Genomic DNA, 58,939 nt, shown 5'->3' on the forward strand with positions numbered 1-58,939 from the left:
TGAGCTGGAGATTCGAAGAGAACGTTGAGTCGCGAATGCGATGAACAACGAACCACGAACTCACAAGCACGTACCACAAAAACACGAATTTGGATTACGAACAAACTTAATCACGAAGTTCATTTGGATGGGGAAGGTTTCGAGAGACAAATTAATGCTTTCCAAAGAGATTCATCTGGTCCCACACGAAGTTACTAGAGGGCTAGAAAATGTTGTGCCGCTAATGTTCAGTCATATATATTCCAACACTTGCTCCATATTTGGTCTCAGAGTGCTTCATGGTCATTATATTCCTGACTACCAAACTCGTATCTATGCTTAAATAGAGATGTATCAATTATATATGGACAAATTAATATACTTATTTATGTGTTTTAATGTCCATCCGTATGATTGTACGTTTTCCCGTTGTACAGAGTATGCGATGGTACAAGAACCGAACCAGCTTGTGGATGCTAAAAATGGTGGTGGTGGTGGTGGATGCTGGCAAGACTGCTGCAAATGATACGGAGGATGTTGCACCAGGTGCTGCTTGAACGAGGTCCCGGATCAGCTCGAGGATGCCAAGTATGGAGGAGGGTGCAGGCGAGGCTGTTGTGGTTGGCCTGGAGGACGTTGCTATAGGTGCTGCGGGGAAAATGAGGTTGCGATCGAGGCCAATAAGCCGCAAAACTAGTCATTTAGCAAGTGTAGGGCTCAAAGGAAGTCCCTCCCATGCATGCATGTAGATGGAAGCATATATTATATATATTTATATATATAACCCCATATAAATTAATAAGGCAAGAGTGATCGTGAGGGAAGGATGGAGTAAAATAAAATGCATGCATGGGTATAATATGGTCATATGATGTAAAATACACTAAAGGCTTTGCATGCTTTTGATTAGCGTAGGTTTTGGGGCCGGGGGTCCCCTGGAGCTCCTGTTAATTTGTATCTTTCCATGCATGTGCAGCTGTGCTTAATGAAATATAAATATATGTTTTTCGATAGCTAAAATATGTTATGTTTTATATGCTTATTCTCGTGTTTTAAATGAATTACTATTTAGCTATGTTTTCTGTAATCATAAATATTCTTAGCCTATTGGTTAATTTCCTTCGAACGTCAGCGGTTGGCTCTGGCTACATTTTCTTGTATAAATATCAAGACTAGACGATATATTCTGCAAGCAAGCTAATTCCATCTTACTGGAGCTATCACGGTGAGCTACATAATGTCTCGATGATTTATGTGTGTGAGCTATCACGGGCGTCTAGTAATCCATTTGGTCCAATATATGATCTTCTTCTTATACCAGAACTTCTAAAATGCACGATACAACCATTTCTCGATCTTAATAAGATTATATTTGTCATCTCAAAACAAATGTTAAGATGCGGTCAATAATAATGAATTAGGATTGGTCGTTTATTTTCTCTTTCCTCACTTTACATCTCAATCTCAGGTTTTATCATATTATTTTTGTTATTTTTATCAACTTTTATCTTCAACTCTTACATTTTGTTATTATTTTCTTCAACTTTCAAATCAATCCGTCGATCCATAGGAGTATTTGAAAAAACTGTTATAGTTGCCGCGGGGTACGTGCAGGTAGAGAGTCTATTAATTGTTATAGGAATGTTGAGAAAATATCTGGTGAAACTATTACATATATCGCAATATATAGAGAGATAAGACTTAACACTACAATTGTAATATAAATTCATTAATCAAAAAGAGTATAGCGTAATGGTGCACGTTCACTTGATAATTAAAAGATTTCATATTTGATATTCACTGAAACTATCTCTACCCCTTAATTAGATACTGTGATTTTTATTTTATTGTACTAGGTTCACGAGTCTTCCTTGTAATAGGAAAAATATATAAAATCATTAAACAATAATAGTAGTAATTCTCCAATTCAAAGTTCACCTAAAATCATTGACTACGGTAGGGGGAAAAGAGGAGGGGCTCTTCGAATGTGATATGGGCATCAAACAAAAGAGAATCTCATTATCACTGAGAACAATAAAAAGCGCTATTAACAAAATTGAGAAAATGGGTTAAGTTAAAATGTAAATGGACCAAAAGATGTGATAGTGCAGTTAGATACGCATTTGCCTCGTAACTAATTAAGATCTTCATATTATAACCGAAAATGTATTTTAAACTATTTCTAAATTATGGACAATAAGGTCCACCAAAAAGAAAAAAGAACAAATAGATTCTCAATTTGATTTTCATGTAACAGTTTCCTCAATTAATTTATTTTACCTTTTCTTTCTGTCCCTTACTAAACCCAAAATTTCTTGTACTGATGCTATAAGACTAACGGGAAATTCTATGATACATACACTTGAAATGTTTGTATGGTACATATATATATTTACTTAAAAAATGTTCAAGTAATTTACTTGCAACTCAAGTAAATTATATAAAAAGCAAGTAAATTACTTGAGGTCAATTAATTTACTTGAAAAAAATGCAAATAATTTACTTGTATGTGTCCATACATATATTTTCAACCCTATGTGTAGTGGACCAACCAAAAAATGCCACATCCTAATGATCTCCTCTTTGAAAATATTTTTTCTTATTTAATTACCCAAAACCATTTCTTATATAAAACATTTTTTTCCAATTAATATCACATTATATTAAAAAGTTTAATGCATCTTAACTAATTCATATTTCAGTCAAGTCGGGCTATTAAAAGGTAAAAATCTTTCGATCGTGAATTTTTTTCATTCATAATACTCGAATTCGAAATCTTACTCGCGAGAATATATGAACAAAACCACTTGGGATATCTAAGACTTTTTACATAGGAAACCCTCTCGTCATCCCCCCACAAGAACAACCTTCCCTCTTTTCTCCATCTAATATTTATATTTCTTTCTTTTAATATTATATGATATCCTCTTCATCTCCATATATGATTTCTATTTTATTACCCTAAATTCACCTCTCTTGTTACCGAAATTGTACTATAGACTATTCTAAATTATGGACAAAGACATTCTCAATTGGATTTTCATGTAACACATTAATTAATTTATTTTAACTTTTCTTTCTGTCCCTTACTAAACCCAAGTTCCTTTGTACTGATGATATAAAACTGACGGAAAATTCTAAGGTAACTACACTTGAAATGCATATGTGGTATACATAGATATATGTATTTACTTGAAAATTTTTTAAGTAATATATTTATAACTTAAGTAAATTTAAAAAGCAAGTGAATTACTTGTGGTCAGATAATTTTACTGGGAAAAATACAAGTAATTTTTAGGTCCATGGACCTCTCTTTTAATTGAAAAAAAAATCTACTAATAATTTACTTGCATGTACCTATACAGATATTTTTAACCTATGTATTGCAGAGCAACCAAAAACTAGCACATCCTAATGATCTCCTCTTTGAAAATATTTTTTCATATTTAATTTCCCAAAACATTTCTTATATAAAACTTGTTTTCCCGATTATTGTCACTTTATATTTAGAAGTCCAGTGCATCCTAACTAATTTATATTTAAGTTAAGTCAGTTCATTATGAGGTAAAATTCTATCAATTATATATATTTTTTCATTCATAAGAGTCCAACTTAAAATCTTACTCGTGGAAACACCTGAACAAAGCCACTTCGGATATCTAAGACTTTTTAAACGGAAAACCCTCTCGTCATCTTCCGATTCTCGGGAATACCTCTCCCTCTTTTCTCAGTCTAAGATTTATTTTTCAATTTTTTATATTATATTGTATATACATATTATATCCTCTTCTTCTCCATATAATTGTCCTTGATTCTGCTGTTCTTCTCTCTGTTTTCTCCCCTCCTCCTCTTCCTCCTCCTTTCATATATTGCAAAAGTCATCAGAATATATCCTAAAGCAGTAGAGACCCATGACGAGGTGGGAAAAAATGGATCATCATCATCCTCATCTTCTTCTTCATCATGGTCAGCTTCACATTATTATTACATCCATGGAGTAATAATAAAAAATATATATCATTTTCCCGATCGATCAAGCTCCGTCGGTTTACGCCAAACTCTCCGGCGAGGATATTTTCTGGTGGCGTACATGGTAAGGCCAGGCATTTTCTTTTCTTTCTCCTTTATTTTCCTTCTCTTTTTATATTTATTTTTTCTTTTTTAATGTAATTTCTCTTGTTCTTATACGCATGGTTAGATTTGGGGAAGGCCAAAAATCAAATGTAAAATGCTGTCAGAATTCTCAATGACAATAAATTATAAGATAGAAATCAAATATGATTCTCCATTGAAGTAATTTTGCTCAATTTCCTTTTACTTCTCCCTCATAGTATACATACATATATGTATGTATGTATGGGTGTATGTGTATATGCATAGGCACATGTTCTCTACTCAAGAAAATACTTGCCGGAGCTACTGTAAATCCGAATAAGGGGATTGTTCCTTTCTTCTTATGATTATTATTCTTTAAATTTTTTTGGTAATTTAGGTTTTTTGGCATTTCTAATGTATATATGTGAAATTGCTGATATACATATATATATATATATATATAATGTACTATTTTTATTTCTTTTCTGGGATATTTTTGTGTCGTGCGTGCACTATCAGTTTGGTAAAATGGCATGTCAAGTGACGACTGAAAAACATATTAATTTTTTGTTTGGCACATTACATCAGCTGAGTCATTTTCATGGTTTGTGCTTCATTACCAACCACGGGCATAATAATTCTCATCGCGAATAAAAATTTCTCGACGGGATGTGATGAGAAGAGTCGTGCAATCTCGCCGTATCACTCAGTTTTTTTTTTGGTGAATCTGTTTCGATTAATTTAATTGTTTCCATATCTTTTGTATTTGATGGTAGGTGAGACATACAATCGTAAGAGTTCAACAATATCCGAATAATGTCGCACACCGAAACAACATTTGATTAAAATATATAAAGGAATAAAACAAATTGTTGGATAAATCCAACTCTAAAAGTTTTAACACTACACATTCTGTACAGAGTATCAATATATATACATATATATCGCTTTGAGTATGAGTCTTATGCTAACATTCAAGGAAAAAGAAAAACTAATGTTATGTTATTAATGAAATTATAGGCAATTAGGTTGAATAATATTATGCACTTAAATCAACTGCAGATTCCCACAAATCAATATTTCTAATAAATATATATATATATATTCACCCAAAAATATATATATATATATATATATATATATATATTAATAATCTTGGCTGGAACAGGGTTCGAGAATTCAAGTCAAGACAGTTGACTTCTTGAACCGAGGCGTGCACGGCACAGTAATGTAATGGCGGTTCCCTCCAAAGGAAAATTGGTCTTCTTTACATGCTAAGGAAAAAATAAAAGTGACAAAAAGAAATTGCATGTCACCATTTTTTTTATAATAAATTATAACAAACGTGAAGGGAACATGGTGAAGATGTAGCATTGCCCATATATTTATATATATATATATACACACATATAAAAAAAATATTTTGTTTTTCAAATTTTTTACTCAGTTATAGTCCACCGGCATGCCAGCGGTGGGAGTGGTCTAGTAATACACCGGATAAAACATTCAAGACAACCTACATAAAAAAAAAAATAAGTTACAAGAAGAAAGATGTGGCCACTGCATTGCCCAATATATCGGGACACGAAAAAAATAAATATATGGGTTGAGAGTTGAGAGAGGATCGGGTTTTGGTTTCTGGGGAAGGAGGGAGGGGTTGTTGTTGGACTATGTCGGAAGGAAATGTCGTTCTTTCCAGATCGCACGGCTTGCATTCCGCTCGAGGGCTAACTTTCTTTGACTTTCGATCATTCTTCTTCCCCCCCTCTCTCGCTCTCTACCTCCATATATATATATATATATATATATATATATATATTCCTTTTGTTTGGATAAAGGAAAAATAATGTCATTTCAACCAAAATAAAAAAATAATAATAAATAATTGATATTTCTTTATTCAAGTGATTCGGTGTTTATTTTTCTTAAATAAGGTTTCGGGTTCAAATCTCGTAAATGAAGAAAATCAATACTGTGAGAACTTTACCCATTATTCATTGAACTTTCGCAAATCAAAATGCACACTGAAAAAAATAAAGAACAAAAAATATGACATTAGTCACCAAGGTTCTCGGTGTTTTTTTTTTCCTGTGAAAATTATCGGTTAAATAACGAAGAGATATAGTGTATTTAGCAAATTGTGTTTTATGTGAGCATATTTATCTGTAATACAGGATTTTGAAATCCACAGAGAACAAATTATGGTTGAGCAAAATCGACATTCGAGTGCAAATTAATCTATCAACTAATAAACTTAAAATATCTCGTAGATTTACGAGAAAAATAAAAGTTGGTGACAGCTGCTCGAGGATATGGGCTTAGTAGTTTGTGTGCCACAATCGCTTTTTATACCAACAAAAATGCTATTCTTAGACTGTGTGCTAAAAATTCTCCTAATTTCGCTCATATTTATAGAATAATTCTTGGATATTATGTAAATTACAGCCCATATTATTGTAAGTGAGATTTTAATTATGAGAATTTTCGATTAATTTTTACTAGGATATGACAATACTCATACAAATTCTTAATTCATGTGTTTTTGGATTGAAAGAAGACTCTTTCCTACTCACTCTGTTAGTGAGAACATCGATAGGGAGGAACACTTTATAGCCACAGACATAAACCTAAAAATTAATCTCTTTTCACTTTCCAATGGGTAATATGTTGAAACAACATCTATCGATCCGTTAAGAAATTTTATCATATACGTGGACTTAGTGTGATCCAATCAATTGTGCAGGGATATGTCAAACCGGCCTTCGTTGATCAATCCAGTTGTGCACCTTGAGCTGGTCATGGATCGATACAACTCGACTTGAACCAATGCAAGCCAGTTTAAACATTGACACAAAACTTCGCGAGTAAAAATGCCCCGTACCTCGTTGCATCATCCATACATTATCCGAATTAGGTTTGCATAGTTACATCGACAAGACGGTCCTTCTTAGCATGACTTCAAGTTCGATCGGAAAGAGCTACGGACATAATCCGAAGCTGCAATTATATGAGTAGAATATATGAGCAGCAGTGGAGTCTAGGACAACTTGGGCTTTGTATTGGGCTGGGCTGGGATGGGCCTATCCTTGGGCTTCAGCACCTATGGGCTTTGGCTTCCAAAGAGGAAAGATTCAACCACAGGAGCTTTCAGGAGAATTGCGTTTGTAATTAAGCAGCCCCAAAGTTTGCCTTGCCCGCGAGAATTCTTCTCATGACAAATCATTTTTGCTACCATATTATGTTAACAATTAAAATAGAGATGCCTTTTCCATGTTTTTTTCCCCGGTTTAAATTTTTTTTGGCTTATAACCACATCATAAGTTTTGAAATACGAATACGACATGCCAACACGAACTGTCGATTTTATTTAAAGTATTAGCTTCCTTAAACACAAGCAAGTGGAAGTTGGAGTTCCGCTCCTAATTCGCTCGACATACATTATGTGCAGATAAGATTCCTTGAAAGATTACTTTCTTGCCCATTTTCGGGTTATTTATTACAAAATTCCATTCCTAATGGATAACCAGTAACTGGATATACTCAAAACCTTTATTTGAATCTTTCCTCATTTGAATATTATTAGCCCCACATTGTCATTACTTGATCATAAACCAGGCAACATTATATATATATATATATATATATATATATATAATATCCAGAGTAATAGTATGATGACTTTTGGCCTTGACGAAGTTGAAATTCAAATGGAAAAGCTTGAATTAATATATTATACTAATCTTTTAAAAAATCGAAAATTCCATCATGACTAATTATCTTTTGATGCAAGCATAGTTGGAAGAATTGACTTTAATGGAGCTCGAAAACTCCCAACGTGCTTCGTGAGCTTTTCTTTTAAGCCAAAAAAAGTATACTAAAAATCTCTTTCATTATACATAATTATTCAAATGAATGAAAAAATAATTCTTTGTGGGGTCGTGAGTTTCGCGTACTTTATATAAAATAGACACTTAATTATTAAAAAAAAAAGAGAGAAACTTTTCAAGAAAATAAAACAAAAAAGGCCTTACTTCGTATTATGAAATTGTCGTATGCCACTACACATTACATTTACATACACTTGGTCACGTTCGAGGGTACTTCTTGGAAAATGAACAGAGCTTTTGAATGTTGTGGAATTTGTCCTAATATCATGTCCAATTTCAGATTCCCCAAAAAAGATGCAATGAATGTCTTATTATGAATCAATAAATAATGCTTCGTTTAATTTCTCGTATTCATTTATTCTCTATATTTTTATCTCTTTACCGGATGTATAAGCATTTTAATCCAAATAAAATAAAATAAAGGAAACAAATCAATTTCGTATTTGCTAGCATAGAAAATCCAACTCCAAATGCTATTTCAAATGAGTAGTTGATGGACTATTTGAGTTCAAAATTAATTTGAAACTATCGAGGTATTAGGTCAAATCATTGAATTATGTATTCTCGAAGAAGAGAAAACGTATTACATATACAAACACAAAAGATGAAGAATTGCAATCGGGATCAAAAGATCCGAAACTTGGAGACCGATCGCATTATCGTTGTTGGCCCCAATCAAAATTACTTGTATCTTGATTCTTGTGAGTGAAGTTTGAGAAATTGGCATGATTAATGCGGTACGTTATTTTCCCATGGAAAGCTATGGATGTATATATATATCACTTCACTTTAGCGGCGGAGTTCTTGGCAAGCAATATTATCGATCGTCTTGGCTCGTTTGTCTTTGTACACAAGACAATACATGGAAGTTTGGTGGACGTACCAAAATTAGCTTGCGGGCAATATGATTGACCTCGTAACCTCGTCGTCCCCCTTCCCTATGAGTCGAGTGGATCTCAAGTGTCAAGAGAGATACCATATACATATAGCACGTGCTAAGATATAGAACGATAATACATGTTGAAAATTAACCATATCTGAAAGGTAAATACCATGTGTGAGACTACTAACCGTTGAGGGAGTCGATGCTTTCGAAGTCGTATATTTTGGTATAATATGTGTTGGAGTTGGATGATTTTTCTAAGATCATCGTGTAGAATTACCTAATCAATCGATTATTCATTTTATTTTTCATGCGTTCCCTTTTAGTTGATGTTGTTATCACAAGTTGACATTTGTCTCATACATGGACCCCATGAAAAAGATAAGAGCGAGGAGGCTATTACAAAAAACAAAGGAGAAAAACCCAAAAGCCCCAATCTTTTGGTCCAAAAAAAAAAAAAAAGAGCAATGGAGGTTGGGTTTATTAATTGATGGCTATCTTCAGGACCCCAACAAACTAGATCTCACGTGATGGGTATGGATCCGCTCGATCTATTGCACGATATTAATCATTAACGAGAGTTGATGGCAAATGGAGAGAAGATCTTCTCAACTATTTTTTGACATAGACTTCGCAGTTATTTATCTTTTTAAATTCTTTTCTCGTTTTATAAATCTTGACTTTATATTGTACAAATAAATCTTGTCATGAACAAATACATAATTATGTGTTCTCACGTTAGAGCGTTTTTCCCTTAGTGGATCAGTCTGGCCCTAACTGAATTAGTCGAAAGTCATTGGGCTTTTTGATATTAAGGTATACTCTGAAACAAAGTTATGCGTTTTCAGACATTTTAATTAGTTCTATTTGATCGAAAAGTTTTCATTTTTCATTTTTTATTTTTATTTCGGTGTGTATCATAATATCTAAAAGTTTATAGGTATCGACTAATTCAGTTTGAGCTAAATCGACCCACTAAGAATAAACTCTCACAATATGAATTTTCTCTAGGTATATCGAGTTATTCGAGACCTTATTTAAGAGAAAAAAAATGTCGAATCGCTTAAACTAATCAATATTTATTTATAATCCTTTAGTCCGGTCGTCCCTCTCCCCCTTGAGAGTGATGATCCGATGATCCTGAAAGATTACTAGGTCCGATTAAAGGATGGGGTGATTTCTCTATCGAGATAATGAGTATTACTACATTGATTAATCTTGTGGAACAAATTAATTTCATGCAGTAGTAATCATCCCTTCGAAAAATCTCCAATCGTCTCATCGGATTCCCTGTGGCTTCTCATTGGTGGAACCTATCGATGGGGCCCAGCTAGGGGACCGGCCTGACTCCCATGACGGGAAGCTGAGAGACGTGTCGTTACGTGGCGCGTTGTAGCGGCCTGCCGGAGTGGGATCAATCAACGGCTGGCGCTCGGCCGGTGTGTCACGTGGCAATCATCGACGGCCTGCTGCAATGCTCCTCGTCCTACGTCCAGGCCCCCGGAAGGATTCTGCGATGGAGGAAGAATGGGACCGGAGTGGGGTCACGTGCTCGGACCATCAAGGGGGCACCTGCAGGCCAGCTCACCTCAACTTCAGATTATCATTTTGTTGGGCCCACATGCGGGGCCATGTGTAAGTGCGATTTCCCAGAATGCCCTTCACGAGGAAAAGCAACAAAACGCGTCGGAGATGGGAGATCGCGCATACTGCCCCCTTTCAAGTAATTTGTCGTGATATTTTCGATAATCTGTATATTAGTAATATTTACTTGGGCACATAAGTTAGGGCATAATAAATGCAAAATGTATTGGTGCATAAATGTGTGTATAATAAATGCAATAGAATGTCTTAATAGCTATAATTAAAAATTATGGAAAAAAAGAAAATTTAAAAGCAAAGAATAATTATAAAAACGATATAATATAGGCACCTAAATTTAAGTATTTTAAATGAGGACATTACGATATAATAATAAAAAATTTCAAGCTTAGGTTTCTATATTTGAACACACATATATTAACACAAAAAAAATTAAATATAAGAATCAGTCACATAATTATTATCAGTAAATTGATTAAATTAGTCTAAACTCTAACATATTAGAAATTATTTCTTCAAAAATATAAATTAATTATTGAGAATTCTTACGGTTCATAAGAAAGTAATTCATCTTTAGAAATTGTGAATAATTACCATATTTTACATATCATCTAATCGAGGAATGGGATGTCGATACTTTACCGAGATTTTGTTCACAACACGGCAATCAACACACATGCGCCAAGAACTATCTTTCTTTGGTACCAACAACACCGGAACCGCAAAATGACTCATGCTCTCACACACATGCCCTATAGCTAACAGCTCGTCCACTTGTCTTTGTAGCTCCTTTGTTTCATCTGGATTACTTCGGCAAGCTGGCCGATTCAGAATCACAGCTCCAGGCACAAAGTCAATTTTATGCTCGATTCCCCTTACTGGTGGTAAACCCTTGGGTAACTCCTCGGGAAAGACATCTCCAATCTCCTGCAAAAAAGAGGTAACACAACTTGGGGAAGAAGAATTAAGGTCAGAGAAATAAGTTTTTTTGTAAACGAACAAGATCATTGGGCGATTAGTTTTGAAAGCACTCTTGATCTCTCTTTCTTTTGCATAGAAATTCATCTTTTTCTCTTTTTTCTCTACTAACTCTTTCCTCTCATCTAAAGCTGAGCTCTCTTTCTTTTCACTCTCTCGATTAAATGATGCGGACCTCACGAAAGATTGTGAAACCCGACGACCAACTTGAATTATTTCCCAGATCGCCAAACACAGATTTAGATGAAGAGGATTATTGACCCGTTGTGTATGGAGAAACAATAACCAACAATATCAAGACAATGATTATTGACCAAGTTTATGAAGAAACAAGAACCAATAATATCAAATTGTGCCAAAAAAAGAATAATTACCATATGTAAATAAAACCCGTGCAACGTACGTGATTGAAAATCTATATGTAAGTAAAAAAAAAGCAAACCGAACTACGACTATAAAAAAAATTCATAAATTAAGTATTATAGTGAATATGTTATACTAAATAAAAAAATAGAAAAAACAATTACAATTGTAAATGCATAATAAATGCAATGCAATGTACGAGTGCATAAGTGAGTGCGTAATAAATACCATAGAATGTATTACTAACTACAATTAAAAATTATGAAAAAAAATTAAAAACAAAGAATAATAATTATTATTATATAATATAGACACCTAAATATCTTACTGACTACAATTAGAAATTATGGAATACTAAAATTAAAAAATAATACAATTTGAAACATTAAAATACTAATATAATACCATGATTTTATCAAAAGTAAGTAAAAATGAATCATTAAAGTTAATGAAAATTTTACTGGCAAAGCTTATAATATTAAGAAATTCTAACTATGAATGAAAAAATTGTGTTGGACATTTTCAATATTATTAGACCAATATATGCATTTTATATACGAAATTGATCATCATGTTTGAATATTAAAATTTATAATACATCACTTATTATGTTAGAAAGTATAAAAACTTAAATACAATTAAAAAATCTATTTATCTATACATTTATAGTAAACAAACTATACAAAATAATAAATGCTATCAACATATTATTGTAATTAATTTATATTAATAAAAAGAAGTATATCACACAACAAAATTCGCATATTACCTATATACAAGTCCATATTTAGGATTGAACTATAAACTACTAAATATCACTTTTTTATATAAAAAAATTGGCAAAGATTTAAATTAGTATTTTAAATGAGAAAATCATGATATACTAAAAGAAATTATAATAATAAAAAATTACAAAGTTAGGTTTCTATATTTGAAACAAATATGTATAATGATCTCGGATAATATTAACACAAAGCAAATTAAATATAAGAATCAGCCACACAATTATTGTCTCTAAATTGATGAAATTACTCTAAACTCTAACATATTAGAACTTATTTCTTCAAAAACTGAAATTAATTATTGAGAATTCTTGAAGTTCATAAGAAAGTAATTCATCTTTAGATATTACGAATAATTTCCATATGTAAATAATACCCGTGCAATGCACAGGGATTGAAAATCTATATGTAAGTAAAATTAGTAAACCAAACTACGACTATACAAAGCTAAATTTCATAATTAAATATTATATGAATATGTTATATTAAGTAAAAAATAGTATAGCAACTACAATTGTAATAATGTCTGTAATAAATGTTTTCAATATTGTAACTAAAATAAAAATTTCTCAATTTAATTATTTATACTAGAAAATAGATTGCTCTTATAATAAATGTTCGTAATAAATGTTTCTGATATTGTAAGAAAGCTAAATTTCATAATTTAATTTGAAATTTCATTCTAAATAAAATAATAATTAATAATATAATATTTTTAAAATGCAATGAGCAAGTCTCATAAAAAGAAAGAACATATATTTGTATTAATATATATGATAGTAATTTTTAAGATACAACCAATATTATATAGTGAAACTAACTACATTTTTTATTATATAAGGACATATTAAATAGGATTAGAATAATCAATTTGCGTAAAAATAAGAAAATTAAACTAATTGGAAAAAAATAAAAGAAAATAAAGTATTGTAATTAACCATTTGACAAATAACAAAATCAAAGAATTAGTTAAAAATTAGAAATGTAAAATTATTATTGTACTATTTAAGTTATTGTAATTTTTAATAAAAAATATGAATAATTATTGTTTGAAATTTAAATTAATAATAATTATGAAATTTTATAATCTTATAGAGAACTTAGAAATTCGAAATAAAAAGAATACAAAAAATATATTAAAATGAATCAGTGCAATGCATGGGCAAAAGGCCTAGTTACATAAATATTTCTAGCTTTTCTTTACTTTACTGATAACCTAAAAATTGTAAAGTTCTTATAATTTTAAAAGTTGTAATTAAGACGAAGCTATTGTCATTTTGCATGAATGTTGCTTTCTCTTTCTACCTCGGATCAAAGTCTTACTAAAGGCTAAAGCTTGGCCACAATTTATAAGTACAAGTAACATGATTAGTACAATCAACACTATCATCAAAAAAAAAAAAGAAGAAGAATTAATTAAAAAGATCTAGATAACTCTGTAGATGCAATTTATTTTTCTCGAAGTTATATGTGATCATGGTAGACAACGAACATTAGTAGGGGACTTCGGACATACCCGGTGTAAAGCGAGATTCTAAAGCAAAAGAATCCAACCGAAGGTGTAGATTTTTGAACTAATGTTGTCACAAACTAATTAGCCTTCATATCAATTTTGCCTTCTTCCATATGAAACTTAACGGAATATTTCAAAATTTTGATGACTTGGTGGTAGATCAAGTATAATTATTAAAATTTAAAATGCAATTCCATTATTATAAAATTTAAAAATTTAAATTTGAACCGCCTGAAAGATTTAAAAAATTGGCAGTCCCATAAAATTTTCAATTATATACCTAACCTAGAAATATAAGTCCCCATTTCATAGTATATATATATATATATATATTTTTTTTTTGGGCACACCTTCATATCCACACATAACAATAAGCTAGCTAAAGGACCAAATCCATTTCACCGAAAAAATGACTAAATTGAAAATTTACCTTATGAATTATAATAAAAATGCATAAATAAATTTATATATATGTTGAAAATCATTCTATAATTTAAATGAATCGTCTTTTAACTACTTAAAACCGTTGGATCAACACTTAGTGATAAACTCCACTTCGATCCAACAACACCAAACCCAACTAAATGACCATATGATGCATACCGTAGTTATGCAACAACTACAACTTTTACTTCTTATGGTTTTGTAGAAATTACCTTAATTGGAAATGCCATGAGAACAGTACTTGGCAATCACAAAATAGAAGGGGGCAAAGGCAGTAGATATAATAGGACAAAGTAAATGTTATATATATATATATATAATACATAAAAAAATTTATTATTAAAATATTAATTATAATAATAAATAAAAAAAATTGACGGAAAAATTTATTATTAGCGATAGAAAAAGACAAGTACATATATGAAAATCTATTGCTAAAAATTTAGTTATAATAATAATTAGAAAAATGTATGTATGAAAAAATTATTATAAATAAGAAAATAAGATAAAAAATAAAAAAATAAAAAATATATTATTGAATTGGGAAAAAAATAGGGTGGATCACGTCAAAATCCGCTGAGCCTCAGCTGTTCGGCATCAAAACAGTGAAATTCCAACATTACCCTTCCCCGTGAAACAGCCAATATTGTTCCTCTTCTCCTCGTCATAAGTGCAGAGATCTCCGCCTCTTCACTTCTCACCAGCCCCCGCCCCCCCCCCCCCCCCCCCCCCCCCCCTCTCACTCTCTCTCTAAAAACCATCAACGTCTCTCTCTCTCTCTCTCTCTTCCGTCGAGCAATTTATTAACAGTTTACACTTCACAGCGCAATTGATAACGTTCGGAATGATTATTTACAGAAGCCCTTTATCAAGATGGATAGATTGATGGATTTCGTTAGATAGACAAGAAATTTTGAGAGACAGAGAAAGAGAGAAGGAGAGAACCCGTAACCCATCTCAGGGAGGCCACCCAATCTATTGCTTTGCTTTTGTTCCGTTGGTTTTTGCCTTGTCCTATTTCTGGCCTTAATCCCCCCGAAACCTCGGAACCTCCCGGCCCTTGTTCTGATCCTCTGTTGCCTCGGCCCCCTCAATTTTCCCTCTCAGAAATACTGGACCTTCTTCCTCTGCCCAGAATTTCCCGTTCCCTGGTCGACATTTTTTGTGTTTCGATTGACAGACCTCTCTAGAGCTTCATTCATGGTTCCTATCCGGCTCCCAGCAGGGCCTTTCTTCTTCTGCTTCAACTTAAAGAATTGCAGTTCCCCAACCGGTTTTCGGGTTCAAGATTGACTCTTTCAAGGTCTCTCTCTCTCTCTCTCTCTCTCTCTCTCTCTCTCCCCATGTGGGCGTTCCTAAATTGACAAAGTCCTCCGCCTTCCTTGTTAAAGATCCCACCTTTCTCCGTCTAAACCTTGTTCTTGATCCGCCACAGCCAAGAGAATGTACGGGACGCAGAGCAAGAGGGACCTATCCCTCGAGTTGCAGTCTCAGATTCCGATCCTGAGGCCGAGCATCCACTCCCGGCGGGCCAACCTGACCGTCAAGTTCCAGGACCTGTACGGGTTCACGGTGGAAGGGAATGTCGACGACGTGAACGTCCTCAATGAGGTCAGGGAGAAGGTCAGGCAGCAGGGGCGCGTCTGGTGGGCCCTGGAGGCCAGCAAAGGGGCCAATTGGTACTTGCAGCCCGAGATTTCGAACGGGCTCGCTCTCAAATCGTCCCTCAAGATCTCGGCCGTGGCGAATTCCATCACCCTCAGGAAGCTGATCCGGAAGGGTATCCCGCCGGTGCTGCGGCCCAAGGTCTGGTTCTCGCTCTCGGGGGCGGCCAAGAAGAAGTCCACGGTGCCCGAGAGTTACTATAATGACCTCAGTAAGGCTGTGGAGGGCAAGGTCACCGCTGCCACCAGGCAGATTGATCATGTGAGTGAGTATATACGAGAAATCCGGCCCTCCTCAATTCGCATTGCATTGATTGTTTAGAATCTCGATTGTCCTTATATGGTCGAACTTCAGGTTTTGTGGATGTGGATGGATCAAGTAAGATTTGGGATTCAGGAAAGCATTCAATTTTAGGGTATAGATAGAGCTTAGGGTAGCAAAATTTTCGTTATATGCAGGCTTTTCAATGGTTGAAAAGGGTAGAGTTTGGTGTGAAAAATTTTGTTTAGGCAGCTGAAAATTGGTGGCGTATGGTCAGTCTTTGATCACGATCTTATTGATCAGCCATCGATCTAGTATAAACAACTAATAAAATACGAACGTGTCAACATGCTCCACCGGTGTATTCATTGTCTTGTTGATGTTCGAGGAATGATGAATCACATATAACCCAATGTAGAGCGGCTTGGTCAAATGGTTCGGCATTATTGGTTCAACTAGCTCAGTGATCCTAAAAGCATGGCAGTAGAGGTATTGAGCTAGTTCTAGGTGCTTCGTTTGGTAGATTTTTACTTCCCATTTCAATACCACCCAGTTCCGATGTTGTTATTGATAAGCCATACATAATAATTAAATATGCAGGATCTGCCGCGGACGTTTCCAGGTCACCCATGGCTGGATACCTCAGAAGGTCATGCAGCCCTCAGGCGTGTCCTTGTTGGATATTCTTTCCGCGACTCTGATGTTGGCTACTGTCAGGTGTGACTCTGATCTTGTTCTTAATTGTCACTTGCTCTGTCTTGCTTGGCCCATCAACATGATTGAGCTCCTGCAAAAAAAAAGGGAAAGGCTTATTTCTGAGGAACAGCTTTTGTTTGTCAGAAAAGATAGTCTCTTAACAATATTCGAGACACACAACCAAATTTGCATCTATCTTGCCTCGAAGTATCAGCTCTTGCATTGTGAGAGTAGTAATGGAGAATAAAATTATTTGATCAGCTTATAAAATGCATTATTTCAAATTTTGATCCTGTCCTTGGTATGAAAACCATTCAAAAACTTATACTTCTGTTATGCTTAGAACTAAAATTTATATCAACTCATTCGAGTTTCGACTTTCTTGCTCTTTAATGCGAGTTTGCTTCTTAAGTTCGGTGTATTAATATTAATTATTGATTAGTAAGACCAGGAAGGATGGTGAGCTAATTAAATGGCACTTCATGCAGGGGTTGAATTATGTTGCAGCACTCTTGTTGCTGGTCATGAAAACGGAAGAGGACGCCTTTTGGATGCTGGCTGTCCTGTTAGAGAATGTCTTGGTTAACGACTGCTACACAAATAATTTATCAGGATGTCACGTTGAACAAAGGGTATTTAAAGATTTACTCACTAAAAAGTGCCCGAGGTACTTTTATTTACTACGATTGTGCGCTTCTCAGCATGTGTAGTTTATTTAGAATTGCTTGAGAAGCTATATATTAAAGCAAGAAATTTGCAGGTTAGCAGCTCATTTGGAGGCATTAGAGTTTGATGTTTCGCTCGTTGCCACGGAGTGGTTCCTGTGTCTCTTCTCGAAGAGCTTGCCTTCAGAGGTGAGAGCGAAGAGTCCCTGTTCCTTTTCCTCTTCCTCTTCCTCATTGGAACACGCGAACTCTCGTTATAATTAACTACTGATCGTTCGACTGACAAAAAAATTTCACTCCCTCTTAGACAACTTTGAGGGTGTGGGATGTTCTGTTCTATGAGGGCGCCAAGGTTCTATTCCATGTGGCTCTAGGTATCTTCAAGGTGTGGTTGGTTTTTTTGTTTCGGCTTATATCCACATTGTACATGTTTTCTATTGTGAATCATCATATCGTCTGAGGCTGCTAAACTCGAGTGAATCTTTATGGGATATTGCAGATGAAAGAAGACGAATTGCTTCTAACCCATCACGTAGGCGATGTAATTAACATCCTGCAGAGGACTACTCATCACCTCTTCGATCCCGATGATTTGCTGACGGTAAGACAATCGTCCAAGTTTTAATTGAAGCGGACCCGTTTTATAATATGTTGATATGTTTGAGTTTAACCTCAACCGTCTGTTCTGGGATACGAAGAGGTGAACGGAATTTTTCTTGCACTTTGCAGGTCGCTTTTGAGAATACTGGTTTCATGTTCACTAACACGCTCTCAAAGCAAAGGAAGAAGCAGGAGCCAGCAGTCATGGCTGAGCTCGACCAGAGACTGAGACGACTAAATTCCCTCAAAATGGACGACAAATAGCACCTCGGGGTCTACGCATCTGATCGGAATCTCTGTATCATGAGACGAGAAAGAGAGACATTATAGTTAACGTTATTACCGAACATAATTCCTGTATGTATTTGCTGCTCACTGGAAAAGGGGAGGGACAGAGTAAAATGGTTCGACGATGTGCCCTCTGTGATATCTCAGGGCATAGAAATGGGGTACAGTTGGTGGCAGAATTGTAAATTTTTCAAATTGTTTTACGGACCGGTTCATTCCAAAATATAATGTGATTCCGGTTCTGTTGTTACTGGGTTTCTTTCGACATCAACTCGACATCTGACGTTAGATGCCCAAGGTAGAGATGTCTCATGCAGTGAGAGGCATCTCCCAGCCACCCACCCCATTGCCCATTATTAGGTCATGAAATTTCTTTTTGATGAACGTCATGAAATTTGATAACAGCAGCTTTTGTTGTTCTTTCTTGATCGAAGTTCTATAAAACATCCCAGTATTTCAATGCTGCAAGGAAATTGGCACGTGACCCAAGACTCAGACGTCTTTAAGAATTAAGAGTGTTTCAACGGCACGACGAATCTAAACGTTCATAAAATAAGATGTTTTTACTTGGGATTGGTTGTAGGCAAGGAGTCCATGAAGGGATCATAAGGGGAAGTGCTCTGATAGGATGTGGAAGGCATGGAGGTGAACTGCTGCTGCCCGTAAGGGTATATGAACTGCTGCCCATGATGCGGGTCTGCATATAGGCGAGGAGGCTGAATGTAACCACATGAGTTATATATAAGCTGATTGTCGGGCAGGACCGGGCATTGTTCGATATACCGGAAGCCGCCTTCTTGTTGTTCCCCTACTGGACGGTCAGGAGCTGGAGCTTCAGGCTGCTGGTGATTCTCAGGGAAACTCCCAGGAACCTCTGTAGTGCGGCTGCTGGGCCACTTTAAAAAATCTCCATGTCGACACGCATGTCATCAGTCATGCAGACGGTTGGCCTCACCAGATCGGGAGTATTGTTTTCTGTCAAGGAATGGTCGTTCACCAAATGGCCGCATTTGTCAGCCAGGGCCTTGTGCCGCGATGTCCAGTCGTGGCGGCTCCATAGATAGAGTGAGGGAGGCTGAACGTTCCAGTCCTCTAGTTGTCGATTGCACACATCAATAGACCCAGGCAGGTAAAATGACTGGGAACACGAAAAGTAGAGATCTCATCAGTTGTACTGACCATAAACGACAACAATATAGTTCATTCCCGCGCACATTTTAAGACAGGTCTATGGCTTTCTACTAACTAATATACTATATAAAAGTACCTACTTTTGAAAACATTTCGTGGAATTTTACACTGTCATCATGAATTGTCCATTGCATTGAAGGCGAAGTTTTACGGAAATGGTTTTCTCCCACACGTACCTTTCCTGTGAGCAGTTGCCGATCTTTCCAGATCAAATCATATGGATCAGGTCCGGTATCAAGGCTGGCGTTTCCAGTAAGAAGAAAGAAAGCACCGTTAATACGTGATTAGCTTTAGGAGTTGCAAAGCAATGAAGCAATCAGGAAATTGCTGCGCTTACCGATATGTTTCTTCCGGAACAATAAGAGTAAGAAGCTTTGGTTTGAACTCGAGAGCTTTGCGAATGAACCTGTTAGCAAGAGATGCTTTGACCCCAAAAGGAGGATTAAGCCCCATGATCTAATTCCAAAAAAAAGACAGCAAAATAAAAGAGGTAAGCTTAGGCATTTGCACGAAGACATCAAAAATATCTGATTGGTGTCGAAGATGAAGCCTTACCAGCTTGGATCCGTCAGGGAGTTCATTTGTTTCAACAGACATCCAGTCTCTCTTCTCAAAACAGAATGTGTTCTGCAGAAAAACAATTCTAAATCATTGTTCTTCCTCAAACAACAAATTACATTATGTTTTTCTACTGGAGACAGCAGTAAAACTCTTAAAGAGCAAGGCTAATATAGCAGCAAAATTGGGATTGTCTCCTTGGGGACAAGAAGGAAAATTACAATGGAAACTTAATCAGGGAAAATATATCCTCAGATGTGCCATGGAAAATTTACCTGGGGAGGGAAAAGATCATAGTTTTTGAAGGAGCAGCTTTTGCCGATTATCTTAAGCTTTTCTTTCAGTAGACAACTGAACTCATTAGCACCACAGCAAAAATCAACTATCTGCACAAACGAAATGTTTCGGTAGCTTGAGTATTAGAACAGCCAAACCTTAAGAAACAACAAACTCATGCAGGAAACTGATACTGTATGAAACTGTCCCTCAGAGTCGAGCAGAATGACATTATGTCTTGATTAGTGCTCTTTCAGTGCGCCAAATTGTCTCGAACTCATCCAAAAAAATAAAATAAAATTGAACTCTTCATGATCATTAGCAAGATTTAAAAGCTTTTTGAGTTACTCTGAGCTAATGATCACTATTAAGGACTAGTAACCAAAGTAAGTAACCAATTCTATGGTTGGTGCATTAACTGAACCAATCTGAAAGTTCTTTGTCAAGCAACTTTAGGACATGGTGCTCAAGCGGCAATTTAAAACAAACATCCCAGATGAAATGTATGCTTACAATTGCTTTTTCCTACCCTAAGAATTGAAGAAGTTCTAGCCAACAATATATTTTTGGAGGTTTATTTATTATACAGACTAACCAAATTACTGCAAGCAAACCATTGTTCTATTAACAAGAAAATCGAGCATGTACTTCGAAGTTCAAACATGTAATATATATATATATATATGTATGTATGTATGTATGTATATATATGGATAAGTCAAACATGAAATATTAACATGTATAAAGTCTGCCTATCAAAAAAGCGTATAAAGTCAGCATTTTGGGGAGTAGATATATTGCTATAGATAGACTTAAGTTTCACTTAATTACACGACAGTTGAGTAAGGTTTTATGATTGTAACACCTGGTAAAGAGAACGGAACTCTAAACCTAAGGAAAAATTGAAATATGCTTACCGTGTCTCCGTTTTGGACATACCATTGGAGCCTTTCAACAATCTGCCAATTGAACTCAAAACTATTAGATAAAGTGGTGACTTTCTTGAACCAGATAACATATTTTTTCTTGGGTACCTCCTTAAGTTTGTCAGATTTTGTAAAATGGCGACCAAAAGATGTATAGCGTACGCCATGAAGAAAGGGTGCCATATAAACTCGTAGCTTCATCTGAATAGGCAAGCAAAATAAGTATGAGCAATTGAGATGTCATTGATAAATCTACGAAGAAAATGAAGAAAAAGTAGAAATGCTGCTTTGAATGGAAAGCCCATGAACTCATCATGAGCGTTCAAAACATTCTGCCGATGCACAAAAGATATAAAAGAACAATGCAAAATGGTATAAGTCGATGATTTATGCAATTACACCTAATAGCTAAATGGCCGAAGCCAAACAATGAAAGTTAATGCAATTGTGAAACTTTACTTGGTCAGACATCAAAAATAAATATAATGAAATTTTCATATGACAAGCATTAAAAAGAAGTGAATGATACCAAGGCATCATTTCCAGTGATTTATTAGCAACAAAAACCGCATAAATAGTCGTTCACATTTAACAAAGGTCCCCCACTGGGAAACTCCTCAAATTGCTCTCGAATAACATTTTTAAGATGAGACATGCACTGTTTAATTGGGCGTTTGCCCCGTTTCCTACCAAAAAATAGATGAGACATGCACTTTCAATTATGAACACACATCACATATGTGATTGAGAATTCCGCGGTTTTCCACATAATTACACATCGAAAACCTAAAAAAATTTATGATGGATGAGACCGGTTGGCATGACTGATAACCTAGTTCCATAAATACAATAAGAAAAGCTCATACCCTCCAAACAAGGAGCTGTTTCAGAATCCCTGGCTCACAAATTTCTTTTGCTTCCTCAATTGGACATCCTGTATCCAATTTCTGCAGAGCAGTTCGGACGGCCTGCAAGCATTTAAAGAGGGAGAGTTCCAATTTAGCAATAGGATGATAAAACAAGAGGACAACATAGAGAAGAGCAGAAACATGATATACCTTCACACAGTGTTCCACCTTGCCAAGAGTTATGCTCCTGTCCAACATAGCATGATTTGATTTGGCTTTGTGCTTTCTCATACATTCATCAACATCAAATGAAGCATTGGACTCTCCAATCAGGGCCAATATTCTGTTAACATTTAAAAAAAAAAAGATAATCTAAGTTTCCCAAGTTTCTACTAAATATAAACCACAATAGCATTGAATGATTATTAGAATAGAGCTGATTAATTACCGGTTTTGCATTTCGGTGTCTTCTAAAGAGCATTGATCCCTATCTTCATTTTCATCTACATCAAGGTCTACATAAGCCACTTTTTGCTGCTTCTGGGAATATGGCCTCGAATTGAATGATGAATTGCTTAGCGAGGGAAACCTGCTATCTTTCCCTAGTGAATTGTCATCACGACTGGAGGTGGATTGGTTGATCTCTGAAGATATTTTGGCCGAAATGGTGATGTTCGGTGTCCGTATTCTGGCACTCAAGAAATCACCAACATGGCCTGTGTCAGAAGTTCTCTCAATTGTATTTGGCATCTTTGCAGCAGTTTTTTCTATTGAACAGCTTTCAGAAGTTGCGCATTTCTTTTTCGCTGGTATCCTCGGTCTGATCGGGGGATAGTGTTTCTTCTTTCCTTCCACAGACGGAAATATAATGTGCTCCCTAGCCGGTGTCCCCCACTTAGGATCTATAATATGGTCCCTGGTCACATGATAAAAGACTGCGGAATAAAATTTTTGGAAGAGCAGTTTAATATTTCTAAGGAATCCAAAGTAGGAAGATAAAATTTGCTTACATGCAATATATTAATATTCGACTTGGCAGCAGATGATCCCAAGCCCTTTGAGGCAATCCATCGTCACCAAAAGAAATTTCCCTGAACCATTAAAGAAGTTGAAAGCGTCTTTATTACTAAATAAACTATAACAAAAAATACAGCTAACGGTAAGGGATTCCTCTAAAGGGTGCAAAAGATGTAAAACAATCGGAAAGTACCTTGGCAAGCATTTCCGGTGGTATGCCTTAGGGCAGCGCCTACAAACTGCTAGCTGCAAGTCATGAACTGTCTTATCTTCACTTTGGTGGCAAATCAAACACTTGTGAACAGGGCATACAAATGGCTCCCCTGCAATGATTTTCTTTTGAAGTTCTTCAGCTTGAGCTTTATCACTGGGAAGGAGCAACTCAGCTACACATTTGGGATGATAAAAATGGCCACAGGTCCCCGAGCAACAAGAGAAGACCTTAAGCCATGCAGTAATACAAGTCAGATAAAAAAGGAAACAGATAAAACAGGTAGAAGGTCAATTGAGAGTCCATGCAACTGCCGTTTTACGCATTAAGAATTAACACAGACACCAGACCTGCATAGATTGATAGAGAGTAATACCTCTGCACCAGAAGATGTATCAGAAGAGCTTAACCTTCCACAGGAAAAACATTGATGTTTCTTATACTTGCAATTTTTACACCGAAACAGAGGAATTGCCTGCATTGCAAGCAAATGTAGTCCGTAAAAACCAACTTGTAAGTTATTATAGAGAATGATAGAATAAGGAAAGAATGAGGCTGTCATACTTCGACTTGAGCATCATTAATGAAGCCAAGAGATTCACAATAGTCACCACCAGCTTCTTTTGTGGCATGAAAGGATCTCATGCATATCCCTTCACAACTACATCACACCAAAAAAGAGTAACTTTTTCACAAATACCCAAATAAATTACAGTATCCATTCAGTAAAACCCAGATCGATAGAGAGACCTGTAACTTATAAGTGCAAGTCTTGAATGAACAAACAAAATTCATTTCTGACAAGATATTACTTAGATTCAGATATCATATGCCTTAGTTAACGAGCAATGGGCCAGAAATGACCACTGCATCCTCACATATAGAATCTGGTTCTAAGGAAGAAATAATCCCTAGACTAGTCAAGAAGTCCAGTATCAGCGCTTGCTGATAAGATGCTCCTTCCAGAAGCCAGGCTTCATATTCCAATGACAAAAGGTGCAAAAGAGAATCAGCAGACATAAGCTTGGATCAACTATTTTGATGCTGAAAGGAACAGAAAGCATGCAGGCTTTATATCTAAAAAACAAACGTTTTAAGCTCAAAGTAGAAGCAGGTATACCCACAAAAGAATTCACCCCTGTATATTGGAAATCACAGTAATTGTCCTTTATCTCTGATGCTAAAATGAAGAGGATTCGTCAATAGCCACCAAGAAGGTGCTAACGTCTATACCAAAAGGAGAAAAAAGAAACGATAGTTAATAGATTAAAAGCCATTTTTTTTTGTATGATATAAATTCACGAGTGTCTCCATGAAATATATTTTTTTATGACTGTCTACAATTTAGTTACCAAGTTACTACTTTTTTAAATCTCCCCACACATTCTGGTAAAAGTAAGAACCATGAAGACAAGCATATGCAGATCAGCCAAAGAACTACTTTGTTGAAGGATGAAACTTCAATAGAAAGAAAGGAAGGAAGAAAGAAAAAGAGTGTCACTTACGGCAAAATTGTTCCACCATTATCACATAATGCACATACAGTATCAAATGAAGATTCTTCTTCAGCATCAAGTTCCTGAGCTTCAATGACGACATCATCCGTATCATCAATGAACTTTGACACTTTAGCTGGTTGAATATCCTGTGAAGCCCATCTATTAATGAGAAATAGAACAAAAGACTTCACACTAGAAAATACAGTAGTTGAACAAGTGTAGTTCACCTTGTGCAAAGCTATACTTTCACGCATATCCTTGTCCACGATGGAAAGCAGATACTGCTCATAAAAATTATTGCAATTATCATGGATGAATGAGCACACTGACTGGTGAACTTATATTTTTAAATTCTAAGATTCTAGAGACCAGAACTACATAATCATGGCAAGGCTCAAGGAATCACGGAATAGGAACTAGCAAAAGAAATTCTGTTTTGAGCCCAAACAAAAGGAAAAAAAAAGGGACCTTCTTATTTTCATGCTAGAGGAGATCAAGGACATCATCTCTTCAGATTTTTCTATTGTAAGGCAAAAAAAGATGTTAACAAGATATTGAGTTACTCAAGATTTTCATCAGTTGCAAATATTGATCGCGTCCATTTCTTGTTTCACATCATATATTTTTCCATGTTCAATTTATGTCTCAATAAAGAAACAGTATTTGTTGCATTTTGCGGAATGTTTAACCCATCTTGTGTTCTAATGGAGATTGATTTATCAAAATTAACATGATCACTTTTATAGAAAGTAATTGAAGTCACACACCTTACAGTTCGCCAAATATATGTCCCTCTTAATTGCTTCCTCGATTAATGACAGGTGAGCTACCAGATCATTCATAGAAGGTTCCAATTCATACGAGCTGCAATAAGCACGGAAAGAAACATCAGCCAAGAACAAACAAAAAGAGCTGAACAGACAATTGAAAAGTCACAAACCCAAAGAATTTCTGCAGGTGATTCCACAGGTGATCCCCTGATGATTCTTGATTCCTCTTTAGATAATGAAGTGAGTAAACAGTGATCAAGGCACTCCTGATAAACTTCTCGAAGCTCTTCTTCGGATGGCAAAGCTGCATCCACTTCCTGTTCTTGGAAAGCATCGATATCTCAGGCTGTGCGTAGGACAGTTCAAACCTCCAAGCAATCACCTGCTTACATACTTCCTGAAGCCCATCGTCTCCAGTCCCACGTAAGAATATCTCTGTTTGCAAATCACGATGAATTTCATCCCCCGGCCACTGAAGAGGCAAATTGGTAAATGAGGTCGGATTAACACTGTGGTCGAACAACCAGTAATTGGTGATGCATTCGGGCACAATTTCACTATCTTCATTGGAAGATGCCATGTGCATGGTAACAGTACGCAATCTGAAATATTACAAGGAAAAAAACAGATGAACACATCAAACACCCGTCCAAGAAAGATTCTGCAATCACATAAGTTTACGAACTTTGCAGAAAATTTTAAAGCTCATCAGCTCGAACTACAGCAAATGGCAAACCATCGCCCATACAAGACAGCTTAGAAACGTGAGTGCAGTGAATGCCGGTATCCTCATGAACCTTTACATGATCTCAACTATGTCCACTCAAAACTGAATCTGATAAGCACATTCCGTACTCAGATTTGATTCCGAATCGTCAAATGCAAAGGGAATAAACAGCAACAGGGTGAAGAATGTCACATCATGAAAGTAACTGAGATGGAAGAAGGGATGGAGGAGACTTTAGCAGCAGAATATTGAAGTAGGTAAAAAGCGATAGACTAGCTCAAAAACACTCCCAGAAAATTCATGTCCGCGATCGTCAACACCAGTACCACACTCAAGCGAAAACGCAGAGTTTACGACAAAACATTTTCGCGATCAGGGCACGAGTACGGCTTCCTCACATCGTGCCTGAGCTAAAAACGAAGCTTCAGACGAACTCCGCCGGCATTCGTGCGTCGAGAAACACCGGAGATCGCTGAGCAGAGAATGTCATTTCCGTAGTGAGAAAACTCAAAAGCAAATGAAATGTCACGGTCGAGTTAAACGAACTCGCTCGCGGTCACTCCTAACTCGTGAGGAGCGGGAGAAGACGCCGAGCTGACAGCATGAGCTCGTCGGAGGAAAGCTCCTGGAAGGACGGCGCTTACCGGGACTAGCTTCCGAGTAAACAATGAAAACAAAAACCTTCGGCCTCTTGCGCCGGCGAGAGGATAATGTCAACGAACCGAGCTTACGATGGCGATCGGAGAACGGAGGGGAAAGCTGAAGCAGAATGGAGTGGGAGATGGAAGGACGCGAGAAGATTCTCCGGTGTCCGTACGTATAACTGCTAATTTTGGCAATTGAAAGTTGACGTGCACCAGAGAGAGGGAGGATGAACATGATGAGCGGTAGTGATTCCCTGTGGGCGATCTACCGTGCTTCCCTGAGGAGACGGGCAATGGATGGGCCTTTGGCCCCAAGATTATAATTATGTTGAATTGAAGTAAATGGGCCGAAGCCCAACTTAGAAATGGCCCAAAAGGTTAAAAAAATTGGCCCATGCAGGTCTCGAACCTGCGACCTTCGCGTTATTAGCACGACGCTCTAACCAACTGAGCTAATAGGCCTTGATGTCATTATTTACTAATTGTATTTATAACTCCTAGGCCAGCAAAGTAAGTCCGACAAGTCGTGCAAGTGTGATAGAAAGTATTCTCTTACGTTGTTTCCCACTTATTACATCAGGCCAAGCGTATTAAATTCTTCCAAAGTAATTCAGAAAACTAACGAAAAAATGATCTACAATGTCATCCTATGTGTGAGCCTTTGTTACTCGATTCTAGATCTACAATGCAACCAAAAAATGATGTCAAATCGTCCACTCCGGTTATCAGTACCGGTGCAAAAAGGGATATATGATTTAGCTTCCTTTCCCTTTTATCATTAGCATTAATGGTCCAAATGAACCTTTTTTTCCCCTTGTTGATGAAGGATTTATATATAATTATAAAAGTCGGGACAATACACTGGACAATGCCACGCGGGACGTAGGCGGCTCATGATTGAGTGACTCTTGAAATTCCCACCAATTACGACTCGAGAAAAGGCGTACAATTATTGAGCCACATCATTGTCATGGAATTCTAAAAGTTTTTCAGTTATTGAAAATGAAAAGTCATTTAATATAATCTTAAGAATAAAATATTTTTAAAAATAATTATTTATTTATACGCGTTCTTAAAATATTCACATTAACAAAGCATATATTTTCATATTATACAAACTACGGAAGTCTAATTTTTTTGAAGTATAAAAATATTCAGTTAACTATTTTGTAGTACATCATCAACCTATTTGAGAATTAAAATTAAGAACTTTAATTGAAATATGATTAATAAAAATAAACCATAACTAAATATCAATTATCTTATTCTGTTGATGTAATCATGGACAAATCTTTATTATTTATGAGTGGTTAGTCATCTTTTCAATATTAGTATGGGCGGCCCTACATCTAGTTACATGGTAGATGACAGAGCATAGCTCGATGCGACAAGCAACGGCGGAGTGCCTTTCAAGCAACAAAAAGTACATTCCCACCATGAACTACTGATTTCTGCTTCCATAGATTAATATGAGAGAGCAAATCTAGAATAAAAACTTGTTCTAAAAGCCTTAATGCATCTGCTTAAGGAAGCGGTATATTTGGGTTACTACAAGTTCTTGGTGCTGTGCAGTGCTGCATTGGATCGAATGGACATTCGGGTCCGGTGTCACTGTTACTCACGACGGGTTTTCCCGGAGTCTCACGAGTGGGGCCATACATAGAACAGCTTCAAGTCGTATTCATGGAATGAATGAACGTGCTATGTAGCTCGGGTACGAGTATAGACAAATTAATATCGCATTCACATTCTCAATACACGGTGATGAATGACATGTATCTGCCTGTCTTAAAAAATATGATTCAAATGACATCGAACAATTATAATGAAATCCAAAATATACCCCCTCGATACGAATTTAAATAATGCAGCTTCTCAATAATCTCTTCTGCCTTCTCACATGACGAGCATCATCATCCCGTACGGAACTGCCCACAGAAGGCGGCTCCATTGGCTCCAACTGGCGGTTCTCGGGGAAGAACTCGTGTTCATGGACGAGGTGGAGTGCCCACCAGTAGTCGCATCCGTGGGAGAATCCGCAACGGGGGTAATATCTGGCGCTGGGGCTGGGGCATCACTCACCAGAATGTCGGTTCCGAAGATTGCCTCGGGGAGAAGGATCTTATCTATTTGGTACACGGCCACGGGATCAGTAGAGTGCACGCTGCTGCTAACTTTCGTGTTAGTCAACCCCGAGCTGAGGTGGATCGTGCCCTTGTCATCCGTGAAGTTCAGGCCGTACTGCCCGCCTCCGAACGTGCTGACCGGGCTAAGGTCGGTCAGATTCTTGAAGTCAGCCAGCGTGTAGTAATGAGGCATGGCGTGGAAGAGGCAGAGTGACCTGAGCTGGTCCTCAGTGAGGTTCGACAGTGAAGGCTTCTTGAGGGAGGAGAAGGCGCTGTCCTTGGGGACGAATATCGTGATCCCCTCCTCAGTGTCGTTGGCCTGGTTCTGGAACGTGTCAATCACCTTGGTCGACTGGAGGTAGCTCAGGAACGTGTGGAACGGGCCTGCCACGCTGAACAGGTCCGTGAGGTTCACGAAGTCCGGGGCTGGAGCCGGGGCAGGGGTCGGGCTGAAGGACGGCGGGCCCGCGATCGTCTGAGCGAGTCCTGCCTTAGGATGTAGCAGCACTAGAATGGCACTTGCCATGAAATAAATGGGGAATTTAAGTTCCATATCTTCCTAGTCTCTTCCAGTAAATATTATTCTTGGTTTTGTGTTGCTTTCTCAGTTGGACCAGGACGTATGTTCCTGCGGAATCAGTCCAAGTCAATCGATAGTTACAGAAACTGGTGGGGGAATTAATTTCAGCGAATAAACTAAGACCATATCGTGATTCCACCAGAAAAAAAAAAAACCAAAAACTACGAAAACGATGGAAATTCATAAAATTAATGCGCAAAAAAGATCCAAATTTTCATTGTTTCTTCGGGTTCAAGAATGCAGATCTTGAAGAGACACGTTAGCAACGAAAAACGACCCGGACAGAGGATCTTGAAACTCCTGAAATTTGAAGAACAAAATAAGCACTATGACAGCTGATAAGCAAGCAGCATCTGCTCGATCATCAGATCAGATGCCCGAACTTTTGTTCACTATGAAGTCGTTTTATACCGCAACATTCCCCATTTTCCTGGTGCTCGATCAAGAACATATGAACAGATGGAACAGATCTAGACCAGTTCAGCAAAGATCAACATTTTCAGCCCCATACATCAGCAGAGTGAAGGAGTTGGATTTCCGAAAGTGAAAGTGCTAAGCATACAGCAATGTCTTAGGAATGGCAGCAAATACATATTGGTTGAGGATTCTGACCTGATGAACTGAGAAGCACACAGTGGTGATGGCAATGGAGAAGGACGAAGACGAAGAAGAGGGAGGAAAGAGCAAAGGCAATATGTGCAGATGGGGACTGAATGGGCACATGCACTATATAAAGAAATTGCTTAGTGGCAAGACATTATGATCCTAATAGGGTCATTAGGAAAATCCTATGTGAGGTGGATTCCTGGACTTTAGCCATTAACCAGCTGGTTGACAATGTAACAAGACCAGTGCAGGTTAAGGGCCGTTGTTTCAATATAAAGTTGGGATTAGAAAATCCGTACTCTCTCTCATATATTAATATCTGGCTGTAAAGTATGGTGCAGTGACGTACGCTTTCACTTGATAACCAAGAGGTTTCACATTCGATACTCGTTGCGGGACTACTCATGCTCTTTTATTAGATATTTAAGATTATTATTTTATTGTACTAAGCATATGTGTCTCCCCGACTAAAAAAAAGAAAAGTGAACTGCTGTAATCAAATTCATGAATTAAAGCTTAGCGACCGTAGTTGGGAAAAATTTTAAAACCAAGACATTCGGTACCCTCAAGTAACTATCATGGGATCCACACTTTGTCTATGCAATTATATCATACCCTATATGCTCAATAATTCTTTATATTTTCTATATACAACATTATCACATTTCGACTAATAATTTTTTCTTTTCGGTTACAATGAAGACCCGTGAATCTAATGCATTATATTTCAATTGATAATTTAAATAACAAAATTCCTCATAAGATTAAAATTTCATATAATCTATCAATACTACCGCCAAATGCTCTCTTAGGACAAACTGGCTAAGTGGGATGTTTGTGTTGTTCCATGTTGTTGAATTTGGGAAGGTTCTTACTTTGAAGTAATGCTTCTCTCTGGACAGGTTTTCAATGGAGGAATAGAGGGGAGAAGAATAAGAGGAGGGAAGGTGGGATTTCCAAATCACTCTTCAACTAATTAAATTTTCTATAATGTTTTATTCTTTTGGGCTGAGAAACACCATCCTTGCACTCTACCCCATATGATTATAATTGCCATCTCCCACTCTTTTTATAAGACAAAATCTTTTATCATGTCATCACAATTTAGTGACTCATCCTACTTCTTTTCTTCCTCGTTTTCCCCTTTATTCTTACCTTTGACCTATAAAATCGATACCAAGTGAAAAAAGCGTTCGCACACTCAATCCAAACGAAAATCGCAAATTTATCAGAATTGATGTGAGATGAAAAATGATTTTTTTTTTCTGAATAGTAAGATGAAAAATGATATTATTCCTTGTGATTTTCGGGGATGAAAATTATGTTTTTTTCGAGCTTTACCTTTTCGAGTTAAAATTTATTGTTTTGAATTGTGATTTAGTGTAAAGAAGAAAAAGGACGAGGAATTGGAATTTGTGGGGAAGGTTCGGGCCAAGCCAAACCATTATAGGATGTTGGGTTGTAGGAAATTGTTTTATTTGCTTCCATGAGAAGTGGAGAATATATATGAGATTTGGTGTTTGGTGGCTTAAATGATTCAGCAACCTATTAAAAAATTTAAAATAAATTAAAATTAAGGAAATAAAAGGGGGACAGTTTGCAAGATTAATTAAAACTCAAAATACCCACCTGCGTATTTCTTATTACGAAAAATGACCCCAAAAGAGGGAAAAAAAATGTATTTTCTATGGCGAAGCTGCGCCGTTTTGCTTGTGATTCAATCCTGCCGACACAACTGAAAACAGCTCCCCACCTTATTTGCTCCCCGTGAGGTTGTGTTATGCATGCTCGACATTCATTAATCCAACGTTACATTCTTTTTTATTAAAATCAAACGTTGTACGCCTTATTTTGTCGTAACACACGGCTTCGCATATTCGATTGAAGTGTCACGTGTGAATACTCTCATACGAATGTTTTTAGCAGTTTCTCGATCGAGTCAGACCCCATCAAGCCATGAATTGACGATTTAACTTAAACCGGAATTATATATATGATTAAAGCACGTGGATGTAGATGAATTGGTTAAGATCACAATCTGGTGTTTTCGTCAGGGTCGGTGCTTGTCTTCTTCAGGTAGACAGGAGATTTGGTTCCGATTGTTACGCCTCACTTGACAGATACTGTTGAATTATTCTCAGTCACGGTCTCTGTTCGAATACATGAGTTGAACCGATATAAAGTTCGATCTCATTGATTCACCGATTCTTCATTTATGTTTCGTTCTTTTTGGCGAGAATATCGAATGACACGAACTAATCGTCATTAACGTGCTATTAGACTTGTAATCTCCAAAAATGTCCGAAGCAAGTGTCTAAACGTGGGGCCAAGAAGATCATAGGGTGGTGGAATGTCAATATCAGACTTCTGCGTCTATTGCCGTTCTTCGGCTTCTTGTGCTGTTTGGTCCAAACCAACAGCTGGAAACAGCCCCAATGCCCCCTTTCACATCATTCCGAATCCTCTTAAGTCGATGATTATTGCACGAGAATTGGCGAGTCTTAATACCAGGATAACTTTGGAGGTTGAATATAGCTCATAGATTATCAGCTTTACTCGGTTGATCAATCAGACAAGCTGTTGTTTTAAATTCGGTTTCTCATGATTATAAGGTTTCTATCCAAATATGGCTCGAAAAATCCAACACTGGAACTTGAGAGTCGATTCTATTTCGGCCTAAACCTTGCCGACCTCTTAAGTTCAAGAAGGCCATCAAGCAGAACCAAACCGAAAATTGCAAACCGGAACTCTACTTCCTAGTTTGGCTTTCCGGGCATGATTTTATTGATGTTCAAAGAAAAGGTGAACCATACCTAATGTATGCCTTCGAGATCAATTCCAGAGGCCATACCGGGTAAAACGTGTCCAAAAAGAACCGCATAACGAAAATATGGAGAAAATACAACATGTAGATAGGCTCATCACGAGTTGGAGCACTAAAACGAAATAAGGAAATAGGAAGCAGGAATTGACAGTATGAAGCGTCTATTGCTAGAACCAAACAGACCAATCAATCACCTCCATCCTCAATTCACAATAGGTTCAATGGTCTCACTCGAACACAACCTGTTCAGCAATCTAATATATGGCGAATACCAGCATTAGTTTACTTGGATTAATGTCGATGTTCAACTATACAGTGACCTAACCGGACAGATCACACTGTTCACAACTTCTAAGGAGGGAGTTGAAGAAATCTGCGGACCACACAGGAATCAGCATACCAGGAGGCTGGAGCTCGTCAGGACTGTGTTGTCAGTTCTAAGAAGAGGCCCAGTCCTTCTGAATGGCGAAAGTGTAATTGATCTCCAAGTAGCACTTGTCATCATCATCAAGAAACTAAAACCATAGATAAAGAGGATTAAACTAAGACCGAAGAGAGAGGCTTTTGCTATAACTGGAACCACAAAAATAAGTTAAATCTCGAGCAGGTGCCATGGAGCTAATCAAAGCATTAGTATTTGGTTAAGAGCTTAAATTTAGACAACAATGATAATGTGCTCTACTGCTATCAAAATTCAGACCAAGAAACATTTCAAGAACATTCACGTGAAAATGTATGTTGAGTTAGTGAAGGATAAAACAAAAGATAAATCGAAACGGTGCGTAAGATACGAAGAGGGAGACTGAATTTATTTGATTTCATCACCAAGAAGAAAGAAGAATCACTCTCGTTCTGCTGCAGAAAGAAACTCAATTTACATAGCAATGGGAGATATGACAGAAGAAGTCAATATCTAAGGTAGTAGGTAAAGGTTGAAAAGAGTCAATCATATCAGACACACTCTTCGTGCTTGAAAAATCAATTTTATTAACTGTGTATATGAAAGTCTTTCGAACTTGCTACTATTTTCACCTGAATAATGCCCCAAAAAGTTGAACTACTGATGGCCACTCGAAGTAGCTACATCATAGAGGGACATGCGTAATTGTAGATATTCATGCTTGCCGCCTCCGAAATCTATAGCCACTTATCACTAATTGTCTAGAAAAGAGAACTCAACGAAGTGAGATTACCTTGGATCTTGCAGAGTACGATCCTCTCGCCAAAATGCCTGAAGGAGTTGTCTCTTCATGCATCATGTGAGTGTAAGGCTCCAACTCAGGGCTAAAGGTCCCAAGCATCTCTTTCGTGCTGTCCACTGGAAAAAGGAATTCCTTCTCAGATAATTTTTCAGATGTTCAATGTTTATAATCAAATTTAAGTAGGCGAGGAAACATAGAACTTGCCTTTGAGACCAGATTTCCAAACGGTGTTAACGTACTTCAGGCCGGATACAATGTTGTTGCTGACCTTAAAGGTAAATTTCAACCTGTAGCTGCTCCCTTCTTTTAATGTAAACCAAAGGCCGTTAGGGTTGCCATTCTCGGGAACAGGGAGGATTATATTGGGCCTACCAGGAGAAATGATTGCAAGGCTGAGGATCTTCACTTCCGGTTCAAAAGATTCTACATCAAGACAGGGCAAGAAACCATAACACGACTTACTCAATCTGGCACAAATATATAGCAATAGGATCGCGGAAGATGACAAACAACTGGTTATTGCGGGTATATAGTAACCCTTAGCCCACAGCAATTGTGCTAGGAAAATTGATCCAGTGACAGAATTTACTTCTTTTCCAGATAGACAGACATTTCTAAGCAAGTGCTTGGAAGAAATTATAAGAATAACAAACCAACGTATTAATAAATAAAAGCCCACCACATAATATTAACTGTGCTGTACATATCCCGGGTATTTTCCCAATTGAGAGAGTTCCCTATCAGTATCAGCCAAGGTAAAAAGCTTCATCCTCACAAGGAAATGAGACTCTACACTCCCAACGTCCCCTATTCCAGGAAAGACATGATGCAGCCGGTAAAAATTATAAAACGTTGTCTGTCTGGTGTGCTCGAAAAGGAACAGACAATTCCTGCTTAGACATAAGGCAGACCAGATGATGCGATAAGTGCTCCTTGTCTGGATGAAAAACTTTGGACTTCTCCAGGAAGGATTTTCCAGCATTCCCGAGAGGAAAAGCTTCTGACTTTCCCGGAAATGGATCGTTATACGGAGTAGAATTGGCTGCAATTGTAATTTCCAGTTAAAATCTTATTCACACTTCCATTGTCTCATGGCTTTGCCCCTTACTCTTAGGAATTACCGATCGAGATCTTTTCCCAAAGTAAAAAATCATTTCCGTGGGAGGTGCATACACGCCTTACAAACACACGCACAACTGCATCTATACAATCTTGCAAGCAGTACCTTTCCGAATAATGTTGACAGAGAGTTCAACGAGATCTTCATACCTCCAATGTGGTCGAAATCCACACTCCCAAGAAGCTTCTCCTTCCATCTCCTAAGGCTCTCATCGTCCTAACACCACCATAACAACCCAAATGTCAGCAGAAAACTCAAACCAATGGAGCAAAATTCTATTACCTAGGATGTGACATATAGCTGAAAAGACCAAACCTTGTCTTTCTCGAGATGCTGTTTGAGGGAGATCCGAGGACCCAGCTGCAACTTACTCCCTTCCTCATCTTCTTCCTCTCTGGCTTCATCATCAGTGTCATTCTCTCCGCCACCATCGACCCTCTCATCTGCTTTCACCTCCACGGCCGCAGTCCCACTGTTCTCCCCCACTTCCTTGGTCTCCTCGACCCCCATCTCCTCGGAAACTGGCACTGAACCACTGACCAGAGACATGAGCTCCAAACGATACTGAGAGCGCAAAATCGGAGCTTTGAATTCAAGAATGGTGTAGCGGAGAAGGAACAATTCCGGGTCTCCCAGAAAAAACAGCGGGAGGCAAGAACAGAACAAAAAGAAGGGGACTGGGCCAGTCTGCTGTTGGATGTGCTGCGGCTGTATGTGGATATGTCGGAGAGAACAGCGGTAGGAAGTGAGAGAGTGTCGGTATAGGTAGGGGATAATCAGTCCACCATTGAGCCGACATCAGTCCTGCCCTTTGACTGACTAATGATTGTTTTTCTCTTTTGCCATGACGATGGAAGCTCAATAGACCCGAACTAATATAATTATAATCGTGTTAACATTTATCATATCATTGCGATTCGGTACTCCATTACCCTCAGGTGCAGCCTCCTATGGACAGACCTCTCGAACTAATTCACTAAGAAGATGATCCTCAATAACGGTTAATCACGCTCTAGTCGTAAATTGGAAAGCGGTGTCCGTTGGGCCAATCCTGGATCTAATTACTTGTAAGAAGAAATTGACAGGATTTATTAGTTTGTGTCATGTTCCATCTCACCTCATGCTCGTATAATCTTCAGCTTTCAAGCTATTTTCAATGTCATAACAAGATGTCAAGAAATTGAGATGTGACTTGAGGGATTGTTCACCCCTCAGGCAGCTCGTATAGGCCCTTGAACATAGTCTTTATAAACATGATGAAAGCCCAACAGATGAATTATTTGTTAGATTAGACAATTGCTTAATGATACGATTACTTCGAACCAAGGACTTCTCTTTTTCATGTCCTTTTTGTTTTTTTTTTGTTAAACTTGAACTTTCATTCATAAGTAGCAACAAAGTGACAGATTCATTAACAAGTTGGGGATAGTTCATCCCAGAGTCTATCCATAAACAGGACATAAGAAACATCAGAAGGAACATAGTCAAACGTAAGGGCTCCAGCGTTCTTCCACTCTTTTGTGCGAGGATCTCTGCACATTGGTTAGCTTTTCAGTAGGCTCTTGAGGACAGACTTCTTCAAATGTGCTGCACGTAGGGGCTCTTCTTCATATCCATGCAGGTGTTTTTTTTTTTTTAAGAGAAGGGAGCGATGGAAGAAGGAAAAAGTCACAGTTGGTGCAATGTCGGTAATGCCGATGAAGTCGTGCGCCATTTTATGTCCAGTATGACCTCTCCGATGAGATTATATCGCCCTCGTCACCCCAGACAGGGCCGGTCACCAAAAATAAAAGAACAAATAGCTAAGAGTATGATTATATCAACAATGTCGTCAAACAAAAATGTCCTTTGGTGACTTTTGAAATAAAGGACGATCCAAAGGAAAGTCAAGAGAGATCTCCGAGACATCCAATTCGGCATAATGAATTGTTTTTTAGCCATATGCATGTCAGACAGTAACATTTGCCATGATAGAACGGATAGCTTCCACGCCATAACATATGTCTGACAATAACGTTCCAATCACTGGTTGCTTCCACTCGAACTCGGACTAAGATAGAGTCTACCTCCACGAGAACTCGCCCAAAGCCAAGCTGCCACAGATGTTCGAGACCAGCATAGACTCCCCATAGCTCGGCCACCACAACGGTGTAATACTGATATTTATATAATAATCCTGAAATCCACCTCCCATTCTCATAAATCCCGAAATACTCCCAACTCCAGCAGTTCAAGGATTGCCTCGTGAAGCACCAAATCGGCATTGAAGCTTGGCCCATTCAGGAGATAGGCGGGTCCATCTAATCCATCCCCAAACCATTCTCAATATAATACTCCAGCCAGCTTTACCAAGCTTGATTTGACTGATTCGTTCAGATCAGCAAACTTGAATTACATTTTTATATTTTCTAAAACCCCAAGACTCCAATAGAGAAATAAGAAAGGTCCATGATGCAAAGTCACATTTGAGTTGCATTCATGATTAAATCAGAAGACCGGCTACTATAATGAAAGAGAGCATCGAGACGAGGAAATCAGAAAGAACATTATACTATGCACAATACCCTAGTGGTATTCCAAATAGTGAGCTTGTCGATGGACGCGTTGGCCTCGTTTTGTAATGACAAAGTCCTAAGGACCCTGCATCACTTCATCTGGGAAAAAGAAAATTGAATAAAGAAATCCCGATGTTCATAAAGGTCAGGTTCAACATGGGAGTTTGTAGGAGGCATTAGACAAAGATGAAATATATATCAGTTATCAATCATGCGTATTGTAAAAGCAGCAATAGCACATTAACATAAGACAATGTTTAATTGAATAAAGATCATGCGCTTTGTCATGACAAGTCTCCCAAATCCGGAGACCCTGCTAATCACTTCATCCAGGAACAAAAAATGAATAAACCTCAATGTGCATAAAGATCAGATTCAACATGGGAGTTTGAAGGAGACATTAGACAAGGATGAAATATATATCAGTTATCCATCATGCGTATTGTTAAAAGCAGCAATAGCTCATAACATAAAACAATGTTTAGAACCTAAGATAATTGCCATCGAAAGTAAGCAAAGCATTGGATCTATCTACCGATCCACTGTCATTTATTCTGAGAGAATATTCATGTGAAATCGTGATAATCGTTGAAGGTAGCTGTGTCATAGAGAAATCAACTGATCAGCATCAAGTACGGCCAGGTTTTTTATTTTTCTTCCACCACTCTTTTACCGCAGGCCATCTTCTTCCGGGGAGTTCTCGGGCGATAAGGGCCCATCTATGACCCTTCATGCAGTGTAACCCGTGCAGCTCGACAACTTTCTTTGCTTCTTCCTTGGAAAAGGGTCTGGGATCGACAAGGCCGGGGTCTAGATAGTCACGCCACCGGTTCCGGCAAGCCCCTGGGCTTCTTTTAAGCCCGCTCTCTGCACTGACCCATCTCCAGTTGCGGGCTCCATGCAGACTGACAAAAGCCCGTAGGGTTTTGTTCTCGCGAGGGTGCCAATACAGGCCACTCCAATTGAAAGACTTATCCAAGCCGTACTCCTCACCGTAACAGTTTTTCCAGCACGCGTGATACGATGCGAGGAATTGTTCGCTTTTGATGAGATGGTACAAGCTCTTGCACACTGCCTTGCATCTGAGGAGACTCCGCACTGGCAATCTCAGCAGGATTTCCTCCAGGAGATCGAGTGGCACCCACGAGTCGATGCAGCTCCCGTCATTGACCGCAATCGCAGGCTCCGTAATATAGATATTTCTCCTCTTTCTCCCCATTTCCGGAAATCTACAATTATAACAAATAATGGATGATCCATCACAATCTAGAGATTCCACAATCCGAATCCAAGTTTTTCCATCCGTCAACCAATCAGCCTGACCGATTCACATTAGAAACAAGGCAAGCAAAGAAGAGAAACCGATCGAGGACACAGAGAAATTAATACTCGAGACGCGTAAGAAACCTCTAAGCAGCTTGATTAATCTTAGATCGTTGGATTGAAGTATAGAGATCAATGAAGCGAGATGAGAAAGAAATAATTAGCTAGGGCACGATACTTACATGGATATCAGTCGGCCAATGGACCCCGTGCATGGCTATTTATGTATACAATTGTAAAATCAAGATGGTTTCTCTCTCTCTCTCTCTATTCTCTCTCCCATTTATCTTTCTTTTCCTGAATTCAACATCAATTAATTTAGTTAAAATTTTAATTTTATTCATATTTAACCCAAAAATTTTAGAAAATGGTTATATTTCTATCAGATATATCAAAATCAAAATATATAAATTAATAATAATGTGATTAAGATTAAATAAATATATATATATATATATATATATATATATATATTAGGGTAATACTGCACGTAGCTCGACTAGGTGATCCTATTAACAAATTTAGAGAATCTAAAAGTTTTAATCCCATTCGCTTTTTTATGGTTTTATTATTTGATTATGAGAGAGAATTGTGAGTTATTCATTTTCCTATTCTTATGTAACAAAAAGGAAATAAATCCCTTAAAATCCGAGCGCTTTCTTTTCATTGAAAAACTACCCACTTTTAGTCAATTAGTTTACAACTTTCAAAAAATCAATTTTACATCATAACTAAAACTCAATGTGACGTGAAACTCCATAATCGATAATCCATTCCACGTTTGAATCAATAGTCACGAAACCCTTACGGGAGAGTCGTTCGGATTCAAGATTGTCACCCCTAGCCAGTATAAGGAGGCGCTGAAGCTGGTCCTGAGGAAGCATGGAGAGCCTCTTGAGTGCCTTATGAGCTGGGGTAACTGTCGGGGCTGAGCTAGTGGACGCCATGTAAGCTGCAACGGAGCGCCGGTGTCTGACCCAAGAGAATTGGCTACAGCGAAGAGGGCTACAACAAAGGAGCAGAATTCCAATTTTTGAATTGGCAGAATTTTCAGAAGAGAAAATAAAATAAATGTGTTTTATTCACCCAAAAAAGATAACGTGTTTTATTTATAATATGGTTGATCTTAAAGAATTCCTCTAATATGAGGGATTAAAGACAATGTGTTTTATTTATAATATGGTTGATCTTAAAGAATTCCTCTAATATGAGGGATTTTCTTAAATAACATATAAAATAAGATGAAAAGGATCTTATAAAAAAATATTACAACTCAAAACTTCTACCATGTCTAATTTTTAAGTGTGAAAAACTTTTTTTTTTTATGATTATAGAAGATATAGATGTAGATATATAAAGATTATTTGTACCATATCTATGACTGTCTATCAAGATAGTTTTTTCACGCTCAATTTCAAAAAGAAATAAATGATTCTCACTCGCAAAGCACATGTACACCTATATTAGTTATACAGAGAGAATAAGCATCCTTACAAACTTAATAGTTATAGAATGGAATACTTGTTATATCGATCACGTGCATGAAGTGAAGTAATTAGTTTATTGGAAAAATGATAGCTTAACATCAGATCAATGGGATTTCATTCATCTCTGGTCATATGTGGGGGATCAATTGATAGGTTCCAAATTGAACAGACGCCCCACCAAGATCCAATCATGCTGACATGGAAACAGCACCCTCTGATGAGGTCGGTGGAGCAACTTGACAGGTGTTGCTTTTCTATTGGCTTAGGGGCTGCAAAAGTGTGTTGTCTGGGCCCCTTACCCACCGTCCTACATAAGGGCTTTGCCAGATCAAGGGAGTGTCGTTTCGAGGAGAAATTCGAGATCACCAAATAATTCTTTGTCCCTTGAGGTACCAAATGAACCAAATATATCACTGAAGTTCTTTAAGAAGAGAGGCCCATTATTGCCTTATTGAACATAATCGCGGGAGCCGGCAGAACACTAATCCCACGCATTGTATTTACGTACCTTTTCGCAATTTGAGATAATGCGCGAACTGTCACAACATAATGCATTATAAATTAGATGTTAATGATCATGAATAATCCCAACAAGATCGGTTCCTTTTGTTTTTATCACATATAATTCGTTATAAGACACATGAGATTATCCGGAAGAAAATTGGCTCTTAATTAACTGGCCTATTTAAATCATATGCATAAAGTTGGGATGGACCATATCGAACCTAACTTCCCTCTATCTTAGTTAACATGTAAATTGATACTCTTATGCTTTTCTCTCAACTATATCGGAGTGGCATTTTTCTATTAAAAGTTATTAATTAATACACGATGACCATTTTTTTTTCATATAATATATATCATCGGTTATGACACATGTATATATATATAGCAATTAATAATACAAAATTAGTTTTACTTTTACCTGGTCTCATGGTCATATACAGAGCCGAAAGGTATACCATTATGAGCTTCTGATCAGGCCGACATTATTGTCCTGGACCTTAACTCTTGACAATGCAGAAGAGCCACAGCCCCAGATTATGATGGACTAGTTATCACAAAAATTCCCAATGTTTAGATGATTTTTTTTCTATATATATATATATATATATATATATATCTGTCCTTGAGAACTGTCCAAATAATACACACACACACAGGATGAATACTTCTTGGATTAAATGCACGACGGATAGGGTGCATTTTTTGTACTTTCAGTTTATGTAATCACAGGAATCTGAAGTACACATCCATTAATGACGTTAGCAAGTGGGAATCAATGCACTCATACAATAATAATTCACATTTTAATGGTTCAGTGGGGAATATGAAATGGCTCGCCTTCTATGCCACGACTATATAAACCCCTCCATATAGTCGGATGAATATATACCCGATCTCCTTCTCTTATTAGTTCTAAGACGCTCATCCTCTCCGGCCGGCTTCCTCCTTGACACTGTCGTTGTACTTGCTTATTAATATACAATCGGTCGTGCATCGTGTGCATCTATGGCCATTGTCGAGGTAACTTAGCAGTGAACCATTCATTTTTTGTTTCGATAATGGTGGAACAGATATTAAAAAAAAAATTCTGAAAATTATATGATTCAATGTTGGAACGCATGTGTATATGATAATGATGTCTTTTGTGAGGCACCTCGCAGTCACAGGTTGAAACTGCGAAGACAGATCTGCCGGAGGACGCAACTGAGGAATCGACCAAGGTGGTTGCCGATGGTAATGAGGTCGGGCTGAAAGCCGCCACCCCTCAGGCCAAAGAGCCGAAGGAGGAAATGGCCGCAGCCAATACCAAAGTCGAGACTATAGATAAGACAACTGCTACAGAGGAGACGGAGAAGAATGACAAGGAGATCACGCCACCTCCGGAGGATGAATCACCTGTGGAAGCTGCCGTTCAAGAGATAGCATCGGAGTCAGTGCCGGGGGAAACATTCCTGCAGGCTGAACCTGCCGAGAAACAGTCTGTTGAGACGAAAGATCAAGCTAAGATCGAGGCTGCGGAAGTGATCGTGACCTCTCCCGAGGCTTTGGTTACAGTGGAAGCTGAAGTTACTGCAAAAGCTGACGTGGAAGCCAAAGCTGTGGAAGTCAAGGAAGAGGAGAGAGCCGTTGAAACGACCGAGAAAGTTACCGAAGCAGAAGTAGCAGTGAAAGTTGAGGCCAAGGCGATTGGCAAAGCTGATGAGGAGGGACTCAAGGAGGAGGAGAAATTAGCAGAGACGGCAAATGAAGTTCTTGCAATAAAAACCGAGTGAAACTAATACGAGATAAATGGACGACGTTTCGCCTAATTTACAATAATCTTTAGGATTTCATGTGATCTCGATCATATAATAATATTAGTAGTACGTATAGGTATAATCCTTCTCTACAATGTACGTAACGTAGTCTATCGTGTGAAGTGTAATGCGGGCTTGAAGATCAGTTGATGATCATGGATTATCCTTTTTTCCTTTCTAATTTATGCATTCATACATGTTCATTTATATTTTACTCGCTTGCTCCAAAAAATTTCACTCCATACGTTTCCATTGTTGGCCTCGAACTATATATTCGGGTTCGACAGCTGATGCATGGGAAGGACTGGAAAAGTCTCGGCACCTCTTTTAGCATACCATGTCCGAAGTATTCTTCGCTGTTCTCATCAAAGGAATTTATGAATGTTAGCGTCGGGAATTTGAACTCTATATAAGAAAACTAACCAGGGATTTCGATGGGCTAATAATCCAAATCTTATGCATATAGAACCATGCGGGAAGGACCATTCACTTATGCAATCGTAAGTAACAATCACTGACTAGATCACATGCTTTCTTTTTTTCGGTGTGTACCCTGATATCCAAAAGCCCAATGAGGCCTGACTAATCTAGTCGGGAAATCGAGCATTAAAGGTTACTCCCTCCCAACAAGTTCTCCCTCCCAACAAGTGCCCTTTCCGGGACTCGAACTTGTGTTATCCTCCTTACGGGGGTGAGCTGCTTACCACTCAGTCTACACTTTTGTTGGTGGTTGCATGCTTTCTGATTATAATATATACGAGATATTGGGCCGAATTTTCCACAAACAGTGCAGAGGATGGGCTTGGCCCATTATCTTTTCTGCCTACGTGAATTGGGCTATACGTTTGATGGGCGAAGAGTGGGTGTGGCCCTAATCACATCACTTTCAGCTTACTTTCTTCTAACTCTTCGTAGGGATGATCAAGCGTTCGTGTAAACGGGATTTTGATCCGTACCAAATCTTGATGGGCCATGAAGGAGTTTTGCTCATTCGGTCACAAGATGGCTTATGGACTTTTTGTCAAAATGGGGCGTGGCAATAAGGTAGTATATTTTACTTCTACCCCGTCCCAAGCCCATTAAAGTATTCCTAAAATAATACCCTCGAACATTTATTAGTACTAACTCCAATTTCTGTTGAACACTATCCCAAAATTCTCTCGCAATAGCACGTGAGAAGAAAAGGTGGTCACAAGTTTCCACTTCAGTTGTACAAAATTCACAGAAGTTGATCCATCTAAGCACTCCCATGTCAACAACCTGAATTTTGTAGCAAGTCTATCTAAGATTGCAAGTCAAGAGATGAAAGATACATGTTGAATATGTACTTAGACTTTCGAACCAATTTTTATTGATGAAGTTTGATTATTTCGATAAACTAAAGACCAAAACATGAAAGTGTTAATTTTACCCATGCACGTAACGCTAAATGAATACGCGTGCTCTGTACATGGGAGGACGCAGGTTTAATTTCAGGAAACTAGAGAGGTTAAATGTAAATTGAATTATTAGTTTTTAAAAAAAAACTCATGCAATCTGAAAGGCGAAAGTTACCAACTAATTACTGGGATGCTGGAATCTCATGCTCTTCGGACCAAAATGTGTGCATTTTGATCATGCAAACTTCGAGATCGGAATATCATCACTAACTCATTTCTTATTATTGCATTGACTCAATCAAGCTTCTTATAATGTTTAAGAGGGCTACATTGATTGGGGTCATATCACTGGAGGGAAAAAAAAGAGAGAGATAGGTACACTGATGAGAGGTAAGGCTTTGTTTGGTTTTGAATTTTTTTTTTATTCTACTCTATTTAACTCAACTTATTTTCAATTTAATAACACAATTATTACTTTTTCTTTTTTTTTTCAATTTTTTACTTTCTCTCAACTATTCATTTTTTTCACTTTTTTTTCCATAATTCAACAATACAATCATTTCTTTTTTATTTTCTCTCTCCACCTTATTATTACAACCCAATTAAATATATATATATATATATATATATATATATATATAAAAGGTTAGAATGGAGTTGGAATTAAATTCAATTCCACTTACAAACAACCTTAAATTTCCCTATATCAAGACATACTTCCATTACTAGGAATATTACTGTAGATGGCCCCAAAGAGGTTGAATGAAGAAGAAATACGTGCTTTAGTTACCAGGGATGCACTTGGCTTTGGATACCTCGGAACCGTCTATAGGGGCACGTAGAGTACAATGATGCAGTTGCAATAAAGATTTCGAACTTAAAGTTTGATGACAGAATGCGTCTACGGGGGCATGTAGAGTTACAATGACGCAGCTGCAATAAAGATTTCGAACTTAAGGTTTGATGACAGAATGAATGAACTTCGGCAACAATTTGAAGTAGGTTATCAATTTATGAATTATGAGTCAATCTTTTATTCAATTTAAGCTTATTATTAGAAGTGGCCTAGTTAACTATAAATTATTTGAATTCAAAAGAATGAGAAGATGGCTGGAGAGAAGTTTCAGCACCAAAATATTATGTGTTTGCTCGCATATGGGATAGTGATGCTTCAGCTGCTATCCCGCAGCTTGGCGTTTCAAAAGTGCATGGGCAAAGGCAAAAAAGCCAAGAAAATGACATTGCGTGAGTGGGCAAATTACATGGAGTTGGATATGAAATATCATGCGGTCAACAAGAATTTCATAAACTACTATCGTGATGAAAATACTGCTATAGCTTTAACAGAGCTTGCAGTTGTTAAAGCTATAGCAGTGAGTTCAACTAACATACATCTCGATGGTCGTCCCTCCATGAGTAACGGGGTTCGAGCATTGAACAATGTTGTGTGAGGAAACTGTTGCAAATAACTCGGTGATATTGAATTTGGTCGTCTAATTTAGTAACCTGTTTGTTTGTTTTTTTTCCATTTTCTCGTTCTTTGTTCCTTCCTTTGTAAGACGGTTCATCTCGTCTCTTCTATCAAATAAAATTTCTATTGTCGACTCATAATTGAACTCCATTCCCAATAAATTGTTATTAAATAAATTGATTGTGCCTATTGTGTGTTTCTTAAGCCTTACTTTATGTATAACAAATTTCTCAGCGGCCTAGAGCCCAACAAGTATTTAAGGTTGTAATATAGGTATACGATATCTAACGCAAACATTCAAGACGTTCAATCGGAAGTATTCCACGAAAAAAAAAATGTTGTGCTTCTGACGAAAAACAAGGTGAGATTTTAATGACTGGCATGCGTGATCTCTATACAACATGCTATATATTTGTGTGTGCGCGCGGATAAAACTACTGTTTATTTGCACGAATAGTTGTGGCCGTGAGGATGGGAAAGAGAGGAGCATTAAGCACACCAAACTTAAGTTCAACAAAGCTGAAAAACATCGATCACCTATGAGAGAACATGCGAAGCCCACTAAGCATGTTGCTTGCGGAGGGAAGCAAATGTTCATGGTGCGTTTGGTTTCAGAGTTAAATAACTTTGATTTTGATTATAGAAAATGACAAATGCTTGTATAGTGTATTGAATTAAAGTCAAAGTTAAAATTTTTGACTTGGAAAATGTATATTTTTATTATATAGTGTGTTAAGTTAAAGTTAAAGTTAAAATTTTTGTGATTTTAACTACGAAACCAAACACAACGTCAATGTCTAGATTAGAACCATGATGCCGAGCAGCTCTTAACTTGAGCAGCGAGTCAACAACTTCATTGATTGAGAGCCGGTCAAAAGGTCTATCACCAATACATTGCATTGCCAGATCATAAGAGAGAAGCCATTGCGACGGGAGAACCCTTTACTCGAAACCAGGCTCTTGTGGCTAGAGAAAATTTGGAGTATTTTGGACACCTCTTGCATCTCCCTACTCTATCCAATCTTTGTTTCCACTGTTCCTCGGCCCATACATCAAGATGTAACTCATAGTAAAGTCTTTTTTCTTCAGGATCATAGGCTCTTTTAGATATCAATGCGGGAACGAGGATACCGAATACAAAGATGTCGGACCACGGTACTCCAATCTGCCACATAAATTAAATCCGGAGTCGACGTCTCAACTTCTTTCACATAGTTACTACTTGTACAAAAAGTGCGTACTAACAAAAAAGTGCTCAACGGTATGAAAGTAATAAGTACGAACTTAAAGAAGGGAAATCCTTGTAGCCGAAACTTCCACTGAAAGCTGATCTATGAAATGGCGTTCCCACCAAATCATGAAAAGATCCACCGATAAATATACTGAAATCTAACAGTTTCAGATTGTACCCCTTCAAGTTCAGCCGGGAGTTAGTTTCGAGTAATTACTGTCACGATCTGAAGCAATCACTATCGACATATGCTACTAACTAAACTGTACGTCACGAGGTGAAAAAAATTTTGTAATAACCTCGTCGAGCATAAGGGGACATGCATCTAAATTGCGAAGCAAGTATTGTGGATTATGGGTGTGCAAGTACTTGATGAGAAACGCCATGTGAATAATCACCTTCACGCGATGTAGCCAACCAAAATTATCTGCAAGCAAAGGGTGGATGAAACGTGATTAAATTCTACTCTAGATCAACAAGAGACGATGATTGATTATGAGGTTATGAACACCGTCCAGTGGCTTGAGATCATAGATAAGGACGTCATGACCATCTTCGTCACCGAATATCAATTTTGCAACACCTGGGTGTGACCTAATCTCTTCGTGGACCTATCTCTCATTCTTTGTATATAAAAAGTTAGTAACTTGCGATGGCCAGAGAACAAATCAAAGATAAGCGATCAAATATTCATCAATTTAGAAGCAAGGGGGTGCATACTTTGATCATTAACCTATCACTTTCATACTCTCCCCAGTGACAAATTTGGGCAAAAAACTGCGCCAGAATTTGATGGTGGCCTCATCCGTACTACTGGAGGTCGCGGCTTTACTTACTACTCTCCAAAGGTCATACTACATTTAAGAAAAAATACAAAAATCATGTCTTTCTATATTATTTTTTAAAAATCATCCTATCTTTAGAAAAAAAAAAAGTGTAAAGCTTTGATTTAATTACTTGACACCCTCTAAAGAAAACCTTCTCTCTATCTCTTTTCATTGGGAGATACGAGCAGTTTCTAGTATTCTTTTATTGGACTAAGGAGCATTTGCTTCGTTTTTTTATGTTATCTGTGAAACTCGGTGTGACGAAATTAATACTATTGAAATGTTAATTCAGTTGGTATTGTTATGCCTGAAATTTTTATTATTGAACACACATTTCCTTGTTAAAAGTTCATTAATGGATAAAAGATAGAGTCTCAATGGCAATCCACTGGGATGGACCGGGGGGGTCTGGGAAGCATGTAGACATTCTAATTAAACTTGAAACTCGACCCATAATCATTTCTTGCACTAATTCTATTTAAGTGGTTTATTTTTTCATTATTTTTCTCTCTCTCTCTTTTTTGGGCTTTATATTTATATAAATAAATCATTATGAGGTGTGGCCTACTCAGCGCCTATCTTCCACTTACAAGACGTAAGTACCTGATCACGCGTGTACCAAAGTCCATCATATATATAGCAGGTCAAACCTAAACCTAAGTCGATGCTAGTGGTTGACTTCCCCCGCCTTTGAATTTTTATTACCTTCCAACCCAAAGGGCAAGCGTGCGTTTAGTGCCTCATTGTCAAGTATCAATAGCCAATATCAACTAGCAAAGCATTGTGATTGTCATCGAATCCGAAAAATAGAAGCACAATTATATCGATTATTACAACTTAAATCAGTTACCACATTATGCTTAATTCAAATATTAATTTCTCACTTAATTAGTGCCTCATATGTATCGGGTTTGCAATTTGTATTATATTTTCTCGTCACCTCACACCAACAAAATGAAATAAATATATAAGGAAGACCTGCCGCCAAGCCGTTGGGTAAATACACCATCACTCTATAATCATCATGTTTGTCTACGGTGGTGCACAGGCAATTATACCCAGTTCCAATTGAAGATAATATAGATTAAAACTTTTTTTGCATTTTAATAATTTTATGATGAATTTTTTTCTTAATCTAAAAATGCATAAATTTTCCATTTGATAACAATACTAGCGCGTCGTCAAATTTTTTGTTAATTTGGACGGAATTGAGTCCATAAAGGGCATCGGCGATCTCAATCGGGGGAATGGCTCCAGCGGCCCCAATCGGGGGCGATAGCTGGTCGCAACTCCAACCACCAGAATCAGGAGAATCCTTAATTTGAGGGTTCTCCCAATTCTAGGGGGTGGGGGTCTTGATTTCGGCCACCACCCTCCCAATTGGGTCATCGGCGCCCTCCCCGCGATTGGGGTCTTCGGCGCCCTCTGTGATCTAGATTCCGTCCAACTTAACGGAAAATTCGACGTCGTGCTAGAATTGTTATCAAATCGAAAGTTTATGCATTTTTACGTTAAGGAAAAAAGTGCACGTTAAAATTATTAAAATGTGAAAAGTTTGTGTATTTTTTTTATTAACCTTAGATTAATGAATCTAATAATTTAATTTCAGAAGGTCTATTCATAAAGGCCATTTCCCTCTAAAAAAAACAGTGGCAGGTCGTTTTTAATTTGTGTAAATATTGGCAGATATTGTATATATATTTATATTGTGAGCAGGTTTGTAACTATAGATGGATATGTACAGCCATTAAAATCTTATGAACATAAATTTGGTACTTTCTGGTCAAATAAACTGTATGTCACATTCCATAATCTATACAATACACATATAAATCTCTAGAAGGTTCATACATATAACGTTTTATATATTGGTTTACGTGGATACAATTAGGTATGTCGAGAACCACCGAATTATCTATGGGCTTAAAACCGCTATAATTAGTTCAATAACTGGGTTCTGATGAATATCGCCATAAGATAAATTATTACTCCACTTTATTGATCATAAATTTGACTGCACCGAATCAAATGATCGATGAAATTAAGAGACGAAAGAGGATTCTCGTCTCAAGCTGGTTTTTCACGTGCATTATTTTTCTTCTCGAATTTATCGCTTCTCATACATATGTCTAAGATTCTTATGCACCAACAAAGGTAAAATCTCACCTTAAAAGAAATCGAGAATTCTCTCTGCATAAAACTTTGTCGGCATTTTTTGCCTTGCGATAGACACCACGCCCCCAAAAAAAAAAGGAGCATAAGTGAATATGTCCTTATAAAAAGCACTCATAACCTTAGCTTTGGGTGATAACTACAAGCACTATCAAACCCCCCACCAACATATGCCATTATCAACTTTTTCACATCAGAATATCAGGGCTACCTAGCTATAGCTCTTATATACTTCTACATACACAATCTCCGCACGCACTCGATCGATTGTCAAGAATCAGCAAGACTATGTGGCGGATACTGGCAATCGTGAGGCGAAACCTCCACAACATGAGGAAGAGCTCAAGGGTCATAGATGCGGACGCGTATGGTGGTGGCCGGATCATGAACGAGCAGGGCCACGCTCAGGTCCTCACACGGGATGGGGGCGATGTTGATGTGGGGCAAAACCCAGGGCTGTCCATGGTGTGTGGAGTCCTTATCCGTGCTCCGCTCTCGATCCTCTCCACGTGCTTTGTGCATCCGCACGTAAGTAACAGGGCAGACGGAGCGTGGGTGTCCGGTGACTTTGCCCGGGCCTCGGAGATGAATCAGCTGATGGTGAGTGATAGTATAAGGTATGCGCTCTTGATGTAGATTTTTGGGGGGGGGGGGGGGGGGGGGGGGGGGGGGGGGGGGGGGGGGGGGGGGGAGAGAGAATGATTTTTGTTATGGGGGCAATACGTAAGATTAGGGCTTGTGATCGATGTCTGTAAACTATAGCTAATTGTGATCGATCAGCTTTGGATCATTTACTAAGGATGGAGCTTTTGGATGCAATTTATTTTTCTCTTTACCTTTTTTTTTTGGGAGTTCTTGTGGAGGAAAAAATAGTCTCTTAATATTCACTGAAAAAAAAAATAGTCTCTTAGTTGTGGAATTTCCAATAGAGAAGAGTAGATTTTGTTTTTCGTTTTTTTTTTCGGGTTTTGGATAGTTAATAAAAAATAAACAAAAAAAAAGAGTAAATGAATACAGAGAAGCTGAAATTATGACCTTGCTGTGTCTTTCATTTTTATAGCTTCGATTGAAATGGTAATTGAATAATTTTATCAATTAGAAACATTCTTCTGTTGAGAAAATATTTAATGAGTATTATTCAGTTACGTGACTGTAAAACTCAACCGACAATTGATAATATGACATATAAAAAATACAGTCATAGTGCTATTACCGAAAAAATTCAATTACAGTCCAGAAAATTTCATATATGGCTGGACAGAAAATTCACATACGTAAAAATTTAACCAACAACTCAGCCATGAATATTTTCTCTCTTTAGTTATCAAGAGCACATAATATAGCTCCTTGATATAAATTTTAAAAATTAAAATCCCCTTTTTTCCTAATAATCGGATATACAGCGAACTTATTAATGGTTTGCTCATATATCTGATATTCAAATGATAATATAGTATACATATAGGGATAGACAGAAAGGATAAATGACAAAAGTTCGAATGAAGTATTTTTAGAACTTTTGTAAAGAAAAAGGAAGCATTTTAAAAACATATTTTCTTTTCAATGATATAATTCAATATAAGGGGAGATTCCTCATTAAAATCCTGTTAATTGAAACACAAGATCTTAACACATTTTCTCATCTTCCCCACCTATAATATGCATGTATATTTTCCTCCGATTGCAGAAGAGGTACATAGAATTAATAAAGAAATATGAGAAGTGAAATAAAAGAGAATTAAAAGTCCCATTAGTAATAAACAAATTCGGCACTTGCTAGTTTCGGGCAAGAATATGTATCAGTACACTGATTCTTTTTTCTCTATGCGATAGAATCATGTCCTACACGCAGTTTTTTTGTAAATTTTAAGGTTAATGATCGAAAAAAGCAACTTTATCCCCTTTTCAATTTTGGTGCGAACTTTATTTTTTGGCAAGAAAAGGCACATTTGATTTTATTGTCATGTTAGATATTTGTGCCATTTTTATCTATTTTGCTGAGGTGGCTAAAAACGGTGCCTACATGGCGAATGATGTCACGCCATATCAGCATAAATAATAAAAAAACTTACAAAAATTAAAGGAAAAGCTTTCATTGGAGAAAGGGTGGGACCCTAGGTCAGCCATCGCCTACAGCCGGCCACTGCCCCCTAATTAGGGCCGACGATAACTTCAATCGAAAGGTGGTGGCCGTGATCGAGTCCCTACCCACTGGAATTGGGAGAACCCCCAATTTAAGGATTTTCCCGATTCCGACTAGTGGGACCTCGACTCCAGCAAACCTCCAACCTCCATTCCCCGATTGGGTAGCTAGCGCCTTCTGGGATCACCAGACACCCTAATCAGGGGGTGGCTACCTGTGGGTGATGGTCGGCCGGGGACCTTCATCCTTTCTCTAATCAAAGAATTTCTCCCTTTTTAAAATTTTTGTAATTTTTTCATTATTTTTGTTGACGTGGCGTGACAATGTTTGCCACGTAAGCACCGTCTTCCACCACGTCATCAAAATGAATGGAAAATGACATGAATGCTTAATGTGACAAAAAAAATCAAAGTTTGTGCCTTTTCTTGTCAAAAAATAAAGTTCGTGCCAAAATTTAAAAACGAGATAAATTTCATGCTTTTTTGGGTCATTAATCGTAAAATCTATTGTCACACTATTAGTCATAATTTCAATTTGTTACGTGTATTATATGAATAATTTTAGAGAATTGTAAATATAATTTTTTTCAGTTTTTTCATTATTATATATATATATATTATTAATGAGATTAATATTTGTGAGGCTCGAAAGAGAAGAGTGAGGGAGGGTGACTGTGTGTGAGAGAAATTTGGGGGAAAGGGAGTGAAAGAGAAGTGAAGTAATTATCTGAAATTACTGTTTTAATCTTATGTTTTGTCTCATTTCCTAATTTAAGATGTTATTTTGTTATGCGTATATTTGGAGAGCGAAATTTAGAGGAAAGTTTCTTCTCTTTTTTAGTATTATGGATATATTTCTATTAGTGCTATACTACCTATTATGAGTATATGTATATATATATATATATATATATATGCATTTTGATATAAAGTTAGAGATATATAAAATTCAATTTTTTATGGTTAATTTAAGGATTAATTACCAAAAAAAATCCTAACTTTTCACATTTTAACGATTTTAGTACGAACTTTTTTCTTTAACCAATTAAATTACAAACTACCAATTTGATAACAATATTAGCACGCCGTCAATTTTTCCGTTAATTTTTAATCGAAATTGTTGACATGCACATGATAGTGCCGCATGGCTCACGGTGATTGGTCAAATGGGTCTCTCATTTACAAAAATAAAAAAAATGAAAATTTAAGAAAAAACAAAGAAAAAAAAAGGTAACTAATCAAAAATCAGGAAGAGAGGAAGTGGCCAGTAGTGGGGGGCTCAACACTGGCCACCAACCCCCCAATTGGGATCGCCAGCGAATCAGGGATCTCTGCTATTGCCGGCGAGCCCAACTGGAGGGTAGGGCCTGGCATCAAGACCCCCATCAGTTGTAACGAAACCCCCCCCGCCCCCCCAAAATTGGGATCGCTGAAGGGTGGTAGCCGACGTCAAGGCTCTCTCCACCGGCGACCTTCCCTCATTTTCTTTTTTTTCCCCCCTTAATTTTCAGAATTTTTTTAAAATGTGGGACCCACTAGCCAATCACCATGAGTCATATGGCACCGTCATGTACGCAGCAGCAATCTAGTTAAAATTAAAGGAGCAATTGATGGTGTGTTAATATTGTTATCAAATCAGTAGTTTGTAATTTAATTGGTTAAAAACAATTCGTGCTAAAATCGTAAAAATATGAAAAGTTTGGGATTTTTTTATTATTAATCCTTAATTTAATCATTAGGAGAACCTAATAAGAGAGAGTGATTCTACCAAAAAATAATAATAATAAGAGAGAGTGGTTCTACCAAAAAAATAATAATAATAAGAGAGAGTGGTGATCCAAATCTTGACTCTACTCCTTTATTTTTACGAAGTGGCGGTCTCCATTTGGATTGTGCATAGCTCTACTTCTCGATTTAACTGGAGTTCATTAAAGTGTTATCGCAAGAAGTGAAGAGCAGTTTTAAGCATATGAAAGGGTTTTTGTAATTGAATATGTGCTTATTTCATGTGTCTTTATCACATGTATTTGTTTTTATTATTAATGGACTGTCATTGATTGTGGAGAAAAACAGGGTGATGATACGAATCTATATAGAATATATAATGTACGAAAAAAAATAGTGATGATGTGGTCGATTGGTGACCATGATTAGTGGACGCCCCAGTCCTCATGTTTCCTTGCCCTAACAGGAAACATCTGGGACCATACCACATCAATTTAATAATCCCAACCCTTTGTTTTTCCCTTACCCAAGAATTAATAAATACATAAGATAATAAAGCGCGCTCTAAGCAAAAAAGGAATCACAATTACTTTAATTACATGTTTTAGGGTCCTTTTACTAGGTGCCATGCCATGAGAAGTTATCCGAGAGGAGAGTACTCCTTATAAAGCACTATTTATTAAGCCGGCTTATCAATCACCATGAGGCACCTGAAGTATCGCTAACCGATAAATTTATGTCGTACCAGCAAAAACTTTCACAAGATTTATAAAAGAGAGTCGAACACATTAATATTAAAATCTCATTTATCTAACAAAACAAAAGTTTGAACCAATCAAAATCAGCGTAAAAACTCAATAACAATCCCCTTTTCCTCCTTTCTGTTTCCTCTCTTTCCCTCCAATACATATACGGAATCAAGGAAAAGAAATACAGTGCATTCGAACGATTATGATAGAAAAAAAGAAAAATTGCAAAAGATGCGATCCGAGCAACTCCTGTCCAGATCCTTATCTCTTGCTTAATCATGAAGGTTTTTTTTTTTGCTGAATAGCCATGAAGGTTTTGCACTTAATGGAAGCGACCATCTCCAATAAATAATTGAGCATGACAGTATACTTTCGAATTGAAAATGACAAGACAATGCATTAAAATGTGTTCTCAGGAAAATGATAGAATGAGAGGTAATAATGGTTGTTTGAGAAATTGTTTATGAGATAATGTTATCTGTCATTTCTCCATAATCTATATATTAAATACATAAAGTTGAATACGTACGGTACAATAATAATATAATAAAGTTATTATTAATTTTATTTATAAGCTCTTCATTTATATGCGTTTTATTAATTTATCCTATTAATCATAATTATATATATAATTGCATTTACCTAATTTGAACTTCAATTGTTTGTAACTAGATTTCAAAATTTTCATAAAGGGATTTTCTTTTTTCTATAGAATATAATATATGATAAGTATACCTAAATATCTTAAGGAATTATAATTAATTCATATGTTACTACTATATTGGAGAAGGAACACTTGTGTGACTTTTTTATAATTATCATTTCTCCAATTCAATAAAAAAATTAGTATTCCATAAGTTTTAAGGATAATTTTGTAATTATTATAAGTTTTGTGGATATATTAAAATTAAAATATATCACGTCCAGATATATTTATGCTCGTAAACTAAAATTATTATTGATTTTATTTATAAACTCTTCATTTATAGGCATTTATTAATTTTATCCTATTATATACACAATATAGTATATATATTTATAGTAAAAATTCAATGGCATCCCAATTGGATTGAATGGGATGACAGTCTTTCATTTTGTCTCGCCGATCCAATTACTTCATTTATTTACTTGATCTTAATGCATGGGCAAAAAAATCCAGTTTATCATAAACTTTTCTACTTGGTACAACACTACATCGAGCCAGTGGATCGGATCAGATCTTATCAGAACATCCCCCCTACGCCCCAGCGCCGCGCCGCGCGGGCCCCCGCCCCCCAGGAAGGGGAGAGTGGCCGAGTGGTCAAAATCGACAGACTGTAAATCTGTTGAAGTTTTTCTACGTAGGTTCGAATCCTGCCTCTCCCACTTGTTTATTGTAGACTTCAGAGAAGAGAAAGGAGGCATTCGTCAGCGTAGGAAGTCCAACCGAGCAAAGCTCTTTCTTTTTTTTTGGCCATGCCGTGAAACGAAATTGTATCGTATGTTAGTTTTCCATGGTAGCTAGGCAAAGTCCAGGTTATAAAAAACCAGACTACTTCCGGGTGGTTTAGTAAGGGCTTTATAATTCGATGTGAATATTGGCAAATTTTCGTTTTTTTCTTTTTACTGCTTATGCACGGGGGAGCAACATCGGTTAAAATGCCGCTATACTATTTTTGAAAAAGAAAAAAAGAGGAAATGGGGGGAGAAATGACAAGAAGATGTGTCTTCCACAATGGAATCTGATAAGTGAGATCTCGAGTAAGTGTTTACATAATCTTTTTCTATATAAATCTTATTATGACCATCCCTCATTGGTTGTCCGCAGATTCCATTATCAAGAAGTGGATCGTAGAATGACAATACTTAGAAGACCTCGAGGGTGTGGGCATGCCGAGCCAAGAAAAACAGGCCCAAGGATGGCACGACCCGGCCAACCCGGCCCATGATCAGGCTCTGTTCAGCTTGGTGGATGGATGGAGTGAATCAAATAGATAATTCTTACTTTTTCACGTACTTGTTTTCTCATGTGAGGTTGAGTACTTATTTCAACATAAATTTGGCATGTAGTTTTGTATTAATTACAGTTAGTTTCATCTGTGCTATAGGTAATAAACTCGTCTTTTCAATCTTACCATGTATATGCCAGGAAACCTGGATTAAGTGAAGCGTAACGATGGTAGAGTTCTACTCAAATTTTTCAACTTCAGCTCTCAAAATTAAATGTCATTTTTAAAGCTTTTGCAACATTTTCTAGGCTGCATGGAAAGACTTTCAAGGAGTTTGTTTCCCTCTTTCGGCCTTTTGCTCTTTGTCATAAGCCAGGGATCTCGGAGCCCCCCATAAACTGTGTCAGGTTCTTCCTAATTGCAAGAGATAATCAGGTTGATCTGACAACTATTCAAATTTATGATTAGTGAACTGAAAAAATGTCGTCCAGTAATTTCTCTAACAAATCAAACTAGAAATTGGAATAGGACATTGAGTATGCTATTGCCTCTTATTACTTGAAGCTATGGCATGATCTTGAGATTGGTCTTTTGTATTTTTAAGCATGATAAGACAGAAGAAAACCTTCAGCTTTTTTCACGATAACCCAAAATTTCCCGTTGTTATATCTTGACCATTTCTTGTGATGAACGATCCAAGATATTCATGTCAAATAAAACCATCAGGATTCACTTCCTGCTTATATTCTGTTATGCATTCGGCCTATCATAACAAAGATAGCAAACTTCGATGAAGCTCCTCATGCAATGGGCATATACCAAAAAACTGGAAATGTGTAGGTATATGATGAAGTTCTAACTTTTTACGAGCACAAAGAGAGTTATCCTCTAGTTTGAAAAACAAGAGAAATTGAATCTCGATATATGCATATTGTTAAGGCAAGACAGATAAGTTCTTTTTTCTATCATGTAGTTGAAATTTATCGATATCTTACCGCACTATCAGAATTAGAAGAGTTGTGGTACGCATGGTAAGGTTGTAACTAGAGACGTAACAATTCCAAACTCAGTAACCAATAAATAATTGAATATGTTTCCGACTAATATTTTAGAGGAAGAATAAGCTGAATTGAGTTTGTATGTACTTTTATTGCTGAAATCCCGAACAAAATTTTCTCCATCAACCAATGTAAGTGCATGGCTTCTCTGAAACTGTACGTGGCCCTCCGACTTTGTAGCGGAATGATTCGGTACTTTGCACCTATCTTCACGATCTTCCTGAAGCGAATCATTACTTGATGAGTAATTCCATAAGAGGCAACCTCGAGTAAGAATTCGCTTGTTGGTTTCAAGATAAGAAATGTTAGCACCGATTGCATATGAAATAAAATCCTTGATTCATGCACCTTGAAACCGGCATTACCAATTTCTCATTTTTCCTAAGCTTTTCCTTTTTCATACTCCAAATCGCTATAAATTTGCTTAAGCGCTGGTCATTCCTCAAACTTCGATTTGTGAGCAAAACTCAGTCTTTCAATATGGCAATCGAATTCACCCAATTTCACAAGCTCGTAAAAGTATCGTCCCTAGGCAATCTCCTGAATGAGATCATGATCGACATCCTCTTGAGGCTGCCTGTCAAGTCCATTTGCCGCTTTAAATGTGCAAGCAAACCTTGGAAAGCTCTACTCAGCAACCTGAAATTTGTCGAGCTACACTTTGCTTGGACCATTGCTGGCAATCGTGACTATCTCCTCATTCGTAACCTTGCAAATGCCGAATAAGGAGTGTACATACTTGTTTGGGATGACACTACCAACA

General features: G+C 37.2%; 5 protein-coding genes, 1 long non-coding RNA gene and 1 other non-coding gene across 12 annotated transcripts; 2 read left to right on the forward strand and 5 right to left on the reverse strand.

Annotated features, from left to right (window-relative positions):
* The first annotated feature begins 15,249 nt into the window (after positions 1–15,249).
* Positions 15,250–18,951, forward strand: LOC116203299 (TBC1 domain family member 2B). Of its 2 annotated transcripts, XM_031534979.1 has the most exons (8): positions 15,250–15,829; positions 15,962–16,452; positions 17,053–17,169; positions 17,637–17,815; positions 17,909–18,002; positions 18,121–18,198; positions 18,313–18,414; positions 18,543–18,951. In XM_031534979.1, exons 2-8 carry the CDS (start codon positions 15,970–15,972, stop codon positions 18,675–18,677), a joined length of 1,188 nt encoding a protein of 395 aa, XP_031390839.1. In that variant the 5' UTR covers positions 15,250–15,829; positions 15,962–15,969; the 3' UTR covers positions 18,678–18,951. The 2 variants fall into 2 exon arrangements, with proteins under 2 accessions (XP_031390839.1, XP_031390840.1); XM_031534980.1 differs by having other exon boundaries at positions 15,250–16,452.
* A 144-nt stretch (positions 18,952–19,095) lies between these two features.
* Positions 19,096–27,601, reverse strand: LOC116203298 (protein ENHANCED DOWNY MILDEW 2-like). 5 transcript variants are annotated; one of them, XM_031534976.1, is made up of 19 exons: positions 27,456–27,601; positions 26,168–26,599; positions 25,995–26,091; positions 25,455–25,508; positions 25,234–25,373; positions 24,293–24,389; positions 24,105–24,203; positions 23,711–23,958; positions 23,511–23,591; positions 22,949–23,416; positions 22,711–22,843; positions 22,519–22,620; positions 21,761–21,853; positions 21,644–21,685; positions 20,726–20,836; positions 20,448–20,519; positions 20,230–20,348; positions 20,069–20,132; positions 19,096–19,839 (listed from the first exon to the last, which is right to left on the reverse strand). In XM_031534976.1, the coding sequence occupies exons 2-19, from the start codon at positions 26,581–26,583 to the stop codon at positions 19,600–19,602; spliced, it is 2,676 nt and encodes an 891-aa protein (XP_031390836.1). In that variant the 5' UTR covers positions 26,584–26,599; positions 27,456–27,601; the 3' UTR covers positions 19,096–19,599. The 5 variants fall into 5 exon arrangements, with proteins under 5 accessions (XP_031390836.1, XP_031390837.1, XP_031390834.1 ...); XM_031534977.1 differs by having other exon boundaries at positions 27,447–27,591; XM_031534974.1 differs by having other exon boundaries at positions 27,369–27,578.
* Positions 27,602–27,756: 155 nt separating this feature from the next.
* On the reverse strand, positions 27,757–27,830 carry TRNAI-AAU. The gene has a single exon. It is a non-coding gene; the product is annotated as a tRNA-Ile (tRNA).
* A 1,259-nt stretch (positions 27,831–29,089) lies between these two features.
* LOC116202250 (fasciclin-like arabinogalactan protein 7) lies at positions 29,090–30,890 on the reverse strand. The gene is made up of 2 exons (XM_031533722.1): positions 30,687–30,890; positions 29,090–30,122 (listed from the first exon to the last, which is right to left on the reverse strand). Exon 2 carries the CDS (start codon positions 30,045–30,047, stop codon positions 29,265–29,267), a length of 783 nt encoding a protein of 260 aa, XP_031389582.1. The 5' UTR covers positions 30,048–30,122; positions 30,687–30,890; the 3' UTR covers positions 29,090–29,264.
* Positions 30,891–33,648: 2,758 nt separating this feature from the next.
* Positions 33,649–36,645, reverse strand: LOC116203405 (rho GDP-dissociation inhibitor 1). The gene is made up of 5 exons (XM_031535108.1): positions 36,142–36,645; positions 35,976–36,042; positions 34,911–35,129; positions 34,698–34,822; positions 33,649–34,019 (listed from the first exon to the last, which is right to left on the reverse strand). Exons 1-5 carry the CDS (start codon positions 36,373–36,375, stop codon positions 33,942–33,944), a joined length of 723 nt encoding a protein of 240 aa, XP_031390968.1. The 5' UTR covers positions 36,376–36,645; the 3' UTR covers positions 33,649–33,941.
* A 2,083-nt stretch (positions 36,646–38,728) lies between these two features.
* On the reverse strand, positions 38,729–40,002 carry LOC116203407. Its single transcript, XR_004156253.1, has 2 exons — positions 39,887–40,002; positions 38,729–39,610 (listed from the first exon to the last, which is right to left on the reverse strand). It is a non-coding gene; the product is annotated as an uncharacterized LOC116203407 (long non-coding RNA).
* A 2,555-nt stretch (positions 40,003–42,557) lies between these two features.
* On the forward strand, positions 42,558–43,675 carry LOC116203406 (protein bangles and beads-like). The gene is made up of 2 exons (XM_031535109.1): positions 42,558–42,718; positions 42,859–43,675. Exons 1-2 carry the CDS (start codon positions 42,704–42,706, stop codon positions 43,468–43,470), a joined length of 627 nt encoding a protein of 208 aa, XP_031390969.1. The 5' UTR covers positions 42,558–42,703; the 3' UTR covers positions 43,471–43,675.
* Positions 43,676–58,939: the final 15,264 nt, after the last annotated feature.

Source organism: Punica granatum, chromosome 4 (genome assembly GCF_007655135.1).
Source record: "Punica granatum isolate Tunisia-2019 chromosome 4, ASM765513v2, whole genome shotgun sequence".
Taxonomy (NCBI): Eukaryota; Viridiplantae; Streptophyta; class Magnoliopsida; order Myrtales; family Lythraceae; genus Punica; species Punica granatum.

Bases quoted from the DNA above. Each gene is read 5' to 3' on its own strand.
- LOC116203299 (XM_031534980.1), top strand. From the start codon at position 15,970: ATGTACGGGACGCAGAGCAAGAGGGACCTATCCCTCGAGTTGCAGTCT. The intron at 17,816-17,908 runs GTACTTTTATTT...AGAAATTTGCAG, and splicing joins CTCACTAAAAAGTGCCCGAG to GTTAGCAGCTCATTTGGAGG. The intron at 18,003-18,120 runs GTGAGAGCGAAG...ACTCCCTCTTAG, and splicing joins CGAAGAGCTTGCCTTCAGAG to ACAACTTTGAGGGTGTGGGA.
- LOC116202250 (XM_031533722.1), bottom strand. From the start codon at position 30,047: ATGGAACTTAAATTCCCCATTTATTTCATGGCAAGTGCCATTCTAGTG.
- LOC116203298 (XM_031534976.1), bottom strand. From the start codon at position 26,583: ATGCACATGGCATCTTCCAATGAAGATAGTGAAATTGTGCCCGAATGC. The intron at 26,092-26,167 runs GTTTGTGACTTT...TGCTTATTGCAG, and splicing joins CACCTGCAGAAATTCTTTGG to CTCGTATGAATTGGAACCTT. The intron at 23,417-23,510 runs GTAAGCAAATTT...TCATGTGACCAG, and splicing joins CGAATATTAATATATTGCAT to GGACCATATTATAGATCCTA.
- LOC116203405 (XM_031535108.1), bottom strand. From the start codon at position 36,375: ATGTCTCTGGTCAGTGGTTCAGTGCCAGTTTCCGAGGAGATGGGGGTC. The intron at 36,043-36,141 runs GTTTGGTCTTTT...TGGTGGTGTTAG, and splicing joins AGCATCTCGAGAAAGACAAG to GACGATGAGAGCCTTAGGAG. The intron at 34,823-34,910 runs GCAAGTTCTATG...TCCTTTTTCCAG, and splicing joins TTGGAAATCTGGTCTCAAAG to TGGACAGCACGAAAGAGATG.